Here is a 71,941-nt window from a genome sequence, read left to right as displayed (position 1 = left end):
TCGTCAACTGCCTTCAACCATGCAGGCCATCAGGCCCTCACCACTGTCACACATTGCCTCTTGCTGAAACATCAACCATCATCCTCTATTCAATTTAGTTACAACATCAAAACCCTTGTCTTCTATTTCAAACACGGCACTCGTTGCAACTCACCATTATTGCTTCTCCACCATTAGATTCACGCCAACAAGAAAGAATATTAAGGAAGAGATCCATAAAATTGAAAGAGGAACTGGAGATGGAAAACTTATATACATAGGTTAGAGAGAGAAAGGAAGAAAGGGAGGAAAGACTAGGTGGCGAGGGTATGTTGGTGAAAGAGTAAAGAATTTGGCAATGGAGGTGGAGTTAGAAGTAGGCAACGAGAACAACAGAGATAGCTAGCACTGGTTGTTGGAGGGAGGAGAGAGAACACCGACAATAGTGGTGGTTGGATGGAGGAGAGAAAAATTTGGGTGTTGGTAGATATAGTGAGAAAATCCCATGGTGGTGGCTTGTTTGAGGGAGGAGAGGAGAGAGACTATAGAGAAGAGTAGTCACTAGTCAGGTAAATTTGACATTTAACCTTACAAAAATACCAAAATTGAAATGTGTCGATTAAAAAAGCTTCCAAAAGGGATTACGTGTCAACCAATTTGGAACAGAGGAAGTGTATATTTGTTATTGTATTGTTGTTGGTCAATTTGTGATCCATTGGCGGGTTATACTCCTTTCGTTTCTATTCATCTATTGCATGCATGAAAAGGGCCTTTTGCATTTGTGGTATTGGTAGTCTTTTAAATTCTCATATTAGCATGAGTTTGTTTTATTGATTGCATATCTTTGACTTTGTGCACGAAATGAATTGACACTTACTTTTTAAAGGGAAGTTGGTATTGTAAGATGAAAATTTTGGTGAAATAATGAGAGACAAAATTGACCTTTCATGTGGACTCCATTTGTGCAGCTCTTGGCTTACATTATAGAGATAATATTTTGAAATCCTGCTTAAATGGTTGTGTGACAACAACTTTAGTGCCTTTTTCTTATTATGTCATAAAATCTTTATATTATTATGAGATTAATGACCATGCATGTGAGGTTTAATACAATACATTTACGTTGGAACTCTAAAAGGACTACGTGTGCATGATACATCTAGGATAGTTAAATTGTTAACGATAAGTTAAAGCAAATGTTCATGATATGTGTATGTTGACAGCTTTTAAGCATATTAAAAATCCGTGGCAATCGTACAATGAATCTATTTTTTACATTGATGTAACAAGATGGCGCCAAATGTTATAATAGCATTTTAGAATGACTTCTAATCAACTTTATTTATTTATTTATTATTGTTATTGTTATTGTTATTATTAAATGCCTTATAAAAGAGAAACAGAAGGGGTAAAGATTTCACCAATTCAAAATTTAGTTATGACGAAAGCCTAATCGAGTTTTTGTATTTTATGGTCCATTTCAGGTATGATCCACGACTTCTCCTGCATGGACAACAATACATAGAAATTTACAGGCCACTTCCATCGAACAGTTGTGTAAGGGTTTTTTTTTTTTTTTTTGGCCAAATACGCTTTATTACTTACCAATGAGAGGTAGTACTAACACCATTACACATCATGCAATTTGGCTTAGTTTCCAAAATTTGCGTCAGTATCACTGTCACGGTGTCACCTACTCCCCACCTTCTTGGAAGGGTTGAAGGACAGACCCTTCATGTGCAGGAACCTCAGATCACGACAGAAACAACTGCATCATTTCAGCTGAACTTCTACAAGAAACCTTCAACATTTCATTTCTAAACAAAATGCCATTGTCAACTAGAGCTCCAGCAAATACCTTCTGATCTGCCAAGCTAACTGATCCTTCAAAGAACAAGCCTTTTGGCTTCTGATTTAGTTGCTTTTGTTTGCAAGTCTTTGCAGCTCATTGCAAGATTTGCAACTCCTTTTGAAACCTCAGAACTGACCTAGCACTCTAACAGCTTTAAACAATGTTCACCATAGCAGAGAATAGATGTACAGTTGACTCTGCAGCCCCATCACGTAACATACACTGCCCATCACTAGAGACATTTTACTGAATTGTTATGTAAGCTGTTCAGAATAGCATGCCAAGCTATAAAAATACTCTTTAGGCTAGACATTTTATGTTGTATAAGGTTTCTTTAGCTGCATTAAATGATTATACTGCTTACACTTGGTGTCCTATATACTTATTTTTGGACAATGTAGTCAAGTCCTCTCATTTTTTTTTCTCTCTCACACATACAAAGGCCTCTCATCAGAAGTGCCATCCAAAACTAGTCTGTATAACTCTCAAAGATACCATCTTGATGATCACATTATTTATTTAATTCCTGTTTCTCAACTGAGGCCGAGGATCCTTGTAATGCATTTGTATTATGTGCTAAAATTTTTAGGGACTGTATCTTGTTGCATTGACTTTTCCCCTCCATTTCGCCTCCAGTAAATCAAGTCCTTGGAACTCAAGATTAACATCTTTCTTTAGTTCTCAGAATGTTTAGTTGCAGCAGCTGCTAATTTCGCTATTATTTTGTTATGCAGATACGAAACACAACAAGAGTTGCTGGGTTGCATGATAAAGGTTTGAAATCCTTTGTGAACATTATTTCTAAAAATCCACAGTTACAAAGTGGCATCTAGAGCTTTAGTTGATTTTGGTTTGCAAATCAAGAGAACTTGTATTTGAAGTTAAGTGTTATTAGTCAAAATCTTGGGATTTAATTTTCAAAATTGTATTTATATATCTTCAGAAATAAGGTGAAAAAGGGAAATTGTTCTGTGTATCCCTAAGGTTTAGAAAAATGCACTATGTACCTCTAAAAACTTTCAAATGGAACATGTACCCCAGAGATTTGTAAACGTATGCACCAAATACCCCTTGACTCATAACAAATGTTAATTTTTTTTAGATTGAAACTCCCTAAGCATCAAATTCTATTAAATTATTACAGAGTAGTGCTATTGTAATGCTAAAACGCTTAATTATCAAGTAAACTTAATTAATAAATCAAATTCTAACACCCAAAAGTTTAGGATTTAAGCGGTTTTACTACATAAATATATGCTTTTAGGCTGTTTTTCAATAAAAGTTTGTAATAGTTATGTGACAATGTGCAGTCAAGTTCGAAGTACTCCCTCTGTCCCTTAATACAATGCCTCTTTCTCTTTATTATGTGAGGAATAAATGCTTAAAAGAGGCATTGTATTAAGGGACGGAGGGAGTATATAAATGTCAAGTAGAGAGAAGTTTGTTTCGTTGAAGAATTCGACTTAGTTAGATACGGATACCTGGTACTCTATGAATGTTGATCTTGTTTGGTGATTTTGATGCAAATATAAATAATTTCAGATCAGTGTTAATTCCACAAAAGAGTGAGATTAATTTATTAGCAAGCAAGCAATTTTGGGTGACGAAAAAAAAGGGCAGCTCACAGAAGATGATTTTTTCAAAGCTTACTGCTAAAATGACTTTCACTTAGATAAGCTGATTTACTGTGCAGCACTTTTTTTTTTGTAGGTAAAGCAGCTATCCTGGAAATAGAAATGACAAGCTTTGATGAAGATTCTAAGGAACCACTTTGCATGAACAGGTTAGTGCTTTATTAAATGGTACTCCCTCTGTTTGTTTGTTTTTTTTTTTTTTGTTAAGTGCCCCAGTTTGACCAGCACACTTGCCTATGCACGACTTTGACTAATGATATCTTTAATTATCCATAAGTATTAATTATAAAAAGTTGATATTTGGAAATTATGCGTTGAGACATTGGTTAAAGGCTTAAAGCGTACGGCATGTGAATAGTGCCAAAGTCAAACTAGGGCACTTAAACAAAATACGGAGGGAGTACATGTCAATCTTCTTTTACATGAATGACTGGGTTTAAAATTTCTACTGTTCAGGAGCACAATCTATTTTAGAGGTGCTGGTGGTTTTTCAAGGTCTTCTCCACCCTATACTTTCACAAATTATTCAGGGACCCAGCTTCCTGCCATTAAGATCCCCAAAAGTCAACCTTTTGCATCATTTGAGGATGTTACTCGACCATCTCAGGTTTGTTCTTCTAGTTGATTCTTTGTTAAATCACATGACTTATTGATCATGTCCTGTTTCACTTATATATTCTGAAGCCATCTTATAAAATGTTAATACACTTAGACTTATCTTTGTTTGACGTGTACATGTAACTCATGTGGTGTTTATCTTACTTAAGATAATGAAATCTCTATAGAATTTGAATTAATTTACAACAATTGCTAATATTCCTCAATGCTGGTATGCAGGCATTGCTATACAGACTCTCTGGAGATTATAATCCATTGCATTCTGATCCTATGGTTGCAGAGACGGCGGGGTATGGTTTTCTTGATGATAATTTCATTTGTATATGTGACTAGTCATATGTGATTCATGTCTATCCCTAAATCATTTAAGTGAGGAAGGGGTAAGATGGATGTTTGGTTTGTATGTTGGCAAAACTTTTGTGTAGAACGGACTCACGTTAGTTCGGACTTGAGAACAATGCTGCTGCTTCTTCATCCTCGACCTTTGGGCCGATTCATTCGCGTACCTTCGGAACTTTCATTATCTCTCTCCTGTTTCGATTTTGGGAGAAATTCATCACAAATTCCATCAATTTGGTCCGTAAAAGAGGGAGAATTCATCACAAATTCCATTGATTTAGAATCTTGAACAGATCTAGAATCCAATTTAGCTAAATCATTTATCATCCCACCGTCTTGCTACTATGGGGCTTGAGATTGCTTTATCAGCCCATATAGAACTTCAGCGACCTCAATTTCAATGGTGTCTTGTGTTGACGGTGACGATTTCGAAGACGATTTCGTGGGCCATTGCTGTTTCGGTCTATTAGCCGCCTTCTACCCCGGAATAGAACAGAGTCAAATCCACATAAACACATACAAACATCACTGGAGAACAAGGGGATGAATAGAACACTGACAATAGGTGGTGTGAATCTGATGGGCAAGGTATTAGATGTTTATTGTAGGTATTAGATTAATATTAATTGGTTAAATATTTGTGTGGAATTAGAAATTATTAGTCAGGAATAAGATAATTTTTATCAGAAATAAGACTATTTTACTTAAGAATAAGATATTTTTTATCAGGAATAAGATAAATTTTATCACGAATAAGACAATATTATCGATTTTTGTTGTTGAGTCCGGTCTCACGTGAGTCCGTTCTACACAAAACCTTCTCTTCTATGTTTTACTGCCTCACTTGTGAATGTTATGTCGACATATTCACACTTAGTGGAAGTTACTTTTACAGCTAAATGAATCATCTTCAGATGGTGGATCTTGTAAAAAAGAAAATTATTATGAGTGATATCATTTCATAGTGATTGCTTGCACGCTCTAATGCTCTATATGGTTTCGGAATGTGCTTCAAATCTGTTTTTTGATCTCATACACCATTATATTCCTGGCCTTCTAGATAAGCCTGTCATCTCATGCCATGGAAGTGAAAAAGTGAATACTGATTCAAATTGAATGTTTTTACTCCAGTACTCTGTTAGACAATTTCTAAAAATTCATCTCATGTAAATATCTAATCACACTAGGTGCATTGGTCTGCTGGCTCCACTCATCTAATCTTTAAGGCTCAAGAATTCCTTTCGTTTTTACACCGTATTAAGTTATAATCTACTTTCTCCATTTCTTTTTCGTTGACACATTTTGACGTTAAAGCACTATTCACATAAGTTACTTTAACCTTTTTTTTTCTTTTTTTTTTTTTGCAATTTATTGTTTAAAATCAAAAAACATAGTCATGTGGATCTAGTTAGATTAGTCTCAAAATCTATTTTCTAAATATCTATTATTTTGATAATTTTTGCTTATTAACAATTGAAGATATTAATACTTGAAATTATGCATTGGCAAACATATCTAAAGAAAATGTGTCAAGCTGTCAACTAAATGAAGCTGAGGAAGTATTTAGTTTTGATGTACTCTACATACGCCTTGTTCTTCCCTTTTCCTTCTCATATTTCCCCCTTCTGACCAGAAAAGTACTGTGTGTGTGAGTGTGCGTGCAATCGTGCATGCGTGTGCGCGTGTTGGAGGAGGGGTGTTCAGCTTGCTGCTGACGTAAATTTCTCTGTTATAATATTATGTGTTTGATGTGTACGTTGTCTATATTGCACAGGTTTCCACGTCCTATATTGCATGGACTCTGCAGTCTTGGTTATGCAATCAGAGCTATTATTAAATGCATTTGCAAAGGGAACTCAGACATGGTCAAGAGTTTATCAGGTCGGTTTCTTCTGCATGTCTTCCCTGGTGAAACTTTGATCACAGAAATGTGGCTTGAGGGTTTGAGGTATGATTGCAACTTAACTTAAAGTGATATAAAACTGGTGTATTTGGGTCTAGTTTTCTGATTATTTACTTGAATGAGCAGGGTTATATATCAGGTAAACGTGAAGGAGAGAAACAAAGTGGTGCTTTCTGGTCATGTTGATCTTAATCTTTTACCTTCGCATTTGTGAATTATCAACTATATATCAAACAGTATCACTGTATTGTCTTTATATTGCTGTACAGAGGTTGTGCTACTTTCAGGTAATAAAGGTTCGATTGAACTTGGTCGTTAAGCATTTGTTTAGTGAAATAACAATAAAGGGTGTTCTTTCCGTTGTTTTCATCATCAAAATCTGTAATTCAATTATGTTGTAAACCTAATATGTACATGTATTGGTAATATTGGTTCTATGGGAACATAAATTTAATTATTTATTTTATTTTTTTCTGATTGATTGTTCAGAGAATATTTTCGCTTGATTGATGATCAAGTAGAATCATCTGATTTATTTATTTTATTTAATTTAATTTTTTTTAAAAAAAGATTTATAACTTGTTGTAAAGGAACACCCTAGATGAAGCATGTGGGAATGGCATAACTGGAAAATTTTCTTGAATTGTGCTGATGATTATATTCTTTGCTTCATTTCTCCATCTTTTTCTGGGTTGACGATTCCTGTTTCTTCAACTATCTCTTGTCCACCCCATTTGATGTTCTCTATTCCCTGGTAGCTTTCAACTTTTTAAGGAATATAGAAGCATGGAATAGCATCTTATATTCCTATATATACATAATTTAGGTGCATGAATGTTTATGTATTATTCCTGTCTACAGTCTTTAGCATCAGAATATTTTGACCGCCATACTTCTTGAAAGTTTGTATTATAAAGGACATCGTTAGTCTGATTCTATCTTCCATCCTTCCTACTTCAAAATCATGTCTTCGTGAAATTCCTCGATTTTCAGTATGGTAGAAGCAAGTTCTCAAAGAACTCAAAGCGTTTATTTTCCTTCAGCAATAAGCAGTACTCTAACATCTTACCAATCTTCCTGCCAAGCACGGATGAAATGCGTCAGGTGTTTGATAGATTTGACAAAAACAAAGATGGGAAGATATCGCAAGAAGAGTACAAGGCCATACTCCGAGCCATGGGGAAGGATGAAAGTGTGGTGAGAGAAGTCGGTAAGATATTTCAGGTAGCCGACTCAAACAAAGATGGGTACATTGACTTCAAAGAGTTTATGGCATTGCACAAAGATGGAGGTGGTGTAAGGACTATGGACATAAGGAATGCGTTTCGCGTGTTTGATTTGGATGAAGATGGGAAGATAAGTGCAGAGGAGGTGCATGAAATGCTAAAGAGGCTAGGAGAGAGATGTACACTCGCAGATTGCAAGAATATGGTAAAAGCAGCTGATACGGATGGTGATGGCTTCATAAATATGAATGAGTTTATAGCTATGATGACTCGTACTATGACTCGTTATTAGACAATTTCCAAGATGACATTAAAGAATGTTTTCAAATTTGTCCTACTTAAGTTTTTATTAATGTGATGTCATATTGTGAATGTAAATGTACTTCATTAACATTTAAGAAGATTTATTATATGTTTATTTGAATTCTAAAGTTTTTATCTTTTTAAGATTGGCATATATGCTATCTAATTATCTTGTTACTCCCTTCATATTTTTAAGTGTCTTATAGTAACATGACACGCATGTCGATGCAAAACTTTAAATATTAATTATTCACTCATTGAGACGATTCTAAAAACCACAAACAAGAATCAAATTTTGTTTAGCGAATAGTCCAAAATCCCCAATTGGGCTATTGCTTCTCGTGATTTAATTAATTAAGCTCACCTTTTAGGGTTTTATCAAAATCCCCAATTGGGCACTTAAAAAAATGGAGGGAGTATGTCTCTTTCCTTATATCGTACGATTTCTTATGACAATTCAAGTTACCTGACCCCAAATCATTTTGGGATTAATGCTTTGTTTTTGTTGTTATCGTATTGGCATATATGAAGTGTTTGCTCTCTCTCTTTTTTTTTCTTTTCTTTTGTTGTGTGCTCTCTTTTTTTTTCTTTTTTTTTTTTGTGTGTGTGTGTGTAGGGATATGCTTTCTATATTCAAATTGAAGGTATTATACTTATTTTAAAAACCTAATCCCCTATTTGCAGTGTAGGAGCCAATTATGAGAAAGAGAAGTGTAAAGTCAATAATTAAATATCACGAAGCATAATTTTTAGGAAAATTTGCCAAGAATAATACCACCTTTCACCGATCTTCCAATAATAGAACCACCTTTGGATTATCTCAAAATAACACGACCTTTGACATACATCTTCTATAAATAGAACGTGACCTGTTGGTAACCTGTTTAATAGGTTACTTGTGACATGTGTCACAATGTGATTAGTCTTTTTTTTTTATATCAATTTTCCATTTTTTAAAATAGCCCCCCTAATCGGAAACCACCAGCGTGGGGCCCCCTCTTTTCCCCCGTCTCGTCCTCATCCGCGTTTCCGGCCCCCTCCCCTCTCCATCCTCGATTCCGGTTTCCCTACCCCGTCCCCGATTTCGGTCCCCCTTCCCTACCATGTTCCCGATTCTGAACCCCCTCCCTTCCCTACCCAGATTTCGACACCCCCCCTCCCCTTCACGCAAGCTTTCTCTTTCTATTTCGGTTGGTAGGGGATAAGGTTTCGATCTCTCTTTCTTTTCCGGCAGGTGGTTGAAAAGGTTTTAATCTCTCTCAATTTTCCAGTAAGTGAGGGAAATGGTTTGGGAGGCGATTTCGAGGGCAGAGTGGTGGTTTTAAGGCGGTTTCAAGGGCAGGGCGGTGATTTTGAGATAGTTTTTAAGGGCGAGGCGGTGGCTTTGAGGCGATTTCGAGGGTGTGGGTGGGGATACGTGGCTGTTCGAGTGTGGGGGTGGGATGGAGGGCAGTTTCGAGGGTGAGGCTGTGGAGGGGGGGTTGTTCTCGGTGAGTGGTAGGCTAACAGGGGAGGATCTGAACAGGGAGGCTGGGGGAGGGGGAAAGGGGAGTGGAGGTGGAGGGGGGTTGCTGAACAGGAAAGATGGTTTTTTATTTATTTAAATTTAAGGTTTTTCTATTAAAAAAATTAACAAATTACAACGCGACACGTGTCCAATGTAACCTATTAAACAGGTTACCGGTTTTTTGTTCTATTTATAGAAGAAGTATGTCAAAGGTCGTGTTATTTTGAGATAATCCAAATGTGGTTCTATTATTGGAAGACCGGTGAAAAGTGGTATTATTCTTGGCAAATTTTCCTAATTTTTAATCATCATGATGAATCCATTGGAGTATGTTCAATATACAAACTATAAAAAGTGTGAAACAATTCCTTAGGTCCAGGGCCGTCTCCGGCAATTTGGTGGCCCTGTTCTAATTATAAAAATTGGGCCCTTAAATTTTTAAAGGACTATTTATAAAAGGATAAAAATATTATTATTATAAAAAGAAAATTTTTTTTAGTACAGTACTACAAATTATAAAGCCAAAATATACTAAGTTTACTAATAATTCAATAAAAACAACAAATAACAAAAACATTTTATTTAAAAAGTGTCATCCTTCTAACGTTCTTTGAAGCAAAATCCTCAATTATGCATAAATTAAAATAACAAAAAAAAAATTTAGATAGATACAACCTGATCTTTAATCAAGTAATCAACATCTGCACTCCACTACTCCAGATCCACCGAACAAGAACAATTCGCCAGACTTTTGAGTGCTTCCAATTACGTTTTTTCCCCCTTTTGAATTGAGTAAAAATTGAAAGAAAACTGAAGATTGTAATATTTTTTTGTGCGTATTGCTTGATCTTGAAATTGGTATAAATAAATAAAAATTTGGCCGTTAATATAAATTGAATCGTCATTGATTCCGATATGAGTATAAATTGCTCTTCAATTTTGCCTAAAAAATAGAGAAAAAATTAAGTAAATTGGAGATAATTAGGGAAATTAGCCGTTTAGGAGAGATAATTATTGAGCGAATTTAATTTTGTTTGGGAAATTAAAAGGCAGTAGTCAAAGATGAAAGATTGAATTGAAGATTTTTTGGGTTTTGGTTTTCAAATAGAGGTTTTTACGGGAAGAAGATGAATGGATGGGTAAAGTAGATATTTTTATTTTTTTAATATATATGTCAGCGATTTTTTTTAAGCAATTATGGGCCCCTAATTTTTGGGGGCCCTGTTACGTGTATGAGGATAAACCGGTTAAGAGCCGGGCCTGCTTAGGTCAATAATTGAACTGAAGTAACCACCACTAATAATATTACCTCTATCTTACAAGTCACAACATATGCGATATTTAGATGACAATTTTTTTTTAATTTTTTTTTAATTTTTTTTTTTTTGGTGATATATGGTTTTTGCATAGTTTTTATTTTATTCAACCAAGAGAAGTTATTGCATGCGAACATCCACATGCAAATTTCCGTGCGGCTGGCTGTGCTTATAAATTTTACTTGTTGGCTTACATGTTTTATGTGTTGGCAAATATATTTCATTTGCTGGCTAATACGATTTTTGTGTTGGCTAATATATTCCTTTTATTCTGATATGTTTTTTTTTTTTCCTTTTGTTGGCTGATATCAGACATCATTTGGCTTATATGTTTTTTTAGTTGGCTGATATATTTATTTGTTGGGTGATAGGTATATTTTAATTGTTGGCTTATATGTTTTATTTTGTTGGCTTACTTGTTGCCTTTGTTTGTTGATTTCATCATTTTTGTTAGCTGACATGTTTTATTCGTTGGATGATATGTTCCTTTGGTTGGCTGATAAGTACATGTTGTTGGCTGATATCTATCTTTCGTTGGCCGATACATTTTTTTTATTAATGTCTCATATAGCTTTGATGTTGACTGATATCAGACATCAATTGGCCGATATGTTCATTTGAATGACTGATATGAATAATGTATCAGCCAAGAACCCAAAATGTATTAGCCAACAACCAAGAATTTATAAGCCAACAACTCAAAATGCAATTGGTGAATCCTACACCCTAGTGTAGAGTCATCTACCTACACCCCCCTACAAAACGTCGTTTGATCTAACCCCCCCACGGCCCCACCCACTAACCTCTAATCTTCATTTGCAGTAACTTATTTAATTAATCCTCCAACCCCACATATTATATAATAAAAAAAAAAAAATCAACAACAATCATTTTCTCTCTCCTCACTCATCTCTTTAATTTTTCTCTCTACACCCAATTCTTTGCCATTTTCTGTAATACCCCGTATTTTTAAGCTATTTACTAATTATTAATTATGGATTTTTCCGAAATATTTTATTATACAAAAATATCTATTTAAGTCCATATATGATTTTACAAAGATATAATTTTATTACGCTTTATAATTATATGAGTCAACTCAAAGTTGTCGGAATTTCAACCTCCAGTATTTTACTTCCGAGTCAAACTAACAAGTACCAAATTATTCATCCTTCTGTAATCAAAGTCAACTCTTATATTAATACTACTCATATTCACAACATTTATTAGCTCGACTGCATTTATTGGGTCAGCAGCATTTTTTAGGCCAGCTGCATTTATTAGGCCAACAACATTTATTAGGTTGGCTTCATTAATTGGGTTGACAGCATTTATGAAATCGGTTGGAATAGTGCTTGAGTTGGGGCTATATATAGCCATGGATGGAGGTCATTGTGACCATACCATCTTCTCCTCCCTTCCCTTTCCTTCTCTATATTCACCTTCTCTAAGCTTTCATATAGTGGTAGTGAACTCCACCACGAGCACCACTTGCCGCCAGCTGGCCACCCACTATCGGCAGCCCCCGACCACCAAATGTGACACCATCCACTCATTACTTTTTCCTTAATTATTTAATCTCTTAGCTTAATCTCCACTAGTTTTAATACTAATAACTAGTTACTACCTCTAATTTAAGTACTACTACAATGCGTGATTATTATTAATATTAATATTATTAGTATTATTATTGTTGTGGTTGATGATTTTATTCCAACTATATGCTACAACTACCTTACGCACTACATACTCCTATTTTATAAATTTATGTATCATATTATTATTATTATAACTATTGTTGTTGATGACCCGCTACTACAACTACAAATATGATACTACTACATATAAATCCTTCCAATCCTTATCTTCATTGTTATCTTATAATAATCGTTATCAATTACTCTCTCCATTTTTAAATATTTGCTCCATTTCTCCATGTGCGGAGTTTTAGGAAAAAATAGAGAAAATAATAAAATATGAAGGTAGTGAGATTGGTGGAAGAATAAAAAATTATAGAAAGCAAAAGTAGTTGAGAGAGTTAGAGGAGAGAGAATATATGTTGGGACCACTAGGTGAGAGAAACTGATTAAATATTGTAAAAGCTTTCCAAATAAGGAAATGGAGCAAGTATTTAAAAATGGCCTAAATGGACAGTGGAACAAGTATTTAAAAACGGAGGGAGTACTACCTTACTATTCATACTACTACTACTATTTATTATGTTGTTATTACTACTATTATTATTATCATCACTCCTACACCACATATTGTAGCTACATACATACTACATACATCTATATATGCACTACTCTTATTATTATTATTATTATTATTATTATTATTATTATTATTATTATTATTATTATTATTATTATTATTATTATTATTATTATTATTATGACTAACTTGACCTCTTAACATTAAAAAGATTTCTTAAACTTTGAAAGTATAAATAGTATTATAAGAGTTAAACTAATTGCTCGTGCACAACTAAGTCAATGGTCCACATTTTATGTACTCGTGTTTATGGGTCGAAGAGTTTTTTATTAGGACCTTGTGTTTAATGTAGTAGCGATTTCAAGTTTGTAATTAAGAACCTCGTGCTTGTTTGCAAGGATCAAGGTACGTACACGTGGCTAAATCTTTTAAAAAGTGACTTTTATATGCAATGTGATTTACATGTTAAGTGATTTCGAATCATGTTTAAATGATTGTGAAATATATTTCGGTGAAACATGTTTTAAGTGTTTGATCTCAAATGTTTAAATATTTCATATGGTTGATTATAAACTTGTATCGATATTCAAGATGTTCTAAAAAGGAAGTTTTATTGTTTAAATTATCCCGAGTATAGGATATTGGAAAGTTTATTTAACAGGATTTACTTCTTGGATCTTTGGATTTTTAACTCCCACTATGCTGAGTAAGTTGAAGACTATGGACTTTGTATGACCTAGTCTTTCCCCTTGATAGCACTATGTAAAGGAGTTACTAGATTGGGGGTGTGCACACTTAGATGGGAAAATGATTTATGAAAATATGGACTGATCCATCCTGTTCGAAATTATCCTTGGAAAGTTGTTTATTTCGGAAATTGGTTCTTTTAACAAGTTTTTATACATGAATTTCGATTCGTGAATGGTTTGGATAAATTATGATTTATTAAAGTTAAATCTCTTCGAAAGCATGTTTAATTAATTAAATTGATTTTACATGTCTAGCATTTGTATGTACATAGCATTTTGGCTAATACGTATTTGTACGTTTTGTTTTGGCTTGGCCCTACTTATCACTTTGATGAGTAGATAGGTAGTGGCGATCGAACAACGTGAACTATTTGGTGCATTGGAAACGTTGGGCGGTGATCACCTAGTTTAACTTAGTAAACATAGTATTAGTGGTGTAGTTACTTTGAAAGTGTATCAAACTATTATTATTAATGAAAGTTAAGTACTATTTTCCGCTGCAAAACTCTATTAAGCTTTAAGTACTCACGTGGCGGTAATACTCCCATGTTACTCCCTAAAGTTGGATTATTATTCTTAATATTAGAGATTAATTTGGGAGTGTTACATTTTCTCTTTTATCAAAAGCTTTAACTGTAAAATTTTTACAAGATTATCGCAAAATTTGTTCAATCACTATGAAATTCAACAACACAAGGCGAAATTCGAAAGAGTAAGTTATTTTATTTGAATTTGGAACGAAAAAAAAAAGTATAAGCCCTAGATTTTACTAAAATTTTTGTTGCTATATATTTTGGGATGATAATCGTGACATCAACCATGAAAAAATGTATATCAACGTAATTATTATACTGTAGTTTTAGTAATTTTTATTATAAAACTAGTAAATTAAATCAATATATTCTTTAATTTTTTTGCAGGGCAAAGGAAACAATTTCAGAGAATTCATAGTGTTTATTTTTTTTTATTTTTTTTATGAATGCTCATTTCAATTTTGTTAGATGTTCATTTATATATTAGTATGCAACCATTCACATTTTAATAAATGATTAATATACATGTTCATTTATATATTATTACATAGTCATTTATGTAGTAATGTTTATTCCCTTTTCATAGTTTGGAGTGGAAAATTATTTTGATGAAAGTTCATTATTGTTTTGGTGGATGTTCAATCACATAAAGTATACGGTCATTCACAATTTCACATATTAATATATAATTTTTAGAATTTTGATAAAAATTCATATTTTAATCATTTTCTTCAAATATTTCATGTTCATTTCAATTTTGAATTTCAATATATGTCATTTCTTATGTAGATGTATGGTAAATCAAATATTGATAGCTTCAAGAGTTTATTCATGTATATATATATTTCATGTTCTTCAATCATTACCTTTCATGGTCATTTTCACACTAATAAATGTTCAATTATATGTTGTTCATTTCCATGTTAATTATGTAAATATGTTCATATACGTACTAATAGTTGTTCATTTCTATGTTAAATTACGTAAATATGTTCATTTCCAGGTTGAATTACGTAAATACGTTCATTTATGTATTAATAGTTGTTCATTTCCATATCACTAGATGGTCATTTCCACACTAATATATATTCAATTCATTTATATATTAATATATATATTCATTTATATTGACAGATGTTCATTTCCATATCAATCATGTCAATTGTACGTTGTACTCATGCATGTTCATATTCATATGAAAATTGGTTCATTCTAATACTTATTCTTACTCAAGTCTAATACAGTAACTTATATGTTTTTGTCTATTAGTTAAACAATGAACAATGGATATAATGAGTTAAACCACATAATAGCAAGGAAAAAAGAAAGGCGGCAGAACTAAGAAAATCAAGAAGGCGTGGAGTCACTAAGCAATATGAAACAATAACACATGCTTGAATTCTCTAAATTTGAATCGAGAAGGAAGTTTATTTTATTTGATTATACGTATGGAATTGTATTTTATATTTTAATATCTAATCTTTGGTGATATACAATATAATGTATTTTGATTTTATTAAGAAAGAAATAAACCATTTCTTTTCTCTGATTGAGTATTAATATAAATCACATCCTTTAAAAGCAAACATCTTGATAGTATATATATAATGATCATATTAGAAAAACAAGATGTTCATAAACAAAACGTCTAGATAGTGTATATATATAATGATCATATTTGATGATATACAAATTCACTTAGCTTTGATTTTATTAAGAATGAAGGAAACAATCCGGTTTCGGCTAGTGCCTACTATATATACAATGGTCATGCCACAAAAGAAATTTGTTCATTAACAAAAAAACTAAATGTTCTTCCTCAAAAATAAAATAAAATAAAATAAAATAAAAAAACCTAAATGTTCATAATAACTTATAGTTGTGATTGAGCATTACCATTTTAAAACAATTGTCAATTATAAATCTTTCTTAAAATCATATTCGATATATATTTCATAAGCTTCTGCTTGAGATTTAAATTCTTTGCCCTAAATTTCAGACTTAATTAGTTGCTTCTTCATAAACTATACCATCCTTTTTTTCTACTTCATAAACAATTATGGTAAGTGAACTTGAACAATTTTTAAAATGATCAATTATAAATATATAAAATATTTAAGCTTTCAAAAAAAATATTTAATAACAAAACTGCACATGATCAAATTTTAAAATATAATATTATCAAAAACAAAACTATATACACAAATGATCATTTATCACTTTAAAATTGAACATTAATCTATTATTATATCACTAACAGAAGTGCATATGATAAATAAATGATAAGTAAAGAAAAGAAATAAAAAAAAAGGGAAGAAAATAAAAAAGAAAACTAACAACGGAAGAAAAAAGAAAAAAAAATCAGGTTGTTAAATTTAAGGGGGGTGTAGGTAGAACACCCTAGCACCCTAACTAGCTACAATACAATGTAGCTTCATGGGGGGGGGGGGGGGGTGTAGGCAGAACACCCTACACTTGGGTGTATGGTAAAATTTTCACTCAAAATGTATAAGCCAACAACCCAAAATAAGCTCATACATTATTTTCATTTCATTCCCTCTCCTCTTTCCCTCTTCCTCACTTTCTCAGTCACGTGAAAATGGGAACAAACCGCCACAAATCCCCTCACTCCTTCTCCTTCTCCTTCAATTCGTTCCTCACTTCCCCGTAATTTCCCCCTCCACCGCACCCACCAACCACAACACCACCAGCCAAACACTTGGCGCACAAACACTAGGGTGTGTGTACTCGCACCCAATGTTCAACCAATATTGTAAAGGGGTATAAAGAGTAATATGAGTCTTTTTTGTTTTTAGTGAAGTATTTTTTATTGTACATTAAAATTACATTTTTTAATGGATGAATAGAGTATAAATTATTGCTAGTTAATGGAAAAACCTGTTCCATAATGTATCAACAAATTTTTATGGATGAATAGAGTATAAATTATTGCTAGTTAATATGGAAAAACCTGTTCCATAATGTATCTACAAATTTTATCACATAAGCGCATTAGACAAGATAAAATTCAAATTAGATTGTAGAATAATTCATATCAAATCAGACTAGAAAAAAAGAACATTATTGCATAAAAAAAATAAGAAAATTGTTAGAAGATAAATGTGAATGCCTATTATTTGATTTGTTTTCACAATGTTCACACAAGTCCAAAGACTTGTGAACTTGTATGACATTATATGTAAAGCTCTTGGCTATATAAACCATGTTGCCGATGTAATACTACAATTTACTCATCCCATTTTTACTTCTTCTTTACTTCTCCTTTCATCGATTAAAAGACTTCCTATGGATAAACAAAAATAAGAAAATAAAATCACCCGACTTCCTCCTCCTTTGGGCAATTGGGCGGGTGTTTTCTCTGGTTGGAGTGCAACTTCCTGCCGCCATTGCAATCAAACTGATTTTCTCTCTCCTCCGTTTTTCTCTTCTCCATCAATGGCGCTCAACAACGCTGACGAAGAGCTCCGCCTGCTCGACGACGTCTTGCGCTCGCTACCGCCGCCGGCAGTCAATTATCTCCTAACCCTCCGAGTACGAATTTTTCTTCTCTTTGATATGAATTCCTTGAATTGATTTAGCTGTATTATTTCAACTGTTAACTTTCACTAATCAATTATTAATTATATCAATTTTTGATGTGAAAAACTTAATTTTTGAGGAGAATATAGAAAAACAGTGATTGTTGAAGATACTTCATAGTGTAATTGATTTTATGTTCTGACATTATTTTATTTTGGAATTAGTCTATTTAATTATAATTTATAATTTGATGAAATTTGATTGGACACTAGTTTACATTATACATGAGTATTGCATTATTGAAGTGATTGGTGTACTGCAATCGATTTTTTGTTCTCACATTAGAAATATTCTATTTAATTATAATTTGATGAAATTTGTTTGGATATTAGTATACATTATACAAGAGTATTGCATTATTGAATTGATTGGTGTAGTGTTAGGCTAAATATGTGTCAGCAAATTGAGTTCCCGTGTACATTATTGACTAAACGCGAACTAGGTGACTCTGGGTTAGTGATAGATTGGCATCTTTTTTGATGTCACATTGGTATTTAGGGGGAGAAGATTTTATTTAAGCGCGCTTTTTCTTCCAATTTTAATGATTTTTGGACCTTCAAATTTCTATGTCCTACATATCTGAATATGTCATGTATTTGCCTATAATAAATTAGTGATATATGGCGGTATTTGCAGGTCTGTCCGCAGTGTATCCTTCGATTATTTGGGAAATATGGACCAATTTACACCCACTATTCCCGGATCTCTACTATATTGTCAGAAGTTGTTGCACATCAACCTAGCTCTGATGACCCTGTGTTGAAAGAGTCTGCCAATGAGGATGGTATTTGCAGTGTTTGTTTTGGGATTCTGCAGTACGTTTGTGTGGATGAGAAACAAGCATTGGTGAACAGGGGTTGTGCCAATGACTTTGCTGCATTAATCTACGAACTGGTGAAAAAGGATGGTCATCAAGCAGATAGCTTTTCTCTTGAAGTCTCTATACCACCAATAATCGTGGAGAACGAAAATGCTGTCAGGTTATCGGTCTAACTGGCTCTAGTTGACATTTCATCATTATATGGTTTCTAAATGAAACTGGCTCTTCACTTTCATTTATGATCTTATGCATAAACCTTTCAGATTATGTGATTTAGTTGTTTTTATTGATGTGTAGGCTATCTATGAAACAGAAGTACAGTTCTGAGGAATGGTTTCAAGAAACACTCCAGTCTGAAGCCATTTCAGTCAAGGATTCTCTGAAGCTATCTATAATAGAGCCTCTTGAAACGTTGTTGGTAAGTAGGACTGCTCTGTTTGGAGAACTTGTGTAATTTGAAGCATTGTGTACTTAGTTATGTCTTTAAAATTTGTATCTTTGTAGCCAAAATTGTGATTTGATATTCATGCCAGTTTAATAAAAGAACATCAAAAGAAATATATATTTCTCTACCAAGGTTGCTATGTTTAAGCTGTGAGGTTGCACAGGGTGTCAAATCTGGGTCAAGCTCTTTCCGTGTTCGGTTGACTTATACATCTTCAGAAATGCCAATAAAGACTGATAATGGAAAAGAAAATAACCAAGGCAGCAAGAAGCGGAAAACAGGCAAGTTCCTTTTCTACTCATTTCATCTGTCTCTAAAAGTGGTTACCTTTTGAGCTGTCAAGGTGAGAATGAAGCTTGGAGGGTTTTTTTTTTAATTTGTGTGTGTGTGTGTGCGCGCGTGCGTGTGTTGTTGCTGTTGTTTGCCTAGGCCTTTGAAGATTGAACACTGAAGATCACATTAAAATTTGCTGAATGGCATAATTTGCTGCATATAAACCAAATGTTTATCGTCATTGCTATTGTTTTCATGGAATACTCGGTGATCACTTGTGCCTTCACTATTGAAATAGTCTGTTTGTTGGAACAGGAAGGTCTGAACCTAATGAGAATGATTTCGATTTGAAGCAATGTGCAAAAAATTTGCTAGAAGCAAAACCCTTCAGACCATCAGAGAAGGTGAGTTTTTTTCTTTAGTATTCTTACTTGATGATATATGTGTATGTTGCTTGGTATTCAATAAAAAAGATGTTCAAAGTTCTTGTATTCAGTCTCTTCCAGAATGGACTTGTTTTATGTTACTTTTCCTGCTTGTTGTAGCATGTGTCTCACTTAAGGCATAACACATTAATTACTTGAGCTCAACCTTTCGTTTTCTTTTGTCGTATGACCAATATCCAATCAATGTAGCAGATTCACATGGAAAAGCATTATTACAAAATTGCTGCCAGCTTTTATTGGACTTACAACTGTAAACAATGCTTTTCTAGGACTTAAAATCTGAAGTTGAAATCATGCATTACCTTTAAGTTTAACATTGTCTTACTGTCTGAGCTGTTATGCTTACAATATCTTTTGTATACCTGGGTTTCCAGTCTGTGGTGGTACCTTGAGATAGGTAAACTCATACCCAAATTTTATAGAAGGAAAAATTATGACTGTTCTAGAAGGTGCATGAGACTTTGAAATTTTGTGCGTGGGGGTGTACCTGTCTCTTGTTAGATCTAGTGTATGTGTATCATAGACAATTATTTCAATGGCCTAGTTTATGTTCAGAATTTAGGAAAATAACTTGTGTTTTTTTTAACCTTAGATATCAGCTTGCAGCTTGGAGGTTCTTTGTTCCAGTTCACCTATCTATATTGGAGGTAGATACTTAAAGGTATAATACTAATATGTTTTCTTTGGTATCATTAAAAATATAGCATCTGATATATTTTTTTTTTTATTTTGGTTTCTTTGGTTTTATTTCTTCATATACATAATGCCTTGCTTAAGTTGGCTTCAAAAATACAGCCTAAACCAAAGCAAATGAAAACAGCATTTATTGGATTCTTCACCGGCTAGATAATCTGTGTAATCATTTAGATATTTTGAGATAAGTCAGTCTTATTACCATATGTCTCTACAATTAATATTAAGGCTACAAGATTACCCAATTAGGCATAGCAGATGACACTCATTAGCCTAATTTTGGTGTGAATATGATAATTTCAATGCTATTGTCTTGACGAATTACTTTTTATGCAATCCACCAAGGCTGTTTTTTCTTGCTTAGGGTTTTAGGTGCGTTTAATGGAATTTCTAGAATCATATTCTCAACACCTAAACGGATCACATGCATAAATTATATGAAACATGGAATGAATTAGAAATACAATCTTTGATGCATTATTCCAATGCTACCTTCAACCTCTTGCTTGGAGATTAGAGCCTCAAACGTTGCTCCTCTATTGTTGATCCACTAAGCCCATGGTGTGTTTGCTTTGATCGGTCACTTATTGTGTGACCTCATAGGATCCGATTAATTAGCACTGGGCCTAATCTTATTAGTCTGCATATCATAATTAGTCTCTGGCAAGACATTATGACCTCCAAAAGGTCTAAACTTATTATCCTTTTAATGCTGTTTGTTATATTTGAAGATTGCACACTTTTTCTCAGACAAGTGGATGTCCTTAATGCAATTACTAAATATAACAAGGTTCATTGAGGAGATAATTAATACTGTATTTTAGGTGGTCAATGTCTTACTAGAGACCTGAACAATTATGATTTGTGAACTAGAAAGACTACTAATTTTTGAATCCTATGAGGTCACACAATAAGTGACGGATTGATGCAAACACACGAAGCCCTAGATAAATAATAAGATAATATATCTAGGGATAAGAGTGAGAGGAACAGTAAAAATTTTCCACAACAAATTGAACGTAATATTTCTGTCCTACTCCTACCCCCACCCCCACCCCCTCCCCCCCACCCCCCACCCAAAGCAAGGTAAATACGTATATCCTTGTTATTTGCGAACTAGCATTCGTGGAGATTCAATCTGCGCTTATGGATTAACAATAGAGTAGCAATATTTGTCTCTAATTTCCAAGCAAGGGGTTGAAGGTAGCACTGAAAGCACACATCAAATATTTATAATCGAATTTATGATTCGTATTTATGCATGCGATCTTTGGGTTTTAGAATATGATTTGAGAGAGAGCGAGCGAGAGAGAGATATTATATTGATGTGCAACGATTTTAATTCGATGTGTATATCAGTATATGTTTCAAATGTTACCTGTACATCAGTTGAAAATATATGTATAGTGAGTGATTTTTTTACTCATTTATCCTTCTTCTCATTGGATCCTAACCTTATATATATGCCTTAGATCTTATTGTCAAGATTTAAAGCATCTCCACATTTTTTTTTCTTCCTTTACTCCTTTGGCCATTCTCTTAACCTCCTCTGGTGTTTTTTTTTTTCCTCCTTTTTTTCTTCCCTACATCAACTTAAAGTTCTCATGACCACCACCAGCTCGACAGCAGTGATGAACTTGACAACAACACTTCCACTGCTGATAAATTGGTTGTGGATCCCTTAGCTCCTTTTCCTCCGACATCAATGAATCTCATTTTTTCTTGGCATTAATTGTAAATGTCACGACAAATCTCTAGCTTTGATATTTTCCGATAAGCTCTTTAATTATTTTTGTTAAATAGTCTTTCACACATTAAATTAAACTAGTCATTTATTCATTGAGTCTAGGTATTGGATTACATACAGAGCAAGCTTTATATGACATCTGTTTTCTATTATTTATTGTTCAGTTTGGTTGAAATATCTTTTCACAATCTTGATGTACCTAAGTCGTGTATTTGATGTATTTTTAATGGTTATTTGATGTAGTTTCAATAATGCCTCAATGTATTTGCAGTAATTACTTTATACTCCCTCTGGTTTAGTTTGTTAGTCCCATATACTATTTTGGGCGTTTCAAAAAGATCTACCCATATTGAATGTATTCCACTTTTAACTTAGTTTCCATTTCCTATTTTATATATACTGTATTAAATTTTGATTAGCTAAATTAAATGATTGTGAATTGATGACATGACTCTAAGTAAAGAAATTATTTCCTTGAATCATGCAATTATAGTTGACGATTTTTTTTAAAAAAATCAAAAAAAATTTAAACAAGATAAAACTATTTATGAATTGTTTTTTTACTTTGATGTTAGATTCCAAATTTTCTTTTTTTCTTATTTTATTTGATTGATTCCATATGAGACTATCATATTGAAATGGAGGGAGTAATACTTTTATGATGAATCTGTCATGTTTATGTGATTTATCCATAATACTTGATTTTTTTTTTTTTTTTGGTTAAAATACTTTATGTATCTAATTGCTTCTCACCTTTCTCACTAGATCCTATTTTAAGCGGAATATGTCATGCCTACTTTTTGCTTCAGCCCTCATGTGCACATAAAATTATGGTGTTCAATATATAATCGTGAAAGCTATGGCATCCAATCATTGGTTATAATATTATCATGTAATATTGGTTTAAAGTCTATCTGTGAGCTCATAGTTATGTAGAAGAAGTAGCTTAGATACCTGGACTTCCTTAGATTGGTGTGGGATTCATGCTTTATACATTTTATTGCAGTACTCTAGAAATGTGAGTCAGTCACGATGGATTATTGATGATGAAAGAATGGGAGAAGCATCTGTTGAGGTACTACCTGGATGGCTATTTGGCTATATGAAATGTTAACTTTTTTTTCCCTGTGAAGAGTTGACAGCTGATCTCTGAAAGCCTTTCTGAAATTTCTAGGAGATTGTGGGAAATAGCATTCTTCCGTTGTGTAGGGGCGATAATTACAAGTTTCATGCTGCTGGCAGAGAAGACATAGATGTACTGAGCATGTGAGTTCTTGTGTTTGATGTAACTTTATGAATTATTATTTTTATTTACTCTTGCAAATTTCAGGTTCGAATGTTGGGCTCTGGACGTCCTTTCTTACTTGAAATTCAAAATCCCCGAATGTTGCCATCAGAATTGTCACTAAAAGAGATGGAAATGAAAATTAATAGTTTGGAAGGAAAATTGGTAAGAGAGGACCAAGCTTCTTGTAATGCTTTCATTTCCTCTATATCATTTTTGGGTATAGACTTCTTTTGGTTCTGTTTGAGACCTTTGAATATATCTCATTTGTTACTTAGGTGAAGGTAAAAAACCTTAAAGTTGTTGATGAACAAGTTTGGACCCTAATGCGTGAAGGTGAAGCAGAGAAGCAGGTTATCCTCAGTTAAACCAATTATATATATTTAAAATTAAGTTTTTTGTTACTCCTTCCGTCCCTTATACTCCCTCCATCTCTTTTTGTTGTTCCCACTTTGATGGATAATATCTTACGAAAAAGGTCAAAGTAGGAACATGTAGAGATGTAAGGAGTAAATTGCAATCTATTCCTCTTTAGGATGTCCCTATTTATTGCAACATATTAGTACATCTTTGGCAAGTTTTGTCTCTATTTTTTCCCTAAAGTTGGGAATCCCACCCACGTACCCGAGTTTTCTGTGCTTTATTTCTCACTTTCTATAATCTTTGTCATTTTCCTATTTTACTTTGACTCCGTAAAAATGTTTCAATACTATTTCTTTTATGCAGAAGCAATATACAGCCCTAGTGTGGATTTCTCGTCAACTTGAGGATAAAGACTTGGTAACTTTATCTTTACTTAAAGATTTGGTGAGTTTCTGTTGAATATTATATCACCTCACTTTTTTTTTTTATATTATTATTATTTTGACATAGTTGGTTGTTATCGGCATGTCACATCATTTACAGTTGCTTCATAATTATGTATAAGTGAGCTACTAATTCATTGGAAAATCAATTACAATGCCTAGCAATAATGGAGGTGAGGGGAGGGAATGAGTGGGCTTGCATTCTCCTTCCCATCCAATAGTATAAGGATTAAAAGGCTATGGAAAATGAATCTTTCAAATTCAATTCCTCTCACTTCGTCATTCCATATTCATACACTGGAAAATAGATCAACTATCCCTCATTTCCTCCACTTCCTTTTAAATCCATCATCCACACTATTATTCAGGAAAATTGTTTTGGAAAAGTAGCTTCTCTGAAAAGTACGCTTTTGGATAATGATTGAAGGTTTACCTGTCATAGTTTTCTTCCACTTAGATAGAATGCTATGTATATGTTTCCACACATTTGAATGGCCATAACTCATCTATTATAAACTTTATGAGCAAGCGCCTTGTCACGAGACCAATGCAAATACCCCCATTTCTGTTGCTAGATCCTAGACTTCCCCATATGCACAACAAGCTAATAAATAAAGGAAACAACATACAATGGCACTAATCTGTACCAAAAACACATGCATCAGTTAGGTATGAGATTGCCTCATATGGGACTTGCTGTGACGGGGCATCGGGGAAACTATCAACACGTGACAAGCTCCCCCATCTAAGCCACAACGCCCTCGTTGTGGCGCTTTGAGGTTAGCTCCACGTTGCTTTCCAACGTACAACACGTCACTTGGCCGCTCTCGTAAACACAAGTGACATGTATCCAACATGCTTGCCCAATGATTTAGCCAAATGCTATCACATTTGGGTCCCCTTAGCACCACAACATGACTCCTCTTCAAAACCCTACTTGTTGCCGCTTGTTCGTGTTTCTACACATCGTCCTTTCCCTGATTGCTCAACATGTCCCCCTTGAATTGGTTCCGTCCATGAATTATTATGAACATACCCCTTCCCATTAAGCTCGCTCACCTACCCCTATGGCTGACGCAACATCCATGCCGCCAAGCACTCCCAACTCTGACAGCCTTTTATATCCATGCCAGGTCGTGGCGACTCCCTTGCACCACAGTTGAGAATGGTGGACCTCCTTGATGGTCTCCTTGATGGTGAATGGAACCTCCCTATTTGAACGATGTTGAGAAGGCTCTGAAACCCCACATATCATAGGACGCGCACTGATTGCCCATGCAGCGCTTAAAATCCTGCCTTCCCCATGTGTGCAACAAGCTAATAAATAGAGGATATAACACGCAATGACGCTAACCTGCACCACAAATACAATCATTAGTAAGGCACGGGCACGCAAGCATAGGAGGTTGCCTCATATGGGACTTGTTGCGTATGCATATAACTGATTTATGATACAGAGAGTGTATTTTCATCCTGCTTTTTGTACTGAATTATATATAAGTGGCTTACTTTTTTATGGGTATCATGGATGAAAATGCCTATTATATGTCGGTCATTATTTTGGGAGTTATTGCTATATTCATTCTTAATTTGCCTGAACATTGTGACTGGTCTTTGGTGGTAACTGTACTACTAATTATAATTTCTCCGTTTTCTTATTGAATAGAAATTATCACAGAGAACCCCAGTGAGGGTACTTCATCGTCGAAGTCCTCTAGAACGTGAAAAGATAATTCATTCGTAAAACTCTTGACTCAACTTGGTTTCTTGGTGTTTTTTCTCATCCTGAATATCTTCTCCTCTTTCATACTAAACTTTTTAATGACAGGATAAATATTGAGAAGATGTCCGGAAGTACCCAGTATTTCCTCCTCCATCTCTGCACACAGGTACTTCCCATGGCTATTCATTGACTTATTTGAACAATCAATTTTTTGATTCTTTGATCTGGGAGTCATAAAGGGTAAATCCTTTCCTTTTAATTTTTTTTTTAATTATTTTTTAAGAATGGTGGATCACTTTTGCACACTTCAAACTAGGGTATGGTGCAAGTGTAAACAAATATGTCTGAAAATTGCTGTCCAAGTAAAAGGTTATCAGCCTTCTGAACTATTTTTTGGAAAAAAGTAATGCAAAGTCTTAATTGTAGGCTGGAACATACATCAAGGAATTTGTCCATGGAGACCTTGGGCGCACTTATCCAAGGTATGCTGATAATTGTCTTCCCATTTTTTTAACTTTTATGTATAGTTTTCTCGTCTTCGTTTGGATGAATATGTCAACTGTCGGATTCCTTTTCAGTCCAGTTTAAAAATAATTTTTTGCTTGGTAGAGCCGAGATTAGGGGAAATCCTAATACCTAATATCTTGCTAGATACTCTCTCCATATTTTTGTTTGTCCTCTTATCATTTTTTGTAACCCACTTATGCCAATTTTGGTTTCTTTACTTCTTAATCTGCTTCATCCACCTTTCTCCTCTCTATAACTTTTTTCACCTTTCTCTTACACCTTCAATCATTTTAGTTCTCCTCTTACTTTATCCACCTTTTTTCCCTGCACCAAATTTTCTAACTTGGTCTAGGAATCTACAACACACACACTACATGAGGACAAGGAAAAGGGGGTGGGGGGTCAGTGATTGGGAAAAAAGGTGATGGAAGATATGAACTGGGGAAGAGACAGAAATGATCCTGGATTAGACTAAAGTGGCATGTTAGCATTGGGCCAGTGAAGAAGAAAAGACGTATAATAACAACCTTGTCGGAGAAACAAGTTTCTATGTGTGTTGTTATTAAGTTATTATCAATTGGGAAAAAAGAAAACTGTGATTTTGGGCCATCATATAATTTCTTGAAGGCTGATCAAAGCCATCTAAGAATAGGATCGATTATACACAATGAAGTAAATTGTTCTTTACCTTTTTTTTTATATTGTGATACAATGGAGTATTATTTACTCCCAAACTGGATAACCTGACAGACCGACAATCATTTTCTTTCACTTGAGTTAGACCTTTGTTTCAATGCCTCAGATTTGTGTTACAATGTGTTTTACTCTTCTGCTGTAGCCTTGGTTCGATTCTGGGTTGTAGAGCAGAGATTCTCCAGCTTGATGTAACAGATGTGAAGATGGACTGTTTCCTGACTAAATGAAGATATGGTTTTCAATATTTGGAACAAACTCATCATCTTAAGTACTTCCACAACCAATGGTGACCAGTAAGGCAGTCAGACCGATTAATAATTTTTAGTTGGCAGAGAAATTTTGGGGGTTAGGGTGACTCAGGGTGCAGTTTTTTTTAATTTTTTTTTTTTTAAAAAAAAAAAAACTTTTTTTTAAAATCTGTTATTGACGATATAGTGGAGAATAGATTCTGCAATTGATAATACAGTATCTGATTCAAAGGGTCTCTGTTCGTATGAAATGCATCGATTCAAGATAGCCCTTCTTGATCACATGCTCATAATTGATAATCTTGTATCAGAATCATATGCGTAATTGCATGTTATATTATCAATCAATTTTGCGTCTTATTCTTTTCCTTTAAATTTATTGATGGTGCAATCTTGGAAGCAAAAGAGGTACAGTGCACTACTTTGAATTAAGGGAAATTATCATTGGTAAAAGCCCAAACCTGGGGTGTACCAATGATAATTGACCAATTAATTGCACTTCCTCACTCCCTCCCTTTATTAGAAAAAAGAAAGAAAAAAAGGTTAAAAAGTCAGAAATTTTATTTACCACAAGATTTTGATTTACCTCGCTCTGTTCTAAATCTAGTTCTTCAGTCAATATCAATAAGTTCAATTTAGTAAGTTAAATTTAACATATCTTTAATCTTGCAATACAACAACAAAGTTTTAGTCTCAAAATGATTTGGGGTTTACGAACATAAATCGTAATAAGGAATCACACAACATAAATAAACGTACATAACAAAACCATTATTTAAAAGAGTTTGAAAAAGTCGAGTAAAGTAAACAAAAGAGTATTTAAGAAAAATTAGAAAATTTTAAAAGAAAATCAAGAACAAAATTCAAGAAAGTTTTAAAAAAGTGGTTAAAACGTTTAAGTTGAAAGTATAAGGTTTGAGAAAGGTTTAACAAAGGAAAACAATACAAATCATAAAACATTGGTGGGCTAAAAATTGTGAGTCGAAAGAGCATTTAAGAAAAATTAGAGAGTTTTAAAAGAAAATCAAGAATAAAATTCAAGAAAATTTTAAGAAAATTTTGCAAAAAACCTTTTTTTATAAGCATTTTTTTTGCAAGAAACTACCTTATAAATTTTTTTTTGCAAAGACACCTTAATCAATTTTTTTTTTGCAAAATCATACCTTTATGCCGGAAAGTAGAGTTAAACCCTATTTTCCGGCGTTGACTACGCCATTCGCACCCACGAAACTAACAGTGGAGGGGAGAAGGGTGGCTAGGGCTATGGAGGAGGGTTTAGGGTGGTCAACGTCGTTAAAGGGGTGTATTTAGGGTGGTCAACGCCGTAAGAGGGGGTGTGTTTATGGTGGTCAACACCGTAAAAGGGTGGTTTATGGGTGGGGCTTGGGAGGTGGTTTTGTGGGTGGGGCTGGGGAGAGAGGTGGTTTCGTGGGTAGATTGGGGTAGCCAACGCCGGAAAATGAGGTCTTTTCCGGCATAAAGGTATTGATTTACAAAAAAAAATTTGATTAAGGTATGTCATTGCAAAAAAAAAATTTAAGGTGGTTTCTTGCAAAAAAAATTGCTTATAAAAGGTGGATTTTTGCAAAATTTCCAAGTTTTGAAAGAGTGGTTAAAACATTTAAGTTGAAAACATAAGGTTTGAGAAAGATTTAACAAAGAAAAACAATACAAATCATAAAACATTGATAGGCTAAAAATTGTGAGTATCGCATTGTGGCATTCACTGCCAGTCTCAAGCTCGAATAAAGGAGAGTTGTAGTAGGGCTATGGCGGCTAGCATATAACATAGTCACATGGACTCACATCTTATGGACATGAATCTTTAGTTTGGCAATGTTTTATTTTATTTTATTTTTTTAAAAAAAGATTTCTTTTATGACTTCCAAGATAAAGTGTTTATTAATCAAAGCTATTCAACTTCAATCACTACCTTAAATAGCAACTACATTAAACAACGCTAATCATCGAATAAAATGATCTACTACCCAAGACCCCAAGAACGACTATAGAAAGTGAGATAAATGCTTCATTGCAAAAGAATAGAGGTCTTCCTCCTATCCATGATAGACGAATCAAAAAGTAAAAGATTCGACCCGGAATTATTCCATTTTCATGTAGCAATTCTTTAATCAATCCACGATGCATTTACCATCTTAGCCATAAAGCCATAACGATCTGCTGCCTCATCAATCTACAAAAGGTAACAAATCATAGGTTAGCCAATAAAGTCATACCCAATATATTTGACATGAAAACATACTATATGATACTAACCATTTTTTGTGTTGGGCGTCCTGCTCCATGACCAGCCTTGCACTCAATTCTACCAATAATTGGGTTCTTTTGAGGGCTATCTTCCAAGCTTGTGCAAAGAACATGCTGCATTGTCTGCAAGTACATATAATAAAATCTTTCAAGGAAAGGAAAGGCGTTGTGCATTTACTTGGCCATAAGAAAAAGCACGCAGACTTTGCAGAGTGGTAATGTGAATAAGTTAATGCACTAATGTTCACATTCATGTAATAATAGTTGCAAGTAATAGTTCATGAGAACTTACAGCCAGTAACTTCAGCGAGTGCAAAGGCACCACACGATCATCATGATCAGCTGTCAATAACATGGTAGAGGGGTACTGTGCAGTTTTATCGGATGATTGCTCCCACGGTCTCCTAACATTGTGTAAAGGTGAGTACCTGTAAGCAAAAATGCGCTCTGCTCAGTGTAGGAAACTAAAAATAGATGAATGGGATCTGAGTTGTAATACGACATCTATAGGCTGAACCACCAAATGTCATCACACTCATCTGCTTCTATTAACAATCATTTTCTCCTTCTGGTCATTAACCGACTGCATGGACTAACAAATGGCAGATCTATCAAAAAGAAATCAAAGTACTATGCCAAAAAAAACGTTGTCTCACCTAAAGAATTAATATACTTCATATTAAGTACTCTGCCAATAAAATAAATGCCTAATGGCTAATACAGTATTACACTCAGAATCACCTTGCATGCTTGCCATGTCGGACAGACCTTGCCACATTTTTCAGTGAATAAATCACATGAAAAGCCTAAAAGTTCATGTAAAATTTTATTCAAATAATAATTTTGTATTGTGTACATTTGAAAATTTTCAAAACCAGAGCACTATATCTATACGCTTGACAGTTGACACTCACTCTTGAAGACATGATACTACTTACTTTATAAGCCAGTGGAATTCCTCTTCTTTATCAGAGCAACCATAATCTGATGTCCAAGCATGACCTGGAAATAGCTCAAGTATCAGCAAAGTGTATCAATCGTAACAAAGAACCACTTTTATAACGGAATACAGCAATATTCACTCACCAATGGTAAATTTGTGAAATCGGAGCATGTCCATGACACCAACATGAGCCAGAGCACAGCCAAAGATGTCAGGTCTCTACATTCACAATTATTACAGTAGAATACAGTGGGTTAACAACAGCATGGGAGAAGTTGAAAAAGTATTATTAAGAAAATACCCAAAAAAAAAAAAAAAAAAAAGGGTCTGTGTGTGTTGTTTGGGGAAAGAGAGGGGGGGGGGGTGTGCTAGCAGATACCTGATTAATACAAGCACCGACAAGAAGCCCACCATTACTTCCACCTTCTATGCACAACTTTTTTGGCTGGGTATAACCATTAGAAACAAGAAACTCAGCAGCAGAAATGAAATCATCAAAGCAGTTCTGCTTCTTTGCAAGGGATCCTGCCTTGTGCCATTCTTCTCCATATTCACCACCACCCCGGATATTAGCAATGCAAAAAATAGCACCAAGATTTTTTAAGAGAACAATGCGACTGACACCAAAGGATGGTGTGATGCTAATGTTAAATCCACCATAACCATATAATAAGCATGGGTGTGAACCATCCAAAACAATTCCCTTTCTTGAAACTATGAACATTGGTATCTTAGTGCCATCTTTACTGGTAACAAAAACCTGAAAGCAGAAGAGAAAGAAGCTGATAAGAGTAAAATAGAAACATGTGCGCCTAGACAAATGACTCACGTCCAAAAAGAGGGAGGGTGGAAGACTGGAAGGCACAAGAAGCTTGCGTTGAGAGAGGATACAAGTTGACAGAAAACAAGACAAACCATTAAACAGACAGAAACAATGACATAATTAGCATTCAATTCTGAAAAGTCATTTGCTTTTCATGTATTTGAACACGAACACGTAAGATTTAAAGTATACTTCAAAAATATTAAACAAACTACATACAGAGATTAGACAATCTGTACATCCAATAAAATTAAAGTTCAATTTGAAAATAATCTGCGAACAGAATAAGGACAAATCGGTACAAAAGATCAATAATACTTTGTGATTTACACATAGTTGACACATTTTGGATTTAGCACTATTCACCTAATCCCTTTTGATTGTATCTTGTCATTTATACATAATGGAAAATATAGTCATGTGGAGTTTTGTAAGATTCGTCTCAATATATAGTTTCAAAATATCAACTTCTGATAAATTTTGCAATTCAATCTTTATAGATTAATGATTAAATTGGAAAAATTGTTAAAAATAATACAAACTTTGAGCGATCCGCTAAAAACAAGTCAAACTTTTAATTATTTCTAAATAATACAAACTTTAAGTGATATTTGCTTTAAACGAGTTATTTTACCTACAACTTATTTAGTCGGTTAATTTTTTTATTTATCTTATAAAGTTATTTACTAGTTTTTAAAAAATAATACAATGTCACATGTTCCATATAACCTATTCATGCGATAACTAATCGGTTTTAACTTATTTAAAGCGGATAACACTCAAAGTAGGGCCGGCAAAAACTGACCCGAACCCGACCTGAAAATAGCGGGTTTGGGTTGAGATTTCTGACCCGAAAACTTAAATGGGTCGACACGAACCCGACTTGATAATTAAATGGGTTAGGTTAAGGTTGAAATTTTCAACCCGAAAATGACCCATCTAACCCGAGAAAAAAAAAAAAAAAAAAAAAAAAAAAAAAAAGAAAAAAACAAACAAACGAACAAGAAAAAACGAAAATAACTCTTAAGCCCAAGCCCAAAAATCCACCTAATAAAAGAGAAAAACCCTAAAACCCTCACATTCTCCTTCTGAAACAGGCAAACAGCCGTTTTTCTTCCTCTCTCCTTGTCTCATTGCCTCACTTGTGTCTCCTTCACTCCTTTCCTTCAGTCCTACAATCATTCCTTTAACCTTCTCCATCATCTCAAGGTAATTTTCCTCTTGAATTTATTTACATGCTTTCGGGTTTTTTTTTTCGTTTTTAAAATGTTAATTTTTGTTTAATTTCGAAGTCATTTGCTGTTTATATTCGAATTCATCATCAGTTATTAATTTTAATTTTTTTACATCTAGATGTTCTTAGCTTGTATTTTAATATCTAGATCTACTTGTTTGATTTGATATTTCTTATTTTAAGATGGCTATTTATGAAATTGTGAAAATTGCATCTACTTTCTACTACTTTGTCGTAGTGTTTATGGTTTGAATTGTTTTGGAATTGAATATACATATTATTGAAAGTTGATTTTGTATTTTATATAATCTAAATTGATGACTTGAATATTTATTAATGTGTTTTTGTTATTGTTTGCAGGAAAGAACGAACAGCAAGCCAGCATGTTAAGGATTTTGAGAAGTTAAAATTTTGTTGTAAATTTAAGTTTCAAATCCCTTTAATTGGAAGTTTTGGTTGTAAATTTATTACATTTAAATTTATTTATGATTTACAGATTTAAAGTTGAGATTCAACTTGTATTGATTTCTTTTTGTTTTTAAGATTTTTATTGGTAATAAATTTTTCTTTAATCTACCCAAAAAAAAAAAAAAAATTCAGGTTGAATAAGGTCAACTTCGGGTTGACCCGAATCTGAATAAATCAGGTTAGGGTCAAGAACTTCGACCCGAAATGCTAAACAGATCAGGTTCAGGTCAGGGGGTTTCAACCCGAACCCGAAATGACCCGAACACGAAAATGACCCGACCTGATCCGTTTGTCACCCCTAACTCAAAGTTTGTATTATTCAAAAATAATTAGAAGTTTGACTTGTTTTTGGCGGATTACTCAAAGTTTGTATTATTTTTGACAATTATTCCGATTAAATTTGTGCATTAGCAAATGTGACTAAAGAAATGTGGCAACTAATAAGATATGGAGGAAGTTTTACAAAGTAAAACAAACAGCAATAGATTTAGCAATTGCATTACACATATTAGAGACCTCATGACTAGAGTCATTTTGAAAGTGTTAAGATATAATATGTTTCGAGCTATAATTCCAGGAACTCTTCTGTCATATATCACAACGGATTTAGACAGATATATAAATCGAGAATTTAGCATCAAGGTATACATACTCTATTGTCAGTAAAAGTGTAAAACATACAAAACATGTGCATATACTCCAATATTGGAAGGTTCACATCAAAACTTAGTCTAAATGTCAAAGTCATGACTCATGAGCCAAAGAAGCACAGCAAAAGAAGATGCAGATAATAGCAAACATTCACATCACATGATATGAAAATAATAATGCAAAGACGATAGGAGTAAAAGCATATACCTGATCAACCTGAAACTCATCACGATCAAATTTAGGGACAACAATTTCTTTAAAGATCTTCAATTCTGGTACATCAGATTTTAAGTCACACTGGTAAATTATGCCTGGAGACAAGAAGCTTGTAAACCTAAAAAACACCACACTGTCTTTTCTCCTTGCAGAGATATCATCAACTGACCCAATATCAAGGGGTAAGTGATGCAACAGAAAGCCTGTTTCAAGGTCTCTAATCTCAAGAACATGTTTCACGTCATTCAAGTAACAGACAAGAAGATGATTTCCATTGACAGCATAGGCTGATTCAAGCACATCCTTCTCAGACTGTGGAATAACATCAGTCCATATTCCTGGGGCTTTCAAATCAACACGAACTAACTTATATCTTGGAGCATCCTTATTAGTTCGAAAAATAAATGCAGTATCATCATTAGCAACAGCGTCATAAGCCGCATCGAATGTATCAATGAGCTTTGTAAAAGGAAGCAACTCTTTTCCCCCACGGAAACCTTCAATCCCATTAGGGAGTGTTGTCAAATCTAAGTAGTACACTTTATTCACCACTTCACAGCTCTCTGAAGTATATAAAAGAAGATACTGAAACATACAAACAAAAAAGGTCATGGTCAAAAGCTTTCCCAAAAAAAAAAAAAAAAAAAAAAAACAATATTGGTACACAAATGAGAATATTCCTATCGTTTCAAGTTTTTAGCAAACTGCAGCACTAAAAATAATTATAAAAATAGAGACAAGTTGTCACAGAACAGCAATTACCTTTCCATCATCTGTTACCTCGGCCCCAAATGAGTGTTTTGGGTTTTCAGGGTCTCTCCAACACAAAACATCCTCAGACTGATCAGTGCCAAGAACATGATAAAACAGCTCTTGGTTAAGGTTAGAATTTGTTTCAGTTCCAGCATCTGATGTTTTTCCTTCACTGCACCAGAAATCCAAGTTTCAGATATTTCCTAGGCTCCTAGCTACATGAGCATAAAAAAACCAAACAAATTATAATATACAGCTTCAAACTTTGGGAATACAACAGTAGCATAGTCCAACCTCTCCTAATGAAGAGCATGCCAAAAAACTATTAGAAGATCCTCCGTAACAATTGGATCATTCCCACATAACCTATGCTACAAGAATATAGTAGAGGGAAATTTTCTAGGGACCTAATCCTAATCCATTGAGTGCAGTAAAACGTTCAAATTGACCTTGTATTCTTGTGACTGCCTGGGCTATCCTGAAGGTCACAAATTTTTGCTACAATGACCTGAATGATTACGCCGTTAAACAGTGTGTTTCATATACAAGAAACTTTAATCAATCTTATCTAACGCACTAATCGCGAATTGGAATAGGACCATAGGCAGGGATTCCCTAAGGAGAAGGTTGTTCGTACTCCCTTGACTTCATATCCTGTTTTGATTCTCTCTCGTTCCAACTAGGAAAGCAGCCACACTCCACTCGCTTAGTCTTGCAATGTCGCCTTTCACTATTCTATTTTCTAAACCCTCGTACCACCATCACCATCCTTGCAACTAGCAATAACCAATCCCTCCCACCTAAGACAAGCCCTTTCCCCTCTTTTTTTAGTCTCAAACTCCAAATACCCAGAAATTAGCATTTATCATTTCTCCTTTACCCTATCTCTATCTCATCATCTTCTCTGAAAAATACTAGTATTATTTTCCCTTTAATTTCCAATATTTCTTTTTCTTTTTTCTTTTTTCTTTTTTTTTGAACTTTCCAGTTCCTTTTATGTTATTTTTTAAATTTTAATGTAGAATAGAATTCCAACATACCTTAACCAAACAAAGGAATCTGAACTTCATTAACATAATGTTTTTATCGTATGCTACATAGCTGTGCCTATGATAGCGTGACAGTCATTATTTTGAAGTTATACAAAAATATTTACCAAAGTGGGCATTGAGCTGAATGGAGAGGTGTGAAGGGATTAGGTTGAGGAGAGAGGAAGTGGCGGTTTTAAGGGGTTACAAGCTAGGATAAGGGGCGCAAAAGGTTTCAAAATAAATGAGACATAGATATGCACCCTTGGGCAGCAGCCAATTGTGACAGGGTTAACAATGATAATTGCAGGAGGTAAGGAAGCAGGATGTCACGGGTAGTCTCCCATAATACATGGGGCATCAAATGGGTCATTGGTCATGAGGGCAGTATACCTAGGGGATGCTCATGAGCTGCTGGGAGCAGCACTCCCCCTTAAAGGCTTTATTTTGGTTTAGCTTTCTATTTCCAATGAACCCCCATTTGACGATAACATAATAATGGGACATTTAGTGGGCCAAAAGAGCTCCAGTGGGACTCAAAATTCGAGGTCCACCATACATTGGGTTAAGGAATACATGGGTTATGTTGGATTCCGAGACAAGGTCCTAAAAACAAGTTTGTGGACCACATGGAAGTTAGTGCTTTGGAAGCCCTAAGGTGTTCTAGTGTATGTCTAGAACGATCTTATACATGCTAGGATGGAAGTATGTACTATGTTACATTGACATGGATATGGGTATTCGATATTGGTACATATCTGAGTGTCCAATACGCCATTTTCAAAAATTTAGGACACGGGGGCACCGTCTCAACTTTGGACTCGAGTACGGATATGGCTATAAAAAAACATTTAATAATAATAATAATTATATAAAAAAAAAAAAAAACAGATAGCCATCAAGTTCCCATAAAAGTGTTAACAAGTTCTTAAAAAAAAATAGACTATCAAACTGTATGATGTAGTATTACTACTCCTAATCTAAAGATGTATGACCAAATTTAATGAAAAAAATATATAAAATACTCTTATCTACTACATGAGTACTTTAAAAAGCATAAATTAAAATCTTTTTAAAAAGAGAAAATGGAGTGTGTGTCCAAAATAATTCTCCAGCCATTCAAAACTGTATTTATTTCTCTATACTCTATATTGCTGAATAGTTGAAGTGTGGGTCCAAAATAAGACTCCAGCCATTCATTTTTTTATTTCTCTCTCTGTCCTCTATATTGTTGAATATGTTTGAGTGTTGACCCGTGACTTTCCAACCTCTTCTCCGCCATTTTTGAAGCTCCAAGAGCTTGAAGCAGTGAAATCGCAAAAGTATAGTCTGAATTTCTGAAATTTAACGGCTGTACCCAATAGCCAAGTGGCGTGTCCGGAACCGGATTCAATACTACCGACCTGGGTATGACGGTAAAATTGCCGTGTCCGAGTAACATAGAGATATGTAAAGACCTCCTTGTATAGATGAATCCTTTAGAGGTGGGAACAATCTTGAAAATTATGGGTAGACAACAATAGCATAGTCCAACCTATCCTAATGAAGAACATGCCAAAATATTACTAGAAGATCCTCTGAATGATTGGATCATTCCCACATAACCTATGTTACCAAGGTAGTTTTGTCAAACATAGGTGGTCTCCAACTGTTACACACATATATTAAAGATTGGAGACCTAATCCTTAATTCGTTATCCATGAGTGCAGCAAAATGTTCAAATTGACCTTGTGTTTTATAACTGCCGGGCTATCCTGAAGGATACAAATTTTTACTAAAATGACCTGAATGCTTACACCGTTGGATAGGGTGTGCTTCATATAAAAGAAACTTTAGTCAATCTTATCTAACATACTGCCCACGAATAGGAATAGGACCAGAGATAGGGATTCCCTTAGAAGAAGGTCATTTGAACTCTCTCGACTCCATATCCTGTTTTGATTCTCTCGTTCCCACTAGGAGAGTAACCACGCTCAACTCTCTCTCACAATCTAGCCTTTCAATATCTTATTTCCTAGACCCTTGTACCACCATCACCATCCTTCTGCAACTAGCAATCACCAATCCCTCCCACCTAATAAGGCACCTTTTCAGTCTCTAACTCCATATACCCAGAACTTACCATACATCATTTCTCCTTTACCCTATCTCAATTACATCATCTCCCCTTAATCATACTAGTATTGTATTTCCTTTTAATCTCCAAAATCTCCTTTCCTTTTTCTCTTTCTAGTTCTTTTAGTGTTGTTTTTAAATTTTACTGTAGAATAGAATTCCAATATATCCTAACCAAACAAAGGAATTTAACTACATTAACGTAATGCTTTTACTGTTATGCTGCATGGCTGTGTCGCACACATGAAAGTCAATTTGAAGTTCGTATGCAAAAAAATTTACCAAAGTGGGCAGTGAGCTGAATGGAGATGCGTGAAGAGGTTACGTTGAGGAGAGAGGAAGTGGTGGTTCAAGGGGGATACAAGCTAGGAGAAGGGGTGCAAAGAAAGGGTTCAAAGGAAAGTGAGATAAGATATCCACGCTTAGGCAGCAGCCAACTGTGACAGGGTTAATAATGATAATTGCAGGTGGAAGGGAAGCAAGATGTCACAGGACATCTCCCATAATGCATGGGGCATCAAATAAGTAGTTGGTCATAAGGGCAGTATCATGGCCTAGGGGGGTCCTATGAGCTGCAATCCCCCTTAAAAGCTTTATTTTGGTTTAGCTTTCTATTCCCAATGGACCTCCATTTGATGGTAACATAATAATAAGCCATTTAGTGAGCCAAATGAGCTTCAAATGGGCTCAAAATTGGAGGTCCATCGCATTTTTGGTAAAGGATGATAGTGATGCTGAATTTTCAAGACAAGGTCCTGAAGTACAAGTTTGTGGACAACATAGCAGTTAGTGCTTTTGAAGCCCTAAGGTGTTCTTGTGTATGTCTAAAACAATCGTGTACATGCTAGAATGGAAGTATGTAAAATCATCCTTGTATATATGGTTCTATTTGAGGTGGGAACAATCTCGAAAGCTAGTGTGTAAAACCCTCCATTAGAAGAGATTAGGAATATTCTAGAAATAGGATGTTTCTCTGTGGGTTATTCACAATGTAGGATTTTGAAACTCTTTATGAACTTAGGATTTAAGAAAATATAGTTATTGCAAATTCCAATTATGTAAGGTCACTAGGTGAATTTATAAAAAACATATTCTACAACAAAACAAGGTTAATTTTAGTGTTTCACAAAATCATTGGGCCACCTTAAGAAATTTCCCAGCAAGGAAATTCCCATATATCTTGGTCCAAAATGAAGTGCCAAATGTTCAAACAATCTTAGTAATGCTGAAGTTTTTGAGATGAAATAAAGCATTATTGTAACATAGCCCATAGCTTAAAATAGGTAGGGGCATTTTGAAAAATTTAATTTTAAAGGAAATTCAACAACTTTATTTGAACATCCCAATTTAATGAAATTAGTATAGTAAAATTTATTGGTAAATGTGGAAAACTAAGACCCTTAAAATTCTCTTACAATAGGGTCAACGAAATTCTTTCGATTAAATTAGTTTGTGATGACTGTGACTTTATCTCAGCCAAGATTAACATGATTTAACAAACAAACCAAAAAAAAAAAAAAAATAGTTTCAAAACTGATAACCATCAGACATTATACTATAGACACAAAAACTGGAATTTTGTATGGGTCAGACGTACTCAATACCAAACTTTCAAATGAAATGACAACTAACTTGGGCGGTGGATAGCGACTATAGAAGAATCCTTTATTGTCATGCGTCCAAGTAATACCACTAAACTTAACCTGTAGTACATAAAAAAAAAATAAAAAAAAAAAAAAAAAGTTAAGTAAGCATAACAATTGCTTGTAAAGAAAGACATTCTTATCAACAAATCAGAAAAATATGATATATACTGACCCAGGATAGAGTGTCAGGTTCAACCCTTTTTTCTTCAATTCTCATTACTTTGATTGTTACCCAATCACTTCCACTTGCACTCAAACCATATGCAAAATATTTGGCATCCTCACTCACAGAATAAGTGTTCAAAGCCACTGTTCCATCATCACTAAGCTGATTAGGATCAAGCAGCACCTCTGGCTTTCCATCTAGACTATCCTGGTAGAAACGATAAAACAATTATGTAACGTCAGCTAGCTAGATAGAAGAGAGACTCAATTCAGAACTACTGCACTAACAAGCAAGCAATAATTCCATCTAAACTATCAATTACATCTGTGTTAAATCATTTCCAAAATGCAGAGACCAAATCAGCTTAGGGCATAATAAAAATCAACAGTTGTGTTATGTTGCTACCTAAAGTAGCTTAAAATCCTTAAATAAGTGTTGTAAGGAAGTTCTTTGTACACAACACGTACTTTACAAGCAATAAGTTCTAGTACTGGTCAACTATGCAAGGAATTGTTCAACACTTTAGCCGACTGGAATAGCATATCATAGCATACTTTCCTTAATTAACAATGCACGATATTGGTCAATTAACTAGAATAGCATATCATTCACAAAACTTGGTACAAAATCAGCAAATATTATTCTATTTACACCGAGCTGACGAGCTGAGAATTCATAACAAATATGTCCTTGTGTTGCTATCAAAAGACCTTGGCTCTCAGAGATTTTTTCAAGCAATAAAAAAAACACAGGTTTCTCCCTCTCCTCTTCCCGAATATATAGCATGTTTAAATTCTTTCCAATATTAATCTAGAATCACTTGTACTTCTTCCTTAGAGTGAATTCATCTCTAACTATGTTATCCTTACTGATTTTATCTTATTACTACGCCCCATACACTCAAGTCTCACCTCATCATTTGAATTTAGCTTGAACTATTTCATCCAATTTATAAGAATTCTACACGCCACCCACAGTGTCCACCATCATCTTTGCAATGACAATCTCACTATATACTTGTTGTTCCAAATCCTTCTGCTATAAAATCTAAACAGAAATCGTTTCCCTAGAATCTCGAGAAGACAACCAAATTAACTAATCTGAATTTGATTAAAAGCAACACAATTGAAGTAGAAATACCAACACTCAATCATCAATTCAGTAAAAATAAACACATCTTACACTATATAACATAATTATATATCATCCCATGCAAACCTCAGGAAAAAGATATTGAACTCTAACAGTCTAACACTACAAACCTGAACATAAAGCACACTTTGCGGTTGAAGGCCAGAGTTATGGAAGTAGAAAAACTTATCACAACGCTTAAATGGCGGATAAAACCGCGGATAATCAAAAAGCTCGGTCATCTTCTCCTTAAGCTTATCTCTGGTCTCACATTCTCCAAGCACAGAATCAGTTAGCTTCACTTGATTCTCAACAAACTCTTTCGTTTCTTCAGAATCCGGATCTTCAAGCCTAAATCATCCAAAACAAATCAAAATTCAAACAATAAATCATCGAAATATTACTTAAATTAAAAATGTCATCAACAATAATCATCCAATACAAAAACCTAAATTCACTGAAAACTCAACCAAATTCAAACAGAAATCAATGAAAAAATAGAATCGCAGAAGAAAATCGAAACGCTAACCATCGATAAGGATCGGCGATTTTGACGCCGAAGTAATCGTCGACGACGGAATCATCACGGCGAGAGAGTGGATAATGCAAGGGTTTCTGGAAAGCAGACGCCATTGAAGAGAAGGTTGAGGAGGATGAAGAGGTGAGAGGAGAGAGAAAATGAGGAGGATGGAGTTTTCGAGGCTGAGTAGTGAAATGGTTAGAGTTGAATTTGTGATTGGATACTGAAACTGAAGAAGAAGAAGAAAAAGAAGATGGATGAAGTGGAAAGGTAAACGAGGAGGAGCGAGGGAAGAGGAGGATTTTTCCGCACAATTGAAAATTGGGATATCCGATTATGGGCTTCTTAGCCAACATTTTTACGTTCGAAAGGAAAGTGATTCGTTAGGTACTCTACTAGTACTACGGATACCAGTTTAACGACCCATTTTTGTGTGGCTGTGTTCATGTCATCTTGTCGATGGATTAGACATTAGAGGAACAACAAGTCTTATTTGCAGCTGATCATACCGTATTGCCGCTTGTAAAATTACATAGTATCTCATAAACTATTGATCGAGTAGTCTCTATAACACTGATGATGTAACTTTTATAACTCTAACAAAATAACCTCCATGATGACTGGTCATACTGTGTAGAGCTAACTACATATAAGTATTTGTGTTAGAGGAATTTCTAATACATACGCAGTAACGTAGACACGAAGTACATCATCGATTTAATTCAGTTGTAATGGTTTGATTTTTGTACATACTATTGAGATTTGATACATTTTACTTGACTGCAGATCATGTGAAGTCAAGTTATATTCGTCTCAATTTATATTTTTACATATTAATAATTTGATGTATTAGTAATTGAAACTACGCACGGAAGTACGTAGAATGAAAAGTATACCATAAATTGAAATAGCTAAGGGTTCGTTTGGCATTGCTGTGGTTTTCTGTTTTTTGGTTTTTTGTTGTATAAAAGTATATGATATATGTCACATAATGAATCAAAGATTATTTAAACTTATTAAAATCATAATAATTTTGAAAACTGACAACAAAAAAGTGGAAACACCTTTTCTTGTTTCCTGTTTTTGGTTTTTAGTTTTCAAAAAAAAAAAACAGGAAACTAAAAACCAAAAATGATGTCAAACAAGCCCAACTATTTTGTGAAATTTTCATGATTTCGAACTAAAAGTGAAGTGTCTGGTGTCATACCCATGTTTGAATGTCGAGGGTCTAACACGGGTACGTGAGGTGAAATGAAGAGTCCAAGTAACAATGCGTATATGAGATCCCAAGTAGCTTAGGACAATATGTCCTTAAAATAAAGATAGCATATATTACTCTCATTATAATACATCATAAGGTAATAAGAAAACTCGATACAACAATTTATGATGATGATGTTGAGGACCATATTACTAGTCAATCCATGAAGCATCCACCATCTTAGCCATAAAACTATACCTATCAGCAGCCTCATCAATCTGCAATAGACATGAATCAGTCATCGTTTGTGTATCATGAACATGATAGAATCAATGTTTATCATGGATTTAAAGAGGATTTTTTATACAATTTGGTGCGCGTACCTCTTTATGTATTGGACGTCCACATCCATGACCAGCCTTGCATTCGATCCGCCCTACTATTGGATTAATCTGTGGACTCCTTGTCAAGCTTGTACAAAGTGTATATTGCATAGTCTGCATTATCAGCAAGAAAACGAATAAGAATATACAGTTCAAACCAATAACAAACCACAGTTTAGAAAAAAGCTCAAATTTCTATAATTTTGATCTAGGTATGTGAAATTATTGCATGCTAGCAAGAAAATCACTCGGCACAAACAAGAAGAAAATGGCTAGTATTGAGAAAATCTTTAAAGCAGAGGTATTAACTGAATTAAAAGGTATACCAGTATACTACAAGTTAATATAAGCGAGCATACTTACTGCTAACAACTTAAGTGAGTGCAACGGGACAACACGGTCATCATGATCAGCAGTCAGTAGCATTGTTGCTGGATACTGTATGTACCGGCCTGAAGAGTTTTCCCATGGCCTTCTAACGTTATGAAGTGGTGAATATCTGTGACGTATTCATTTCAATCAGAAGTGTCAAAACCTTAACTTCGTACTTAATATAAACTAAGCTATTACAGTACTATTATCAAGATGATTAATCAATCCAATTCTAAGCTAGTCAGTTATTACATTGCTAAAATTGAGATGGTTGGTAACTCACTTAATTAGCGAATTAAACTCCTCCTCTTTATCTGAACAACCAAAATCTGCAGTCCATGCATGACCTATAAACATGGACCATTGATCAGCATTAACATATTTAAGGAATTCAAGTGTATCGACTTCTCAATTAACAACGGTGGATTAAAAACTAACCAATAGTAAATTTGTGAAATCGAAGCATGTCCATGACACCAACATGAGCCAAAGCACAACCAAAAAGATCTGGCCTCTGCCACATTCATAAGAAAAAAAAAAAAAAATTGGTGATTAGTCTTATTACTCCTAATTTCACATATCACATCAAGGTCATCAACATCATAGGAAATAAGATAGACTTTTAGAAAAGAATGGAGTACCTGATTTATGCAAGCACCAATTAAGAGACCGCCATTGCTTCTACCTTCGATGCACAACTTGGAAGGTTGTGTATAACCATTCGAGACAAGAAACTCTGCAGCAGAGATGAAGTCATCGAAGCAGTTCTGTTTTTTTTCTAATGTGCCTTCTCTATGCCACTCTTCACCATACTCCCCACCACCACGAATATTTGCAATGCAGAAGATGGCACCTAAGTGTTTCAGAAGAATGGTACGGATGACACTAAAACCCGGTGTTACACTTACATTAAATCCACCATAGGCATATAGTAAGCATGGATTCGATTTATCTAAAACTACATCCTTTCTGGCCACTATGAACATTGGTATCTTTGTGCCATCCTTGCTGGGTGCAAATACCTGGAGAACGATTGCAGACAGATAATTCAGTGACAGATAGATAACAATATCATCAAGACATATAACTCAAATAAAAACAGAAATTTTTACAATAGTGTAATGTAATTAAGTTGGTGTCACTTCTACTTACCTGATCAATCTTATAGTCAGCGCGATCAAAATTGGGAACAGAAATTTCTCGAAATATCTTCATTTCTGGAACTTCTGTTGCTAAGTCACAATGATATGTTATGTTAAAGGTAAGGAAGCTAGTAAATAATATAAACACGGTACTATCATTCCGCCTAGCACTAATTCTAACAGTGCCAATGTCTATAGGTAAATGATGCAGGAAAGCCCCTGTCTGAAGGTCCCTGATCTCGAGTACATGCTTCACATCTCTCACATAACACGCAATAAGTTGGTTTTTATTAGCAACCTCAGTCGATACAAGTACATCCTTTTCAGATTCTGGAAGGACATCAATCCAAACATCCGGTTCATTGAGATCAACACGAACTAGCTTGCATCTCGGAGCATTCTTGTTTGTTTTGAAAGTAAACTTGGTATCATCATTAGCAACATAGTGATAAAGTGCATCTAAGTCATCAACGAGTCTTGTTAAAGGAAGCAAGCCATTAGTGTCTTGGGCACTTCTTAGGCCATCATGTAGTAGGGAAGAAAGATTTAGATAGTAGAGTTTGTTCACTTCTTCACAATTTTCCTCAATTTGCAGAAGAAGATACTGCAAAAACCCATTAGATTATTAGCTTACAAACCAATAAGGTCGTCGTAAGGAAATAAACATAGAGGAAAGATCCCAAAGCATATGTAATAGTTTCATACAGAACAATTCTAGGAGGTAGACATGTCTATATTTGATAGAGTATAAAAACATATTCTTGGGCCTCAACCATCCGCTTAAGCTTTTTGTTGAGTTGGTCCACTAACATGGTATTAGAGTCAGCGTGGGTTCAAATCTCATTCACCCCTCTTTCAAAGTGGAATTAATTTGCGCCGGGTATGAGAGGGACTGTGCTGCATCCACATAAGTTTAATAATAGTCCCAAATATTAGTAATTTGTTGTTACCTTTCCATCATCAGTTACACGAGGGTAAAATCTGTATCTAGGATGCTCAGGATCCTTCCAGCATAGAATATCTTCGGACTGATCCATACCAAGAACATGATAATATAGTTCGTGATTCAGATTTATATTCGTTTCAGTGCCACAACCTGTGCACTCTCCTCTGCATAAAAAGTACATAATAATGACTATTGGAGCAACTTATTGATAATTTATGTTTAATATCAGAATTTGATGCTTGTTCATGATGAACAAAATGGCTTACTTAGGGGCAGGATATCGACTGTAGAAAAATCCTTTATTATCATGAGTCCAAGCAAGACCACTGAACTTGACCTGCCAAAAATAACATTAAGAAAAACATAGTAGTAAGATTTCTTGCAAAAAGAAAATCATCAGTGTTTCAGTAATGTAACTTGAATTTGATTTTTTGTCTGAAATTTATAACTCTCGAACATGTTACATGTAACTAGACTAATACTAACCCATCTTATAGTATCAGGTAGAGTAGCTTGATCCGCGACACTCATAACCTTTATGGTAATCCAATCACTCCCGCTAGTGCTTAGGCCATATGCCAAGTACTGAGCATTCTCGCTTACTGCACAAATGTGGAGAGACACGGTTCCATCCTTACTAAGCTCATTTGGATCAAGCAACACTCTTGGCTCACCGTCCAAACTATCCTGTCAATCAGTTAAGGATTAGTACACATGAAAAGACGAAAGCTTATCATTAGTAATAGTATACGTGACTATTAATTTTGGACGGGATTAAAAAATATGATTCCTAAAACCTGAACATAGAGCACATCTTGGGGCTGAAGACCTTTGTTGTGGAAGTAGAAGTACTTGTCACCGCGTTTGAAAGGCACTTGAAACCTCTCAAACTCAAAAACCTCCTTTAATCTTTCCTTAATCTTCTCCCTTGTTTCACATGTTTTAAGCAGATATTCTGTGAGTTCCACTTGACTCTTCACAAATTCTTTAGTTTCTTCTGAATCCGGTTTTTCCAACCTTGATTATAGTTGTTAAACCAAGCACATTAGTCATACTTAACGTATAAAAGCTAGATTTTTTTTAAAGGTTAGAATAAGGGCCCTATTGAGCCGACACCTCTCACGGAGTCAAGGTTTAGCCAGCTAGCTCCGCAGGTCATCGCTTGAGAGTAGAGGGGAGAGGTAAGGGAACCCTCCTACTCCCAAGTATTTTGTAGTTGGTGGGGCTCGAACTCGTGACCTCAAAGTCACAAAGTGAGTTCCCTACCAACTCACCAACTCCACCAAGCTTTGCTTGATTATAAAAACTAGTTTGTATGTTTGCAAAACACTAATATTTCCTCTATTCACTTAGTTTTGTAGTTTTGACTTGTCACCACATACACAAAATAAATCACGGTATAATAAGTGTAAACTATGTGAAAAACTAAGTTGTCAAAGACATACAACAAGTCAACAATAAAACAAATAAGTATCCACATTAAGTTATTTTCCCACTATTATAAAGGTATCACAACTTTGTTTATGGTCACTTATTAGTTAATTATTCTCCTAAATTGTATCCGCTTGTACTATGGAACTATGTAGAGATAACTCAACCGAAATCCTAAGTCGATAATTGGACCTTTAAAATTATTTTATTTATACCTACCCGGTTACACCATGTATCCATATCATCCATCTTATACATTAAGGAGAAGGCCAGGGTCCTACCATATCTTATACGAAATTAAGAAGTACATAATAATAATTATATATGAAGTATAGACTAGTTGAATATGACCCTAAGATAGAGTCTTGATTGAGTTTGCTAAAGTATTCTCACCTTAATGATAACTTATTTTTTCAATTACGGAACCACAAGTCCACACCCTAGTTGGTTGACCACGACATCATCTTTTACAACTTCATAATCTAACGAACAATTTATTAAACAAACGTATACCATTCAATCAAAACACAAAATAAACTAACAAATGAATATTTAAGAAATATAAACGCGGAAATATTGAATTTTTAAACATAAATTAACATTATTGAAAATTAATATTAATATCCAACTTTTTTCAAATCATATACTATAAAAAATTTTAAAAAAACCAAATCGGATTGATGTGGTGTATTATCTAGTAGACTAGTAGGGCTAGTACAGCTACTTATAATATGTCGCATGACAAAACAAAAAGCTAGTCTTTCATGTAAGGGCTACATATACATATTGAATAAAATATTACGTACCATCTATAGGGATCGGAAATAGGAGTACCATGGTAGTAATCTATAAGAGACTCATCGCGTTGTGCTTTGGGATACTTCAATGGTGCATCTATAGTAGATAACGATCCCATTTCTTGTTGCAATGTTATAACCCAGAAATTATATTGTCTTAGAAGATATGAAATTTAGTGCAATTTTGCAGCCCTTAAAAATAGATTAAAAGGAGGAAATAGAATATAGGATGTCGCCAGAATGACTTAAAAGAAATAAAAGGTGGAACAGTTGGAAACTTGGAGTATTAGTTAGGCAACTTTATTTAAAATAATTAAACTTTAGAATATGATGTTGTAACAATGTTATGAAAATGTTTGATTTTATTTTAGGTATCTTCTCAGGATTCCTAGTTCCTGGCATTTTAAAGAGGCAAAATTAGAAGTTTTAGTGGTTTAAGTCATTGGGAGCATTAAATAATGGTGTAAGGATGTTGTCATTTTAGTGTATACTGTTGCCATTTTTATTGGTAAACAAATTAACTACTTTGGTTTTCCATTTATGAATTATGGAGTATGTATTACTCAATAGTCAAAACTCAACGTGTTAATTTCTCTTTAAACGAAATCGAAAAAAATCGAATGATTTGATTTATCAAATACAAGTATGAATTATTTTTTCTTCCCCTTTGATTATTTGAAGGGAACTTTTTGTGCATAAATTTATCCACAACTATTTATAATGTTTATGGTGGTAAAATCATGTAAAAGTAGATTAGTGACAGATTAGCATTGAAGGGAACATGTTAATTTTAATGTATTGTTTGGTTAACAACATTAAATAGGTGAATTGGCAATAATTGATAAGGTGGATGTTCTTTGGAGGAGGGGAAAAAAAGAGCAAATATGGAGGAAGTGAGACTTCAAATGAAATTTCACTTCTGGATTCTCACGTAGTCTCGTCCAACAAAACATCAGAAGTAAGGGTCTGTTCTCTTACGTTGAAGTTCAGTTCAGTTCAGTTCAGTTCAGTTCAGCTCAGCTCAGTTCAGTTCAGTTCAGTTCAGTTCAATTCAATTCAGTTCAACTCCTAATTTTCTTCGCTTATAAAATATTCAGTTCAGTTCAGTTCAGTTCAGCTCAGTTCAGTTCAGTTGAGTTCAGTCAATGAGAACAGGCCCTAAATTACCATGTCTTCCATTAGAAAACCAAAAGTCATTGGAATTTCAATTTCCCATATTGTTAAACAAACAAACTTAGGACAACACGCATTAACAACATATGTTAAAATGAATCTAACAACAAATAGCATCTAGCTACATTCAATGTATCTGGACAAGTTGGAGAAGTCATGATTAGAATTTCTACTCAAAAGTAAGAACTCCTTTGCGCAAAAAAAAAGTTCCAATCCAAAATAAGGTACTTAAGTAATACTCCCTTTGATTTTTCTTTTTATGTCCACGAACTAAACATAGCTAGCCTTAGTTACATAGTTAATACTCCGTACTTCATACTCCAATAGTCCAATGTTAATTCTTTTAATTTACATAATTAACTTTCTTAATTTGTATTGGTAGAAAAGAGTCAAAGACACATAAATCATGATTGCTTGATTAACTTCTTTTTTTTTTTTTTTTTTTTTGGCTTTGATTGTTGTTTATTTGTTTGATTAGTTAATGGAACATTAATGTCATCCCCTTTAACTACTGCTTCGGTTGTCCCCCCCCCCCCCCCCTTTTTTTTCTTTTTTTTTCTTTTTTGAAAGAAGGGTTGTCCCCATTTCTACAACCTTAATTCCTTAATTATTTGAATTTCATTGGTGTACTCTTCATTTGATTTGCTAGTCTTAGAATTTGAACTAATTACCTTCTAGCTTCTACACCATAATAAGTACTTATGAGACTAATAGGAAATCAACTAAATCTTTCTACAAATAAGCAACCACTAACAACATGAGTTAGGCTCTTTCAAAAAAAAAAAAGTAATTGCATTATTCAATTCATTCTCCAATTACTTCATTACCACACTTAATAAATGCAAAACTAGTACCTAAAAATAAGAAAGTACGGAATCCTATATTTCATTAACTATTGTAATTTGAAACACTAGAGAGTGAGGGATAGCTCAAGTGATTAGAGCTTTCTTCCCAATTCCAGAAAATCTTGGGATCGATTCTCACCTCTGGATTTGTGGCTCTCTAAAATCAAAAAAAAATTGAAGCACTAATCCAACACTAATGACATGTACCCCACCACCAGCTATCACACGTGAAGCCGCGGCAACACGGGAAGTAGCCCGTGAAAAATCCACAACTCTTTCCAGCTCCAGGGCACCACGAACAAGTGCTATAGAGCAAACTCCAAACACATTCAGAATTTGGGCAACAATCTTCATCCTTGTTGCAAAACTCGTGGACAACTTTGCACCCGTCGTCGAGTGCTTCTCCTACTAGGGTTGTGTCTGATTCAAGCATGATATTCGAAATTGGAAAATCATTAGCATTTTCACCGGTTGTTGATGCAGTGAAAACTATCACAAGGATACCAATTGTAAGCAAGAGAACCTCTACATATTTTTTGGACTTCATTTTTGTTACTATCTATTCTATTATTCTGTAGTTTAGTACTACTTAACCGTATTATTTTGGATTTGTTGCTCCTATCAACCTTTTTATAACGTTCAAAGTCAATATCCAACGTAATTTAATAATTATAAGTTGATAACCCTTGCTAATATAATCAATAATAGATCCAAAATTTTAAGATTGGATCCATCAGTTGACATTTGTAGATGCTTCAGTCATTGACCCGATCATAGCAAAGTCTTTTATAATACGTAGTAGTTGAGCATGTCACAACGTATTAAGATATTTATTGACTGTATATTAGTATATAGGGCCTTGGAGTATTAGCTTTTGGGCTTTGTTTAGGCATGTAATTTATTGTGTTACTAACCCAGCTTGTTTGGCGGAGAACTCATTTTATAAACTTAAACCCTATTAACTACATTTGCTTGGGATTGGAGTGACTCCTTCACCTCCTCTCTAATCTTAGACGTTGATCTACAAAGTTGGACAGGCTTAACCAATGTGAGGTGTTGGTTTGATAGGGTCAATTTTTTGGGGTAAATTTACCACAAGTCCACAACTATATTACAATGATGTTTGTAGTAGTAACATCATGTGTAAGTATAGATCAATGACAGCATGAGAGGTTAGCACGAAAGGGAACATGTCAATTTTATAAGTCTCGACAAACAAATATGAGTACTTCGATTAGTTATTAGTAGGATGATAAAGTCAAGTCAAGTCAAGTCTAACTCTTTTAAAATGTAATCGTAGCATCTTAGACGACAGTTTGGGTGATAACATAACAACAGTTAGAGAAATAATAAAAACATTTCTTCTGCATATGTCAAAATGAATTTATTAGCAAATAGCGTTTAGATACAATCAATGTATCTAGACAAGTTGGATAAGTCATGGTCAGAACTCATATCCAAAAGTAAGAAAACCTTCACTTGAATAGTAGGTACTCCTAGATTTATGAAATAATTGTTCAACTAACATACGCATAGGACGATATTGTTGTCTTGCATACTTGAATATGATATGTAGATGGAAATTGTAAGGGGGGATCAATGATCCACGTCTATATAATTTCCTCATCTCTTTTGTAATCCAACCTTCAATGAGGATCCTTGACCAAAAGGACCTACTTAAGTTGCTATGGAGAATTATATGAATAAGGAACAGGCCTGAAGGTTTATGAAGTTTTCCCTTTTTTTTTTTTTTTTTTTTTTTTTAAATATCACTTTGGCATTTTATCTTCATTAAATAAGTCAAAAGTGTAATTAACTAGATGATAGCTTATCAAGTTATCAACATGAACTAATTTCTACTTCACTTCAAAAGTTCAAAGGTTGTCTGCATATAACTCCTTAGCAACTTTTTTTAGAAAAATATTAGAGTACTCCGTAAGATGTTGTAACGATGATATGAAAATGTCAAGAGTTTGTACTAGGAATCTACGCATATTATAATTATGCTACTAGTTCTTATTACTTTGATGACTGTTTTTTTGCTAAATTATTAGCTACATAAAAAATGGTGTAAATATGTGGTCATTTTATGACAAGTATGTTGCCATTTGTTTTTTTTTGGTAGGTACCCTTTAATCCTTTATATTTCCTCTTTTATGAGGTATATCCGTATATATTGCTCAACCTCAACGTATTCTTCTAATTAATTCAATATTCATTCCAAGAAGCATAATTCCAAGTTTTGGAATATTTTACTTTATTAAGTTTCAAAAATTTCCTAAATTTTTTTGGCAATTTTTATTTTTTTATTTTTCATCAAGGGCACTATGTTGTGCATTGTGACTTGTGAGAAGTGGAAAATAGTATTTAGTTTCGACAATTTATCTCCTTCTTTTTAATTTTTGTCTTTATAAAAAAGGTGATTGGTGGATAAAAAGAAATCGGTTTTGGTTCTTGTCCAGTATATGGGATGGTATTGCATACTTGATTATAAGAGGTAGGAGGAAATTATAAGGGGAGGTCGATCCAATCTATATTTTCCTCCTCCCTCTTGTAATCTAACCTTCCTATGCATTGGAGAGGATCCTTTACTGAAGTCACGGCTTAAGTTGCCGTGGAGAAGTATATGAACAAGGAACTTAAAATAGATGCATCAAAGGCGACGACATTTTTCTATTTTAGCTTCATGTTCATGTCCTTCTCCACGGCAAAAGGCATGACTAGGTAAGTCTATTATGCATCCGAGTGTATATATATGTAAGGGTTTTTATAAACAAATTATATACAATTAAATAACTTTGATAATAGAAAAGGTACATTTTTTTTTTTGTTTTGCTTTGACAGGCAGTGTAGTGTATATATACATGTTCATAATGATTGGTTAAGCTTCCTAACAAATTATTTCTACTCAGAGGATTCAACTGATTCCATGTTACTCGTTAACAGAAAAAGAGAGCTTGGGACATTGGAAAATCGCGGTAATGTTAGGGCCTCGGATCAGCAGATTATTATGTTACAAAAAAGCAACACTTTTGTTCAGTAAAGGTCTGAATCTGAAAAACAAGAAGCTGTTGCCCTGAACGAGAACGAGCATCATCAGAGATTCAGAGTTGTAATCTCCATTTTGATAAGATGTACAATTACAAATTTTATGTTAGATACAGAGCTCTGAAGGATGTCACATTGACCGGCTTCTTGTCTTTCTATTACTTCGGCCTTGCAGCCTATCAAATGAAGTTCTATGCCTACGAAGAACGGATGAATTTTACCTTACTTGTCTATATAACATGACTTCGGTAACTTATGCTCTGGCATTTTGTATCTCCCTAATCAGTAACTATATAACCACCCTGCATTCCAAACAATTGTATTGTTTCAATGTTTCGCGAAAAGCTAATAACAGTAAGGCAACATTATATACAATTATACAGTACTCATTTCCACCTTTTGTTAAGCATAACAACGTTAATTTACATACCAAGGGACTACAGTCACTACACACTACCCTCAAAGGCTCAAATGAAGGAAAAAAAGTATATATTAAATCAAACAAACAAACAAATTAAATTATCTCATAAAATGTCAATTACTCTCCAAACCCTGCCACTTTTAACCCTTTTATGGGATTCCAAACCTTTTTCACCCTTCAGAATGTAGAAAGTAGCTGACCTTTCAAGGTCTCTTATATAAAGGTGTAAAGACACAAGCCTCCAAGGTCGAGTTGAAATCTAGGGTGGCTCAAAGGTGCCGAGCTTATATTCATCGAATAAAACAACACTTTGTATACTCAGCCAGTCAGCCTGTCTACGCTAAAATGAACAGGGCCAAGTGCTACACAAGCAAGCTAGGTATGGTTACAGCTGCATTTCAAGCAGAGTTCCGTTCGTTAAACAATTCCCTGAACAGTACATGCTTCAAAAGTTTTCTAGAAACTTCTAAGGATAAAAGATTCAAAAAGAAAAAAAAAAACACTGGTAACATTATTCAAACAAATTATCACACCATTCGCTAGGATTATAGAGTTTGATTAAACAGCATAGTCTCCTAAGTAAGAGTGTATGAATAACTAATTTGGAAAGGAAAAAGAAGGGGAAGGGTCAAGACAGCTTCCCTGAAGTTCAATGTCCCAGGCTATGAGTGTCTTTATATTTATTGCCAAGCAAAGACTTCTAAATCGGTAATTTATACATTCACTCCTAACATCGGCTAGCCAATCTGTATCACCAATAATGTGTATAGACAGAAATACAGCATTTGAAGGGACTAGTTTGTACTCTCTTGAGGTGCAGGAGATGATGAATACTTATAAATTGCCTCTGTGATCCTCTCTTTGTCTCTGGTAGGAAACGCTTCCAGCAGAACCCCGTTTTTGTAGAAGTGGAATAGTGGCACTGTCTGCATTTGAAAAGAACCATTCTATCATTAAATTGTCTGGGGTAACAGGCTAGGTGTACGTGTAAGGATTTGTTCTCTTCACCATATAGAGTTAAGTTTCAGGAACGATAAATCTCAGGTAAGAACCAATAAGTTCCAATGGGGCAACTAGAGTTCAACTCATGACTTTAGTTCAAAGAAGTTCGAACAAGGACTAATGAAACTTGTATCAGTGAAAACAATAAGGCTTATACAGGGAAAATCCCACCATATTGATTGTTAAGCATGTGGCAAACTAGAGAGTTTGCCTAATAAAATAGTCTGCTGATTGGTTGAACTTATGAGGGACTAGAGGATTTGTTGTCTACATCTGTAAAAAGGTTTATCAATTATGCAATCATGCCGTCTTTAATTCAAGAACTTCAGATGCAGGCAGTCTCACCCTATAGACAGAGATAGCAACAACAGTAGTACAACTCTATGAGCAGACTGTAACAAATGCATCGTGTGTAAAAAGTGACTTTACTTTGTACTGAACCTAATCCTTATTAAAAACTTAAAAGAGATCAGAATGAGATATATGCATGATCAAGCTGAAAGATGCAAGCAGAGAGTAAAGGGAGCCAGTTATTCACCTTGATTCTAAGTCGTTCAGCAACCTCTGATTGCTCATCATATTCGTCTAACACCTGAATACATGGCAGCATAGATACAGACTCAAATCAAGTAATCAGCCACTAAAATCTCCTTTGATAGAAAGTGATAGCAGAAGACTAAATAAGGACAACTAAATAATGAAATATTGAAATATCAAAACAAAATAGTGAACTGAGTGCTCACATTATGCTTTAAGAATATGACAGGAACATCATCATCACCAGAAGCTTTGCAGAGTTTAGAAAAGCCTTGCTCGATGTACTTGCAGCTGCCACAAGAAGTACGATAAAAGTCCACCACAACCAAAGTACTCTTCTTCTTAGCCTTCTCTAAAATTCTTAAGAACTCTTCATCAGTATAGAATTCTCTGACACACTCAACAGGGCACAGATCTTCTTCTTCTTCTTCATCAAGTATAACATCTTGATTTTCATCGGTGACAGACTTTAATGATTGCTGCTTAATACTCGAGCCATTGATCACGGAAAGCACACCTACAAACCCATTAAAAATAGCTGGATTTCTAGGCCTAGACACAAATATTGAGGAAGTTCTGAAATCAAATTGCTCGTTACAGTAGTTCCTCAAATGAATTGGTGATCTATATGTACAAGAATTGTTACACAGACCCAATATGGATCCTACTGTTGGCATTGTCTAAGAATATTGGCAATTATAAGTTGCTAATACTAATGATGTGTTTACAATAACATTTCAAATAATAAGTTCCTCAAATCGATACAATTATGATGCATGTAACTGAGCTACAATCAGAACAACCCTATGCATTCTTTCAAAAGACGACCTTCAACTTATGATCTGCAAAATGATGCCATTCATTCTGTGCATCAGATGTGAGGAACCTTCTACATAACAAAACCCACTAATGGGGTCGGCTATATGAACCAAAAATTTATCATCTATAATCCGTAAACTAGAAATTAAAAGGTTACATACAATTGAAAAACATATACAGTATTCATCACTAAAATAAAAATCAACTTAATAGGTGAAATTGAAAATTCTTAGCAGAAATTCAGGTTATTTTCAAATGGGTATGTTTTATTTCTATTCAAAATGAGAATAAATCAAGTAATTCAAGATAGATATTCTGATTTTGTTTCATTTGTATACTTCGTATTAGATTTGGATTTTCTCATAAAATAAAACACTTTAAATCCTGTACAAGTAATTCATTCAATACAATTTGCGATCACTTATACAAGTAACATTACATACATCATTAAAATTAAATTTTTTTTAAAAATTATTATAAAAAAATAAAGGAAAATACCTTAAAGCAGGGCAGTGTAATGGTTGGATTAGAATGGTGGTTCCCGCGCACGAGATAGAGTTTGTAACGAGTGATCTGCAACAAATCAAAGTTCAAAGGGTATATAGATATCGCCTTATCCATTTCTCTCTTATTGACTTTCTTTTTCTTCATTTTCACTTTGGTCCAATGTCCCATCTAGGGTTGTTAATGAACCGAGACGGTGAATTGTTCCAGTTGTGCTCGGTCAAAGCTCGGCTCGGCAGGGCTCAATTCGAGTTCGGGTGTGGCTTGAAAAGTTCGCAAGCGGCTCTGAATTATTTTTATACTTGGGTAGTTGGGTATGTTATGCGACATAAGTTGTGTATTTATGGGCCTAAATGAGCTTAGTTTCAAAATCGATCTTAACGAGCCTAATTTCAAGCCACAAGTCGAGCTCCATCTTTTAGCACTTGAGCTCGAGCCGAGCTCAATTTTCAAGGCTCGATAAGCCACAAGCTCGAGCCAAGCCTATTAGTATTCAAGCTCGGCTCGGCTCGGCTCATTAACAATCCTAGTCCCATTAATCTTGCCCCTTTTGTTTTTTTAAAAAAAAAAACAAACATATAGACAATATTCAACAAAATATAGTCGTGATGGTATATAATAGTTGTGCAAGTAGTTGTCAACAAACTGTACTGTTAGTTGTGAAAATACATGATTAAATATGATTATTCAGTAAAATAGTTGTTGACTAATTATTATATACTCATATCAATTACATACTACTAAAAGCGAATCTAAAGGAACACTTGGCAACATATTATTAAAAAAATTCCCGCCAAAATTACTTTCTAAAAAAATCGTTATTATATAAAAATAAAGATTGCATTTAGATTATGACTTTTTTTATATATAAAAATTCTAAAATAAACTTCCTAAAATATCAATTTGCACATTATAACTATAATATTTTCTCTCACATGTTTTAAATGTTTTATTATATTTCATGCACTTTAATACCTGATGAATCGATTCATTAATTTTTATATAATTATATTATTATCATAATTATCCAACAACCGTGCATTTGCACGGGGTTTAACCTAGTTATTGTATATGAGTATTCGATAAATTAGAAATTTTGGCTTTGATACTGAAAAATATATCACCACTGCTAAAAACTACCCAAGCACCCAGCCATTATATTGTCAAACACTCAATTATTTTACTATGTATTAAGCAATGGTTTAATCTGGCCAAACCATTACAAGCTACTAAAAACTAGCGTCAAATTGACTAAATCAGACTAAGATTTCACATGCCAATTTTTCAGTGCATATAAATCATGAAAGACGGTTAAGAAGAGAACGTAAATATATAAAGTCAAAGTAAGTCACTTTAAAAAAAAAAACTCGGAATTTATATCTTATTTTTGTAAGGCGAAGTTAACAAATCCCAAGCCAACAAGATCTCGATTGAACCCAACCCATCTTAGTAGTTCACTTGGTGGATGGGAATTGGGCCAAGATACCATATTCAAATAAATTGGGTTGTAAGAATGTAACGTTATAGAATGAGTTAGCATGCCCAATCAAGGGCCCTTCGTTCACAAAATGAAAGTTGCACAAAGTGCTCATTGTTGAGCATATCCTCGACCTAACCAGAGTGTATGATTTGCATTTACTTTCACACCAAAAAGGTGCCCAAACTTGACATGTAATACACACAGACTTCTACACACTGACACTTTGTAGAATATCAGAAAGGTTTTTCATACATCCCCATTGATTGAACTCTATCAGAAATTTGAAAGATGCTAATGCATTAAATGCTTCACCTTATACTCGTCTAGGCATAGACCATTTGATAACCGATTATAAGTAACAGTAGCAGAAAGAATTGAAGTTTTATTTCACTAGCAAAGTTACATCGTTAATTCAACAAAAGTTGGCTCAAGTGATACGGAGTAGGTAACTTGATATCGTTTAACGGAGGTCTCAAATTCGAGTCTCACCATATGCATAAACTCTTGTTGGGTGACTCACCCACCATAAGTTAGGCGTGCAACCTACTTGGATCCGGATGTAGTTGGAACTAAGAGCCTGTACTCATACGTTGAAATTCAGTTCAGTTCAGTTCAGCTCATGTGTAATGATATTGCTAATGATATAAAGCCAAATTCCATTCTTTTAAACTCTTATTACAACGACGATAATAATAATAATAATAATAATAATAATAATAATAATAATAATAATAATAATAATAATTTTATTATTATTATTATTATTATTATTATTATTATAATAATGATAATTAAATAATAATAATAATAATAAATAATAATAATAACAATAATAATAATAATCAATAAATAATAATAATAATAATAATAATCAATAAATAATAATAATAATAGTATATTTTTCTTAAATATTTTGATATGTATATTTGTATATACACATATGTATAATAATAAATAATCAATAAATAATCAAAGATCACTAATCCGTAGTTAAAAATCACTAATTAATAAGTTCAGTTCAGTTTAGTTCAGTCAATGAGAACAGGCCCTAAGGGTCTGTTCTCTTCAGCTTAATTTCAGTTCAGTTTAGTTCAGATCCAATTAGTTCAATTCAATTCCTAATTTCCTTCCCTCATAAACAAACAATTCAGTTCAGCTCCAGTCAGTTTCATTCAGTTCAGATCAGCTCAGTTCAGTAAATTAAAATAGGCCCTAAACTCTATTGAACCAGATGGACATCCTAAAAAATAAGTAACACAGTCAAGTTCATAGTGATGTTATCTTAACCCCAAACTTCAACTTCCAAATTGATAATATTGACCTATATATCCATGATTCATTACCATGTGAACGGATATTGTTTGTTACAAATTCACGTACATAATTATTCACATTAAATTATTAAGGCATTACCACCATTTATGTCACTTATTAAATGAGCCGATATAGTCATAATTCGTTGTTTTTGTTTAAGAAATGCTTGAAAAAAAATGAATTAAGAATCTTAGGGCTTGTTTGGTATCAGTTTTGGTTTTCAGTTTATTGTTTTTTTTAAAACCAAAAACCAAAAATAGGAAACTAGAAAAAGGTGTTTCCACTTTTCTGTTGTCAATTTTCAAAATTATCATAATTTAATAAGTTTATATAATTTTTGATTCATTATGGGACACATATAATATACTTTTTGAAAACAAAAAATCAAAAAACAGAAAACCACGACAATGCCAAACGAACCCTTAATTTTAGCAAGTTATGCAATACCTATAACTATTATAAATATAATATTCCGTAATTACAAAACCTTAAATCATACTCAATACTTTGACCAAAACCCCAAAAGTCCCTAATTATACGGAACATTTAATAATCCATCAAATCTGAACCCAATTGAAACAATCCAAACACAACCTCAGTCTTAAAAAAAATCACTTGTAAAAGGAGGGGGTGCGCATTATTGATTCTAAATAAAATAAACTCTACAACAATTCCTTTGAAAACATACATTCATACTGCATTCAACATTACATAGGCCACTTTAAGCCAGGGTTTAACTTTAGAAGCAAAAAGGTAGCAGAAAGAGCTAAACAAAAATAACAAAAAGCATAAAAACTCATTGACCTAAGTAGTAAAAATATGGGCAACAACTTTCGAAACAAAGAGAAGGTAATAATGAGCGAGTATAAACATAAACTTTATGAAGAAAATAGAGAAAAGGAAATTAAAAGGAAGGAAAGGTGGAAGCAATAAATATTGACCAAAATACCTCAAAACCCGTGATTCAATCATGAACCCCACCTTATATCTAAGTTGGAGTAGTAATTTATTTTTCGTTACTACTCCGTAGATGATAGTAATACACTAATATGGCAAAAGCTATTAAACGTAACTAAAAGCGTAAATATTAAAAAAATACTCCACTAATTACACCAATTGATACGTGATATTGATATACATTTCAAATTTAACGCCCTCTTGATGCTTGTCAGCAAGATCTTAATAATATATACTTCGTACTTAACGCTCTTTAAATGCTTGTCAGCAAGATCTTAATAATATACTTACAAGTTACAACCCTTACATGATTCGACTTTTTAATCTTCATTTCACACCTTAAATCGTACTTATTTATATTTATGTGAAAGGCCTATACGCGTAAATTCATAATAAAAAAATTACCAAAGTATGATACAATAATAACAAACATTTAAACAAATTTAAGTAAGCCCTACATATGATTATGTATTTCTATTAATTACTAATGTCAAGTAATGAAATAACAAATACTACCTCCGTTACAGGTTATATGCAACGATTTGACATAAAGCAGAGAGGAAAAATGACTATTCATTACACATAACCTGTAACGGAGGTAGTATAAAATACAAGAGGTTAAAAACCCTAAAATTCTCCCTGTTCTCTCCCTTCAAATCTAGCCACCTTAAGAAAACTTAGGGGTTGCTATCGATTTTTATCGATGGTAATCCCCAAATTCTTCTTTGATTTAATATTTTAAGTCAATTAAGATCACGAACAGTATGTTGATTATAATCAGTTCCTCCACATACGATTCAGTCAGTGCCTCTAGGTAGGATTTAGTATTGTTTGTTTATGTGTTTTTAGTGTGTGCAGGAATACAAATTTTGAAGATTCGTCTTGCAAATTTATAGAATTGTGGGTCTGTTGGTATAGGATTGCAGATTTAGAAGATTCGTTTTGCAAATTTGCAGATCTTAATAACCAATCAAATTTTATCACTGAGCTCCGTCAAGAATGATGCAAAGACATCTAAAATTATCCAGGAGCAGTTCAGAAGTGGTGTCATTAGTTTAGGAGTGTTAAATTCTTGTATTGATAATTTAAATCTCTTAAGGAATAATTTTAAGTATCGAATGACGATTATTATTCAATGAAATCACCACTCTCTACTCTATTATAAAAAATACGGAGTAACTAAATAATTTTAAAAAAAATTAAGGGATGGAGAGTGCGTAGACAAACATATTTGCAGCGCTTTCAAACCCTATTTAATTGGCAGCAGCATGCAATTGCAGGGTTCCTTCATATTCTCTCTCTTTCACTATCTTTTTCTTACAAACTTCAAATCACATCCAAATATTTTTCTTGTTATCAACAAACATCATCATAAAACTCATACGAATTTTCATTCTTGTGGGTTCAACTTTAATTTAATTACACTTCATGAAATTTCTAGGACATTGTAAAGCCCACCCTCTTCATAAATAAAAACAAATTAAACTTCAGTACAGTACTCGCTAAATACTTTTAATTTCTATTTTTTTTTTCAACCAAACAACTATTTATTTTGTCAATTAATTTCTATAAAATTTTAATTTCTTTATTTATGTTATGATGTCAACCAAATAAGGCCTATTTTATGATGTCAACCAAACAAGGCCTATCAAGTGAAGTATTACGGCTATATCCAACCAGCTAAAAAGCAGTTGCGGAGTGTCATAGATTGTATGTACTCCGTATGAAACAACATATTTAAAAACATACATACGAGTACATATTATACTTCGTACTAGTATTGAATCATATACTAGTACAACAAATTGAAAAGTAATACGAAGTGAAATTAAACCCCATATCATAATTGTAATGAATGGAGTATGGGACTATTCTACTTCAGCTTAATTTCAATTCATCTTATTAGTTCAGCTCCTAATTCCCTAAATTCTTTCATAAATATCCATTTCAGCTCAGTTCAATAAATGTGAACATACTCTATATATCTACAACTGGTGATTAAGAGTTTAACGCAAAAATAAACTAATTAAAGAGGAAAAAAAACAGAATTAAAGTTACAAGATTACTATTTGAACACTCAAATTCTAGCAATAACTTTTTGAAACAGTTCATCATCTCTCATCAAAAAAGGTGAGTGAAAAATGTATTCACCTTTCATCATATTCTATGTCGATGTTGTAAAAGTGCTAACGAGAAGACAATAAAATTTTGACATTAAAAAAAGAGTACATATTGTCTACTCAAAACATATGTATAAAAGTCATATTCATACCTTCATCAAATTATGTTTAATTTCATGATGATTTTAAGGTAGACAAAAGATGTCCAACCACATTGGCTGATACTCTAATTTCCCAAGTAAAATTCAAACTTTTATCCAAAAGATAAATGGTCGAAAATGAATCGATACAAAAGAAAAATGAGACCAAAAATTAACTTGTAATGCCAACATTATATTAGAATTCAAAGTACGAGTATATAACTATAACAATAAATAGATGATGACAATATTAATGTTAAATTAAATGTTTAAAATTATGAAGTATTTCTTATGAACCATATACCAATATATAGTTAGAATTATCGATGATACTAGTAAGAAAATAATTTAACATACAATCCGACCAAGTATTTTGCGTATGAAACAACCTTTATATTTTAATTTTTTTGGCATAAAAAAAAAAAAAAAAAAAAAAAAAAAAAAAAAAAAAAACTATAATTCAGGTTTGGGACCCTCATTCCAAAACTCTTATTACCAAACTGCAGATTAATGGATTAGCAGGACCATGAATATTCAAGAGGCAGGCAAATACAGCTTTTATTATCATTACCATACTTATCATTTTCTCTCATTCAAGAAGATACCCTCCAAATAATTACTTGTATAATTCACAGCTCATAAAAATAAATATAGCTGACTTTATGAAACATAGTACTACTCTCCCCCTCCCTAGATCTGTCCTAAATTTATTGTCGTGTCGAAACCATAAACCGGCCTAACTAGTAAAGTGACAACTAAATCAAGACAGCCGGAGAACAGACGAAAGGATTTCTGTTTAATCATAACTTAATTAATATTGGTTACTAATTTTTAATTAGCTCACTTGAACTCTTAATAACTCGTTAGGTGAATCAATAATCAAAAAAATGTAAAGGTGTACTATTACAAATTTCCTCTAAATATAATAACCAGAAAATTTATAACAGTAAGTAGCTAAAGATAAACGTAAAAAAATACAAAAACATAGATTACTTCGTAACCCTAAAATATATTTTTGTTTATAAAATACAAAGAAATAATTAGGGTTTCAAAGTACGAGTTAGTAATTACACTGCAAAGATAATCAAAACTGTGAAAAAAAAAAAAAAAAAAAACTGAAGGGAATCTGATATTTCACAAGAAACCAAACTTGAAATAAAAAGTCAACCACTAAACTAGTGGAGTTGGATTAACACAACAGTAAATAAAAGTCCAACAGTTATACTTTTGACATCAAATTTATAATTAAAAATAAAAATTAAGAAAAAAGATACCTAGTTGAGAGAAATCAAAGCAGCAAAATAAGGAAGAAAGATCAAGAAGGTTTTACAAAGGAAAGCCAAACAGAGCTCTATTGGCAGGATGCCCACCTCCCAAGTTATACAAGAGTCCCCCTTTTCTATAGGAGGTGGACAGAATGCCAAAGATTTCTATGTAAAGCCGCCCTTTGCGAAACCCCCGTGAAAAAGCGAGGAATGATGATTAAGAGTTGTTTCCATGGATGAGGGAGAAAGAAATACAGATTTAAGATAGAGAAAGAGAGAGGGAAGAGAGTGAGACGGGGAAGAAGAAAGTAGGGTCAGTTTGGGTGGGTATTTAAGAAGATGGTGTGGGATAGAGAATTTGAGAGTTTTTGGTGCGCATCTTATAAATGTCATATAACAAAAGTAAAAATAAAGTTAATTTAAAACTAAAACAGTAACAAAAAAAATTTATTTGTCATTTCGCATTGTCAGTTTAACTGTGCTTGTACTAATTGTTTGTATATTTTGATGTTTATATTCTTAACTAGCATCGTGCCCGTGCAATGCACGGTTTATGAATCAAATTATTAAACCTGTAGGAAAAATAAAAATAAAAATAATGGTAATTTATTTTACTATTAAAGGACTTGGTTATTAATGGTCAATAAAAAAAATAATAATAAATTAAAGTAACGTAATTTGAACAGTATTTTATGTTATTAGAATTTATTTTAATTTTTTATAATGTTATTTTTATTAATTGAAAATAATTGAATAATACTCCACATAGCTATATAAGAAGTGGACTAATTTATTTATATCACCCGTTGAGAAAAAACTAAAATTTTCTTATCATACCATCCGCATCAGTAGCTACAATCAATCTAATAAATACATGTTTTATTTACCCGTCGCACTCATTAAATCTATAAACACAATAATAACCTTATATTTGACCTACCAGAACATATATTTTCCTAAGTTAAGCATTGTGCCAAAAACTATATATTATATAATAGTTATATATATATAACCAACAGCTGATTAAATATAGTATACAACACAAATACTTCGTATATAGGTATGAATACTGATAATTTATATAAATAAAATATACGGAGTATATATTACTAAGATTTATCCCTTCCTTAATTATAAATGGTTAACAAAACTCTTATAATAGTGCATGGACATTTATATATCTAAAAATGTTCTTTTTACATATATTTTCCACCATTTAATTTTAAAAGCCTTAAAATTGTCTCTTAAATTCGCTAAATTGATTTAAAAGGTTATGTTTATTTCAATATTTAAAGTCATTTACTATTTTCATTTCCTTTTGTTTTAATTTTTCTATTTAGAATTTATTAGATTATTAGGTTTCAAGATCGAAGTCAATATCTTTTTACCGTACAATCACTAAATCAAAGCCGGTCAACTAAAGTTTTGGACATTGCATAGCTACACAACATCCAACACATTTAATGATTACATGCAAATAATTTTAATAAAACTACGTATTCGATATAAGTTATTAAACAATTTAACTATTTATACATTTTGATAGGTTTATATCTTTCATATTAACAAAAATTTACAAATGTTATTATTATTATATTTTGAAAAAAAAATTTAGACTTTGGAGTTTTGTATAAGATAGATAAAGGATAAGTTAATTCCCGCATATATGCATTGAGTTTTGGGTGTTCTATCCGGTTCACCCTTTGAGCTAATCCAGATTTGAGGATCTGTTCTAGGCTATTAGGTTCCACTCCCCTTCCGATTGTTGTTGCAGAGGAGCGGACACAGGTCCTCTCTACTAAGTGTAGTCTCAATCACCACTACATCAACAACCAAACACTTGGTATGGAAGACACGTGTTATAAAATATTATATTATATACATATATTTTTTCATATTATATAAAATATTATATTATATACATATACTTTTTTATATTATAAAAAATATTATATTATATACACATACTATTTTTTTTTTTGAATAGATATACACATACTATTATAGTTAAAAGTATTATTATGTATAAATTAAAACAACATAAATTATTGCACATGATTGTTGTATATCTAGTATAGTACATGAGCAATGCACGGTTTTTAAATCAAAATGTTAGTTTTTCTAAAAAAAATTCAAGTAATAGCATTGTTAATACGAATATTACAATTTAAAACACGAGTAATTGTTATAATACATTTTATATTTATCCCTTTTCCGTCAAATGTCTAATTCAATTTAACTTTTATTCTTCTTGTTTAGATTGGTTATTGGTTCAGTTTTTTTTTTATTTTTTTTATTTTTTTTAATGCAAGAAAAACAAAAGGTCATTGTAAAAGACATTGTATAGAAAATGAAAGGCCGATTAAAATTAAATTTATGTTCAAGATTATGTATTTTTTTCCAAGACAACATTTCGTCTCAGCATTCAGTATTTGTCAAGGAGTACAACAAACGATAAAAGTAATTTTTACACTATTTTGTATCTTTGTCAAAAACTTTTGTATTCATCCGATTACTTGAATTGAATTAAGGATAACTTGTAGACTATTTTGGGTAACTTTTATCAATAAAGCATAAGTAACTTTCATTCATTACAGGGTAGCTTTTATAATAGGTGCACAATATTTTATTGTACATCTGATTTTTTTTAAATGTTTGTATTGATTTCATAATTGATGTCAAACTAAATTCTACCGATTTTATTTAATTTTCTTAAAAAAAAAACAATATTAGCCTTTCAAAATACGAAACATTTGTTTTCTTAATTATGCCACTTTAATCATATTGCTTCAAATTAGTTATTATTCTTTAACTTGACTATAAATTAAGATTGGAAAGGCTTTATGTATTATTTGTAGTATTGGAAAGTATATATTTATTATAAAAAAAATTAAATCAATATTTATGTTAGGAAATCATGAAAATCTTATGCATGTATAGAAACTTGCTTTTATTGTTCGAAGTTTAACAAAAATAACTATGCTTGAATATGTAAACAGTAATTATATAGACATATTTTATACTTAAGATAAGCCAATGAGAAAGTGACATTTAATTTTTACACTATTTTGTATCTTTATCAAAAACTTTTGTATTCATCCGATTACTTGAATTGAATTTAGGATAACTTGTAGACTATTTTGGGTAACTTTTATCAATAAAGCATAAGTAACTTTCATTCATTACAGGGTAGCTTTTATAATAGGTGCACAATATTTTATTGTACATCTAATTTTTTTAAATGTTTGTATTGATTTCATAATTGACGTCAAACTAAATTCTGCCGATTTTATTTAATTTTCTTAAAAAAAAAAACAAAACAATATTAGCCTTTCAAAATACGAAACATTTGTTTTCTTAATTATGCCACTTTAATCATATTGCTTCAAATTAGTTATTATTCTTTAACTTGACTATAATTTAAGATTGGAAAGACTTTATGTATTATTTGTAGTATTGGAAATTATATATTTATTATAAAAAAATTAAACTAATATTTATGTTAGGAAATCATGAAAATCTTATGCATGTATATAAACTTGCTTTTATTGTTTGAAGTTTAACAAAAATAACTATACTTGAATATGTAAACAGTAATTATATAGATATATTTTATACTTAAGATAAGTCAATGAGAGAGTGACATTTGTCAACCTCACATTGAGGCGCTTGTCTTTTAGTATAATATATAGATTACTACGTTTTCTTTAATTGCATATATACCTCATAACTGTGCAACAATAAAGTTGTATAATGGTACTCTCTATAGTTTATTTTGGAAATTATTTGTATAAAAAAAATAAATAATAGAGTAAAGTTAACAATTTAACACTTACTGTATAGAACTAGCTCTTATGTTTCCCGTTTATTTATATTTTTAATTTGATCAATTTTTTCTCTTAAAAAGATTAATATAATTAAGAAAATCGATATAAAATGAGAGTAGTATTTTTAATAATCACGTATGGAGTATTTTGTAATAGAATTGTTTACTCGTTATCTAATTATCCAAAAAAAAATAGTAATTGATACGGAGTATTTTTTTCACAAAAATAAGCTTGAACAATTATTATTACTCGTATTATTTAAGGAAATTGAACACTTACTAATATATGCAAATAAATCATGATATTTAATTGATACTCCTTATTAATTAATCTTTTTTCTATATATCTTCCACCTATACACCAAGTACCAATTAAGGGACTCGATCATTCTATAATCAATCATTACTTTCTCTGTTATTTATTTAAAATTGTTCGTTCCACGTTAACTTTTAAATCTAACATGATCAAACTTGACTTTCACTAGTTATACAAGTTAAGTATAAAAATAAAGATTATAAGGTTCCATTTACTTCACCTTATCTTTGCTGAACTGAAATTATTTTTACTGAAACAAAATAATATTTTTACTGAACTTAAATTTACTGAACTTAAATTAGTTTTACTAAACTGAAATTATTTTAACCGGTTTTCAATTATAATTCTTCTTTAAGAAAACTGAATTTTACTGAACTGAGGGCATGTTCTCATTGACTGAACTCAGCTGAACTGAACTGAACTGATTTGAGCTGAACCTGAACTGATCTGAGGGCCTGTTCTCATTGACTGAACTGAATTGAGCTGAACTGAATTGAACTGAGCCGAACTGAATTGAGCTGAACTGAACTGAACTGAACTGAACTGAGCTGAGCTGAACTGAACTGAAATAAATATTTTATAAGAGAAGGAAATTAGGAGCTGAACTGAACTGAACTGAACTGAACTGATCTGAACTGAGCTGAGCTGAACTGAACTGAACTGAACTGAAATGAGCTGAGCTGAACTGAACTGAACTGAATTGAGCTGAACTGAACTGAACTGAACTTAATTTCAACGTAAGAGAACAGGCCCTGAATTTATTTTTACTGAACTGTAATTATTTTTATTGAATTGAAATTAACTTTACTGAACTGAAATTATTTTTACTTAATATTTTTTTTTAAGGTGAAATGAATAGAGCCTAATTGTGTTGTTAGGATCTTACCAAAATTTTTCACTAGACATATTATTTTCAATATATATATACCAGTATACATTAATGTATTTTTTATAATTTTTACTAATGAAAAAAGATAGTTTGTATAGTTTAATATGTGTACATATACACAGTCAGTAGTATAGAACAACTATGGAGTAACAAATATTCAAGATATACATTCATCCTGCTAAAATTATCTCAATTTCTCTAATAATTTGCCCCCTATACTTGTCACGCCATACATAAAAGGTACTACGTATGATTTACAATGTTACTCTCACATATACTACTTTTGAGGTAGTCTAGCTTTTAAGCATGGAGAAGGATATATATCTTGAGCCATACTTATAAATTCTTGGAGCGCAAGCAGGTGATTCCAGTCTTCCACAGAAAAATAACCTTTGGGCTTCCAAAAAATATAGAGGGTCATCTAATGATCCTTCAATTCTTTAAGAAAAAATCTAGTATAAGTAATTAATACGAAATTAAATTAAGATTTAGGGTCTGTTCTGATTTATTGAAAACAACTAAATTAAGGGTTTGTTCTCATTGACTGAACTTAGCAGAATTGAACTGAAATGAATATTTTATAAGAGAAGGAAATTAGAAGCTGAAGTGAACTGAACTGAATTGAATTTCAACGTATGAGAACAAGTCCTAAATTGTTATGAGAGAAGGAAATTACAAACTGAAATAAACTGAATTCAAATTAAACCGAAAACAACATGCCTTAGTACTATTAAGTTGATATAGATCTAGGCAGTCATTATTGCATTGGAGATTATTACTTGTACAAAATGCTCTAAATGTGGGCTTACATGAAAAGACGCTAATTTCATCAAGATCCTTCTCGTTACCTTAATACTACGTATATACACGTTATCAAATCGATTACTTAACTTTTGTCTAGTGTTCAGGTTTCTTAAATTGTATTCTTTGTTACATACGTACTCTGTACATGTTACACTCCCTAGCTATTTGCAATTGATGTGCGCAATTTTGGAAGAAGTTGGCCTCGTATATATTCGTACCTTAGTTAGACTTAAAAAGCATATTACAAGTATATTTGGTAGCAATAATAATGAGGTTTTGGAAAAGTTGTGAGCAAAAAAGGATCCAGCTACGTATCCGATATGCATGTGGAACTTTATCAGAGCCGAAACAATATCACTCTTCACACTCAGACGCTTCATTACATCACGTCAAAAAGACATTTAACCCATTGCTTTTTTCCTTAATGTCATCATTATGCATTATAAGAAACTATTAACAAAAGTCAAATGTGCTTTAATTAACTATATGTTTCGGGTGAAAACAATGGGACCTTGCCGAAGGTCCGATGAAGTGGTGAAAACTAGATTCGATCCAAGAAATGTTGGGCCGAAGGTTTCCTGCACAGTAAACACACGTAAACTAGCCTCGGGGGTGCTGCCGAGGAAGGCCCCTCCGATGCTAAAGTCAGTACAGTGTGTAGAAAGAGAACACTATGCAAGAGAATTAATTGCTTGAGGCTTTGCTTGAATTCATGTACAAATGTAATATTGATGACTTTTATACCTCTGCATACATGGAGAAGTTGGGCCTTAGCCCAATTGGCTTGCCTTGAGGACTGATCTTTGGCTTTAGCACAATTGGAGAGATGAACCTTGACCTTGGGTTTTTAATTGGATCATTTAATGCCTAAGCCCAATTGGACTAAATTGGACCCAAACAACTTGCCCCCCAGACCCGATTTGGAAGGATGACGGGTCGGGTTTGATTTAATCAGAAAAGGAGGGAAGTGAATGATTTAATTAATCCAAAAATTTGAATTTAAACCGTAATTAATGAGATAACAACGGTTAAGGCGGATGATTGTGGAAGTTGGACGGATAATGGGCAGTTTAATCGCAAGGTCGTGTGTTTAACGGTTACTTAGTGGGGTATTTAAGAGAAATTGAAACGCGGACTCCCCGTATTCCCATTTCTGGAGATATAATCAGAGGCGCGTCATCTCTCCTCACTTATTCACCAACACAAACCCAGAATTCTCGAGAGAACCCAAGAACCCGCATCAAAACTTCGCAAATTCCCCGAGTATTAAGCTTAGAAACTGAGACTTGCCACTACCAATTCGTTAATCGGCAACTTTCGCTTCAGATTAAGGTAATTCCTTTGATTTTAGTTTATTTTTCTTCGAATTTGAACTCCTTCCCTTTTTTTTCGACTTTTTTCTTCGAAATTATCAATGGCGAGAGGAGTTAGGGGTAGAGCCCGTGCTCCAAGAAGAGCAAGGCCAATTCCCGATCCCAGGAACAGGATTGGGACCTGGAATGGACGAAGAGCAGAGTCTGACCCTGCTGAAGGGATCAGGGCGACTCCAGTTTCCTCGGCTCCTCCTCAGAGAACGGAGGGGCCGAGCGCTTCTGGGCGGGACGATGAAGTTCCCGCTGTCCTTTGGGATATCCTCCCCGGGTTTTCAGAGTGGGAGGATGCCGAAGTAGCTTCGGCCATGATAAAGAACCGCCCCTACTCATGGTGGGTGGAAAATGCCGAACAATATCGGTTTGCCGAACAAATTGAGTTGCATTACGGCATCCTTGAAGCTGATGGGTATTGGTGCCGAATGCCCGTGGCATCCGATAGAATCCACCGTCCACCCCCGGGGTATGTGGGGGTGTACACAAGACAACTTCAGTATGGGCTGAGGTTCCCTTTGGACGTATTCGTCCGAGACTTGCTGATCCATTACAATATTTCCCTATGTCAGCTAACTCCCACTAGCATCCGAAGGGTGATGACATACTTATGGGTCTGCAAGTTCTTTAGGTATGTGCCGAACCTGCACTGCTTCAAAAAGCTTCATCGGCTAGTGCCAAATATTCAAAGTGGGCACGAAAGTCATGGTTCTGGGTGGTACCGAATTGAGTCTCGGCCCCTATACCTAACCATGTGGCCGAACGACTCTTCAGACAAGGACTGGAGAGGTCAATGGATTTGGGTTAGGGCACCCACGGACCCGGGCCACCCTTGCGTCTTCAGCGCTCCCCGGTACCTTGTTGAGCCTGATCCCGACATGGGAAGCTTAGGTCCCCCCGCAGATAACGGCTCAGATCCAAACCTTAAACAACAGAATATCTTCGGCAAGCTGCCGAACGGGGGGGGCAGCGGCCGAATGCAGCATATCCCGGAGACTTGGCTCCCCGATACGCATTATGTTTTCCAAGAGAACATGCTAGCAGCTGTCGGCCTCAGCCGAAAGTTTAAGGATGGTAAGCTTCTTCGGCTGGGGCCGAGGCTTTTTAATTATCTCTTTTTCTCCTCTCACTTCGCTTTTTTATGTTGTGCCAACCTAACTGAGCTGACCTTTCCCCTTTTCTTTTTCAGAGCGGGACGAGACCAACGTCGGCATTAACTACGCTCGTCTTGGCGTCAACCGAGAACGATTTGTAACTGATCGGGCCCCCTCTATCACTGAACCGCGACATAGAGAGGTTCATCTAGACTCTTCCCACTTCCAAATTGAGGCTGTTGCTCTGTATCAAAGGCAGAAGCCTTGGTGGAAGAAGAGAGATCCCTGGTTTCAGCTGCTGGACGAAGAAGCTGAAGCTGCCC

At 33.6% G+C, this 71,941-nt stretch overlaps 6 protein-coding genes across 8 annotated transcripts in view; 3 read left to right on the top strand and 3 right to left on the bottom strand.

Annotated features, from left to right (window-relative positions):
* LOC110703653 (enoyl-CoA hydratase 2, peroxisomal-like) overlaps positions 1-6,796 on the top strand; it is a 16,321-nt gene extending 9,525 nt beyond the window's left edge. For both annotated transcript variants that reach the window (XM_021881447.1, XM_021881446.1), the window contains exons 6-12: positions 1,464-1,536; positions 2,566-2,605; positions 3,542-3,614; positions 3,922-4,072; positions 4,303-4,373; positions 6,197-6,370; positions 6,452-6,796. In XM_021881447.1, the coding sequence (XP_021737139.1) occupies positions 1,464-1,536; positions 2,566-2,605; positions 3,542-3,614; positions 3,922-4,072; positions 4,303-4,373; positions 6,197-6,370; positions 6,452-6,539 (670 nt within the window). In that variant the 3' untranslated portion in view covers positions 6,540-6,796. The remainder of the gene's footprint in view (positions 1-1,463; positions 1,537-2,565; positions 2,606-3,541; positions 3,615-3,921; positions 4,073-4,302; positions 4,374-6,196; positions 6,371-6,451) is intronic.
* Positions 6,797-6,888: 92 nt separating this feature from the next.
* Positions 6,889-7,991, top strand: LOC110703654 (calmodulin-like protein 1). The gene has a single exon (XM_021881448.1). The coding sequence runs from the start codon at positions 7,421-7,423 to the stop codon at positions 7,841-7,843; it is 423 nt and encodes a 140-aa protein (XP_021737140.1). The 5' UTR covers positions 6,889-7,420; the 3' UTR covers positions 7,844-7,991.
* Positions 7,992-17,149: 9,158 nt separating this feature from the next.
* Positions 17,150-27,825, top strand: LOC110703652 (putative tRNA pseudouridine synthase Pus10). Of its 2 annotated transcripts, none has more exons than XR_002507729.1 (15): positions 17,150-17,728; positions 18,413-18,756; positions 18,894-19,014; positions 19,205-19,322; positions 19,630-19,718; positions 20,353-20,421; positions 23,207-23,275; positions 23,375-23,455; positions 23,531-23,650; positions 23,764-23,838; positions 24,212-24,292; positions 25,425-26,031; positions 26,120-26,180; positions 26,441-26,496; positions 27,360-27,825. XR_002507729.1 is itself a non-coding variant. In XM_021881445.1 (15 exons), exons 1-15 carry the CDS (start codon positions 17,633-17,635, stop codon positions 27,442-27,444), a joined length of 1,539 nt encoding a protein of 512 aa, XP_021737137.1. In that variant the 5' UTR covers positions 17,163-17,632; the 3' UTR covers positions 27,445-27,825. The 2 variants fall into 2 exon arrangements, 1 of the variants encoding a protein (XP_021737137.1); XM_021881445.1 differs by having other exon boundaries at positions 17,163-17,728; positions 25,958-26,031.
* Positions 27,826-29,580: 1,755 nt separating this feature from the next.
* On the bottom strand, positions 29,581-41,799 carry LOC110703651 (prolyl endopeptidase-like). The gene is made up of 12 exons (XM_021881444.1): positions 41,438-41,799; positions 41,040-41,259; positions 39,784-39,984; positions 39,598-39,668; positions 34,831-34,993; positions 34,060-34,653; positions 31,056-31,436; positions 30,820-30,895; positions 30,672-30,735; positions 30,026-30,161; positions 29,743-29,856; positions 29,581-29,659 (listed from the first exon to the last, which is right to left on the bottom strand). Exons 1-12 carry the CDS (start codon positions 41,782-41,784, stop codon positions 29,594-29,596), a joined length of 2,433 nt encoding a protein of 810 aa, XP_021737136.1. The 5' UTR covers positions 41,785-41,799; the 3' UTR covers positions 29,581-29,593.
* Positions 41,800-42,719: 920 nt separating this feature from the next.
* Positions 42,720-47,925, bottom strand: LOC110703650 (prolyl endopeptidase-like). Its single transcript, XM_021881443.1, has 12 exons — positions 47,710-47,925; positions 46,270-46,489; positions 45,959-46,159; positions 45,739-45,809; positions 45,477-45,636; positions 44,537-45,130; positions 44,026-44,406; positions 43,823-43,898; positions 43,668-43,731; positions 43,376-43,511; positions 43,013-43,126; positions 42,720-42,907 (listed from the first exon to the last, which is right to left on the bottom strand). Exons 1-12 carry the CDS (start codon positions 47,817-47,819, stop codon positions 42,842-42,844), a joined length of 2,193 nt encoding a protein of 730 aa, XP_021737135.1. The 5' UTR covers positions 47,820-47,925; the 3' UTR covers positions 42,720-42,841.
* Positions 47,926-53,698: 5,773 nt separating this feature from the next.
* LOC110703649 (thioredoxin-like 4, chloroplastic) lies at positions 53,699-56,201 on the bottom strand. Its single transcript, XM_021881442.1, has 4 exons — positions 56,044-56,201; positions 54,933-55,568; positions 54,728-54,781; positions 53,699-54,113 (listed from the first exon to the last, which is right to left on the bottom strand). The coding sequence occupies exons 2-4, from the start codon at positions 55,401-55,403 to the stop codon at positions 53,982-53,984; spliced, it is 657 nt and encodes a 218-aa protein (XP_021737134.1). The 5' UTR covers positions 55,404-55,568; positions 56,044-56,201; the 3' UTR covers positions 53,699-53,981.
* Between the last annotated feature and the right edge of the window lie 15,740 nt (positions 56,202-71,941).

This window comes from Chenopodium quinoa, unplaced genomic scaffold, assembly GCF_001683475.1.
Source record: "Chenopodium quinoa cultivar QQ74 unplaced genomic scaffold, ASM168347v1, whole genome shotgun sequence".
In the NCBI taxonomy this organism is placed as follows: domain Eukaryota; kingdom Viridiplantae; phylum Streptophyta; class Magnoliopsida; order Caryophyllales; family Amaranthaceae; genus Chenopodium; species Chenopodium quinoa.
The sequence above is the reverse complement of the archived record's forward strand: the minus strand, read 5'-3'. Positions and strand labels throughout refer to the sequence as shown.

Excerpts from the sequence above, each read along its gene's own strand:
- LOC110703654 (XM_021881448.1), top strand. The coding sequence starts at position 7,421 with ATGCGTCAGGTGTTTGATAGATTTGACAAAAACAAAGATGGGAAGATA.
- LOC110703652 (XM_021881445.1), top strand. The coding sequence starts at position 17,633 with ATGGCGCTCAACAACGCTGACGAAGAGCTCCGCCTGCTCGACGACGTC. Across the intron at positions 23,839-24,211 it reads AAGGTGAAGCAGAGAAGCAG|AAGCAATATACAGCCCTAGT; the intron begins GTTATCCTCAGT and ends TCTTTTATGCAG. Across the intron at positions 24,293-25,957 it reads TATCTTTACTTAAAGATTTG|AAATTATCACAGAGAACCCC; the intron begins GTGAGTTTCTGT and ends CTTATTGAATAG.
- LOC110703651 (XM_021881444.1), bottom strand. The coding sequence starts at position 41,784 with ATGTTGGCTAAGAAGCCCATAATCGGATATCCCAATTTTCAATTGTGC. Across the intron at positions 41,260-41,437 it reads ATCGCCGATCCTTATCGATG|GCTTGAAGATCCGGATTCTG; the intron begins GTTAGCGTTTCG and ends TGGATGATTTAG. Across the intron at positions 39,985-41,039 it reads AAAGTGTGCTTTATGTTCAG|GATAGTCTAGATGGAAAGCC; the intron begins GTTTGTAGTGTT and ends CGTTTCTACCAG.
- LOC110703650 (XM_021881443.1), bottom strand. The coding sequence starts at position 47,819 with ATGGGATCGTTATCTACTATAGATGCACCATTGAAGTATCCCAAAGCA. Across the intron at positions 44,407-44,536 it reads CTGACTATAAGATTGATCAG|GTATTTGCACCCAGCAAGGA; the intron begins GTAAGTAGAAGT and ends ATCGTTCTCCAG. Across the intron at positions 42,908-43,012 it reads GACGTCCAATACATAAAGAG|ATTGATGAGGCTGCTGATAG; the intron begins GTACGCGCACCA and ends TGTCTATTGCAG.
- LOC110703649 (XM_021881442.1), bottom strand. The coding sequence starts at position 55,403 with ATGCCAACAGTAGGATCCATATTGGGTCTGTGTAACAATTCTTGTACA. Across the intron at positions 54,782-54,932 it reads TCATATTCTTAAAGCATAAT|GTGTTAGACGAATATGATGA; the intron begins GTGAGCACTCAG and ends CCATGTATTCAG. Across the intron at positions 54,114-54,727 it reads CTGAACGACTTAGAATCAAG|ACAGTGCCACTATTCCACTT; the intron begins GTGAATAACTGG and ends TTTCAAATGCAG.